This window comes from Bufo gargarizans, chromosome 10, assembly GCF_014858855.1.
Source record: "Bufo gargarizans isolate SCDJY-AF-19 chromosome 10, ASM1485885v1, whole genome shotgun sequence".
NCBI lineage: Eukaryota > Metazoa > Chordata > Amphibia > Anura > Bufonidae > Bufo > Bufo gargarizans.
The window spans coordinates 16,249,838-16,321,926 of NC_058089.1; the positions used below are offsets into that span (position 1 = coordinate 16,249,838).

At 44.9% G+C, this 72,089-nt stretch overlaps 1 protein-coding gene across 1 annotated transcript; it reads right to left on the reverse strand.

Annotated features, from left to right (window-relative positions):
- Window positions 1-11,457: 11,457 nt before the first annotated feature.
- LOC122920457 (ETS homologous factor-like) lies at window positions 11,458-60,614 on the reverse strand. The gene is made up of 9 exons (XM_044269971.1): window positions 60,383-60,614; window positions 26,460-26,565; window positions 23,378-23,614; window positions 20,121-20,180; window positions 19,539-19,598; window positions 17,685-17,750; window positions 16,862-16,927; window positions 15,104-15,299; window positions 11,458-12,845 (listed from the first exon to the last, which is right to left on the reverse strand). The coding sequence occupies exons 2-9, from the start codon at window positions 26,560-26,562 to the stop codon at window positions 12,746-12,748; spliced, it is 888 nt and encodes a 295-aa protein (XP_044125906.1). The 5' UTR covers window positions 26,563-26,565; window positions 60,383-60,614; the 3' UTR covers window positions 11,458-12,745.
- Window positions 60,615-72,089: the final 11,475 nt, after the last annotated feature.

Below are 72,089 nucleotides of genomic sequence, written 5' to 3' on the forward strand. Positions count from 1 at the left end.
ATACTGCGGCTGATTGCCTGATGAACGAGCAAACACTCAATCATTGGGCAATCCAAATATTTTGACTTGTTAAAAAATTATCATTTGCAGGCGGCAGATCATGGTGTCTAATAACGACCTGCCGCCGGCAAACCACTATACAGCATGGTGACGAGCGATGGCATAGCGATCGCTCCTCTCTATGCTGCGGAGGAGATCGCTTCATGTAATAGCAGCAGTCTCCTCCGGTAGAGAGCAGGCAATTGCCGAGAAGGAACGCTTCCCTCCAGACAATCGTCTGCCACATTGGACTGTGTAATACAGCCTTTAGCCAAGAATACATGTTTATATCAAAGGAGAGAAAACAATATGTTCCCTGAAGGAGATTGAGCTGTTGAAATTCAACATGTCCGATCCTTTGTTATCCGCAGTGATGGTTGGCAGGCTGCCAAATACATTAAAGCATTCACTGGTCGGCAAATCCAGCTGACTTTTATCTAATGTGGCCAGCTTTTATCATATACTATCATGCAACTTTGTTCTCAAGAGGTCTCTGGTTATGATGACTGTGTTGACATCTTCACCTTCAGAGAACTCTCTTTGGTAGCCCATTTTGGCCAACCAACAGTAACAAGGAACGTTCAAACTAAACAAAATCACGGAAAAAGATAAAAAAAAATCATCGTGCACAATGTGATCAATAAATATGCAGATGTACATGGCTACATTAATAAAAGAAAAATCACTGAAAATGATGCATTAACACAGTAGATGCAAATATTATACAGTTGTGTTCAGTCAGACATCACTAACCTGATCAATCACTGTTTTTAGTAGAAATGATATTTCTACATGAAAAATAATTTACTAGCAGGTGTAGTAGAGTAACAGAAATCCAACAGTCATGACATGCATGCTGCTGACTCTCTGTAATTCAATCACTAATTGAAAGGGGCATGTTCAAAATAATAGCAGTGTAAAGTTCAATGAGTGAGGTCATTCAATCTTTGAAAAACAGGTGGCAATTATTGCCCTCATTTAAGGAAGGAAGGCAGCAAATGTTGTACATGCTGGTTACAGTGCATTTCTCTCTGAAATTCTGAGGATAATGGGTCGTTCCAGACATTGTTCAGAAGAACAGCGTACTTTGATTAAAAAGTTGATTGGAGAGGGGAAAACATATAAAGAAGTGCAGAAAATGATAGGCTGCTCAGCTAAAATGATCGCAAATGCTTTAAAATGGCAACCAAAACCTGAAAGACGTGGAAGAACGCAAAAAACTACCATTCGAATGGATAGAAGAAAAGCCAAAATGGCAAGGACTCAGCCAACAATCAGCTCCAGGAAGATCAAAGAAGGTGTAAAGTTACCTGTGAGTCCTGTTACAATTAGAAGACGCCTCTGTGAAGCCGAGCTATCTGCAAGAAGCCCCCGCAAAGTCCCACTGTGGAAAATAAGACCTGTGCTGAAGAGGTGACAGTTTGCCAAACAGCACATTGACGGCCTAAAGAGACATTCTGTGGACTGATGAAAGTAAGATTGTTCTTTTTGGGTCTAGTGGCCGGAGACAGTTTGTCAGACGACCCCCAAACACTGAATTCAGCCCCAGTGCACTGTGAAGACAGGGAAGCATGGTGGACAAGCATCATGATATGGGGAGGTCTCTCATACTACGGTGTTGGGCCTATTCATCACATACCAGGGATCATGGATCGGTTTGAATACATCAGAATACTGGAAGAGGTAATGCTGCCTTATGCGGAAGAGGAAATGCCCTTGAAATGGGTGTTCTGACAAGACAACGACCCCAAACACACCAGTAAATGGGTAACATCTTGGCTCCAGACCAACAAGATTGACGTTCTGGAGCAGCCAGCCCAATCCCCGGATCTTAATCCAATAGAAAACTTGTGGGGTGACATCAAAAATGCAGTTTCTGAGGCAAAACCAAGAAATAGAGAAGAACTGTGGAATGTGGTCCAATCATCCTGGGCTGGAATACCTGTTCACAGGGGCAGAAGTCGGTGACTCCGAGCAACACAGATGTCCAGCAGTTCTCAGAAACAGCGGTTATACAACTGAAGATTAGTGAAGTGATTCAAAGGAAAGCAAAATCTTCAAACATTTTTCAGTTTATATAGTGAATGTTTGAGTTTGTAAAGAAGAAGACAAACACTGCTATTTTTTTAACAGTCTAATATTCACTTGTCTTAAAAATTTTTTAGAGGAACAACACAAATTTGATATATTTTTCTTCATGTTTTGATTTGGAATAGAATGTGTAATGTTCCCAATGCATCTGTGTGTATGGAAATAAAAGCTATTAGAAGGATTTTGAGCTTTATTCACTCTGATATGATAAAATCTGAGACTCTCAGACAATATATGTTTGTCAAAACACATCTGTGTCCACCTACCCGCGACAAGGTGGTCTCAGTCAGTCAGGTCCTACTTTAAACCTACCTATGCGTTGGGCATCTATATTCAGGAGAGCAGACCCTGCACATATAATCTGCTGCTACTTGTTAGGGCTGTTTAACACGAATGAGTCCATTGCAGGAATTACGCTCCGTGTGTGAGAGCGTGATCCACCGTTCTGGACTTGCAGGAGCGCAGGGCATTATCATGATTTATAATGCTGTGTGCCTCTGCTTGACCTTACTGCTACAGAATCATAGTGACATAAAGCTGTAAGGTCAAAGAGAGCCACTCAGCATTCTAACTTATGATAATGCCTTGCTCTCAGGGCCGGGACAAGGTATTTTGGTACCCTAGTCAAAGCAGGCAAAATTCCCTTTGACCCTACTTTTCTTATAAGAAGCAGTCACAGTTATACCAAAAGTAATTCCAGTGACCCACAGGTGACGTTTCCATGGATTATAGTTTGTTCACTTTCCTTTTCATCTCCATTCTCCATTATGCACAGACGTATTTGGCCAGGGGTGTGCAGCCCCATTTGTTATATCAGAAGACACCATGATTAAGAAATGGCACCTGATAGATGGGGGGCTGTTACAGATTTTACATTATGGCCCAGGAGATTAGGTTACCCGTCTGACTTTACTCATTGCAGTTCATCCCTACCCTCTATAGCGAAGAACCCCCCATCCAGCTGCCCCTTTAACATGCCCATCTTGTAGATTCCACTAATGCAATGCCCACTGCTGCCCTGTGTGCCCACATTAATGTACCGACAGTGCTGCCTTATGCCCCAAATTATTGCACTGCCAAAATGAAAGGACATGTCGACTCTACAGTACTAGAAAATGATGGGATCCAAAGCAAACTTTAGGCATCAAACCCCAGACCACTTCCCAAAATTAATACAGACCTGACAGACCCTAAAATGAATACAGATCCCAGATTATCTCCAAATTCATACAAACCCCAGATAAGACTACAAATGTATGCAGACCACAAATTAATGTGGCTCCCTATAACTCTCACCCCACCGTCCCATGTGTCCCTATCCCTCGCTCAGATCTCTTCAGATCTCTACAGACCTCAGATCAGACCCCAGATTTCAGATCACACCTCAATATTCATGTGTCCCTATCCCTCCCTCAGATCTCTACAGACCTCAGATCAGACCCCAATATTCATGTGCCCCCCTCACTCCCTCAGATGCCTGAAGACCTCAGATCAGACCCCAATATTCATGTGCCCCCCTCCTTCCCTCATATCTCTACAGAACTCAGATCAGACCCTAATATTCATGTGCCCCCGCTCTCCCTTAGATCTCTACAGACCTCAGATCAGACCCCAATATTCATGTGCCCCCTCTCTCCCTTAGATCTCTACAGACCTCAGATCAGACCCCAATATTCATGTGCCCCCCTCCCTCCATTGCTTGCAGACCTCCCAATATTCATGTGCCCCCCTCCCTTCCTCCCTCCCTCAGATGCTTGCAGACCTCAGATTTGACCCCAATATTTATATGCCCCCTCCTTTTCTCAGATGCTTGCAAGCCTCAGATAAGACCCCAATGTTCATGTGCACCCCTCCCTCCCTCAGATCTCTACAGACCATAGATCAGACCCTAATATTGATGTGCCCCCCTCCCTCTCTGCAGACCTCAGATCAGACCTCTCTAGCGCCTCTCTTCTTGCCGCTCTGCACTTTGACCTGACGTCTGCACAGCATCTGGTCAGAAGGCCCTGAAACAGTTGTCTTCAGATGAGGTGCTGGCTTATTTAATATCCAAATCATGTCTCAAGGCCTGTTTAAAGAGCTGAACATTGACTTATAGGATAGTCACCTTACATCTGGTAACATCAGAGGCAGAGCTTGTTAAGAGCTCATTTGCATCCATTTGTTCTCAGAATTCCAGAGGAGCATGTATGGCCTATAAGTTTCCTCACGCCAATGAAGGCGCTTTCTCCCCAAGGATAGATAGTACCCCCCAAATCCTAACAGGCCTCTCACCCAGTTAAGCCATTACTCTCTGATCTGCACTGATGAGGGGCAATCACCCCAAAACAGCTGTCTGCAGATGAGATGCTGGCTTATTTATTATCCAAATCATGTCTCAAGGCCTATTTAAAGAGCTGAACAATGACTTATAGGATAGCTGCCTTACATCTAGTGGCATTAGAGGCAGAGCTTGTTAAGAGCTCATTTGCATGTCTTTCTGGTCAGAAGGCACATTTATGTATGATCTAACTCTTTAGGAAGTCAGGACACAGCTCAGCTGCTGGAAGAAGAGCAGGGAGAGGTGAGTGATAACAGATACACTCACAGCTCTCTGGCTCGCAGATGCAGTGTACTAATGAGCACTTCCACAATGGAAGCTCTTATTAGTAACAATCAGAAAGGTTTTTTTTTCAGTGGCCAAAATGCAACCCACCCCTTCAAGGTGGCGCCCTAGGCAGGCGCCTACCCATCGCCCCAGCCTGGCATGTGCTCCTGCAAGTCCAGAACAGAGGATCACACTCAAACAAGGAGCGTTATTCCCACAATGGACTCGCTCATGTGCAACAGCCCTTACCTCTGTGTGCAGTCAAGCATCCAATGAGAGGAAGAGCATGCACAGCTATCAAAGTCGACTGAGACCACCTTGGCGCTGGTAGGCGGGCACAGATGCGTTTTGATCAAAATATATCGGCTAAAAATCTCAGATCTTATCATATCAGAGTGAGGGCTTAGTCTATATATAATATTTGCATCTATTGTATTAGTGCATTATTTTCAGTGATTTTTCTTTTAACAAGGAAAGTTGTTGGATTCTAATGGACCCTGTAAGGACAGTTTCCTTCTTTTTTTTTTATAATATGGAAGGAATGTCTAGCCACCAACGAGCTTCTGATGTTCTCTTCGTAGACCTTCAATGGGAGGAACGTTACAAGTTTTGGAAGAAGTTTTCCTTCAAAGATCAACTCCCGCCACAATTGACAACAGTGGAAGAGAAGTAGAAGGTTCCAATTAAGTACATTATTTACATTCGACCTTCTTCTCTAGATCCTGACTTTATCATCTGAACTTATGATCCGAAGATGATTAGCAAAGTAAACACAGTTTGGCATGCATGAGTAATATATTCCAGACGTGTGTTGTGTTACTACATTTCACGTGTCCTTGCTGATTTTTCTAGTGCTCACGTGTTTCACAATACTTGTCTAGTGACTGATTTGCAGTTCTACCCATATGATGCAATATAGAAACTACTTCCTTATGACGTGGCTGACGCTTATTTTTTATTTCAAAAATACACCCCATTGAGTTGCCCAGTAAACTTGACACCAAAGGATGTGTCGCCACAAGTGTCGGGGCCAGTGTTCTAATCCTAATATGTCTACTGCATAATAATAGTCAGTGGTTATCTAACATCTTTCCTCCTTATAGAAACAGATCATTAGGATGGCTAATGGGGATTGTTTTTTGTTTTAAAATTGTTTTTATTGGTTTTACAACAGTAAGGACGTACAATCTTTACTTGCCCTACAAGGGCGCCAATATAAGAATGCATCTGATATAGTACAATCGAATGAGAAAAATCAGATCACATAATAACAAACAAAAAGAGGAAGGAACGTAGGAAGGTCCGAGGGAAGGAAAGGGATGGGGGTGGGGGGGAAGCATCCCTTATGTTGCCAAATGGTAGGACTTGTTCCAAAGAATTAATGCAATGATACCTTTGATGTTCACGAGAACCATAATGCAATTCAGTTCGAAAAACCTCTATAATTCTTCCAAGGTTTCCAAATCGCCTCAAATCTGTGTGGTGTTCGGGCTTCCCAGTGAGCTATCTGCTCAAGGCGGTACAATTGATCGCATCTATTGATCCACTGTTTGGCTAATGGGGATTGAAAGGTGACAACCCCTTAGGGAACTGGGAATGTATTCAAAGCAGTTGTCACTTATCTTCCTCCAATCCTCTTCATTGGTCATACAAAGCCTGTAACTGACCAGTTCCTTACCTAATGAAGAGGCCATGATGCCTGTGTGTGCTCCTTGGGCATTAAGTGTCTCAGGTTGCACACATAGAATGCAGGTTGTCATGTGGGCATTCCTAATTAGTTGCCTTCCACTTTTGTTTGAAATCAGGAATTCTATAGAGAAATAAATATAGGAGTAAACAGGGGTGGACGAACTCTCTAGGTGCTCAAGAAATAGGCTTCATGGGCACCTCCACCCGTGGTCCCTGAACCTCAAAACAATATGTGTTAGGCCACTTTCACACCAGTATTAGCAGACATCTGATAGGTTGTTCCAATAGAAAACAGCTATCCGGAATTCTCCAGATCCAGCAAAGCCGGATAGTGCCACCTGCCCTCCGGACCCCATTGACTAAAATGGGAACTGGTGGAGATCCGGATGATCCCCGGGATTCGCCTAGGCAAAAACCATGGTGTTCAGCAACTTTTGTCTGGCAGAATCTCGGCATATACGACGAGGATCTCAACCGGTTCCAATTGTAGTCAAGGGGTCTAGTGGGCAGGCGTCAATTTCCAGTCAATATCAGATCCTGCTGGATGTCTCTAACTCTGATGTAAAACTAGCCTAAGGCATTCTCTCACCAATAGGCACTTCATGAGTTCAAGGGACTCTATGGACTTAGGAGACACTATCTGATGTCCTCTTGTTCATGCAAAGATATTAAGTAATGCTTTTATTTTAAGGTGCTAAATTGAGATGCTCCTGCTCAATGGTTCCCTGGGTGCTTGCCTATTCCACCTATTCCTTGTACCAACCCTGAAAGTAACATACATGTGACTTACCAACATGGCGAATGAAGGAAAGGAGGGAGTACTTGAATATAATTATATAAGGAGGAGTGACTGGATGAAAAAAAGACTCTAAATCCAGAATGGCTGGCTACAATTTCAACTTTCTGGTCCTAGTTTTAACAGAAAGAAGTACGGGAGAACAAACTGCTGGTCTATTAAGTGAAATACTGTGCAAACTAAAAGATGAGGAATAATCATGACTAATGACAGGTTTGTTGGGAGAACTTATGTCTTGCATCAGTTACAAAGTTTGATGGCACAATGGAAACTACCCCAGAGCTTTTGTTAATTGGAGTTGGAGATCAGAATACTTAATTGATCAGAATACCACATTAAAGAAAATGGTCACTGTAGTTTCACGCAACTTTGCATAAATCAATAGTACAGGTGAAAATAAGAAACTTTGTAATATATCTCATCAGATAAAAATTCCTTCTTCTCCATTGATGGCCCCCTTTTCTAAACGAACTTTCTCTCTGAAATCAGTGAGAGGTCTGTCTTTTGAGACCAAGGCTGCCTATTCACTGAAGATTCACATCATCCCATAAAAGTCTATGGAGGAGAGAGAAAGTGCAGAGAGAAACAAGCAGACAGAGAGAGAGACAGACATGATTTAGCAGCTAATATTAAGTGTTATATCTCACCTTAAGTGCTTTATTTACATCTATACTGCTCAGTACTTCTCTATAATATCCTATGTGGTGCTTCTAAACCTAGGGAGCAGAATCTGCTGTCTCCATGTGTACTCTATGGGGAGACATGATGAGCAGCTAGTCTTCATCCACCAGTTCAAAGACAATTGAGAATTAGAGATGCAACATTCAAAACTGCTTAAAATGGCAGATACAAGTCATATAATGGACAGGTGTAATGCTTTCGCTCATGTATTTACATATGGCAGCTAACGGACATTGAGGTGGTGGACTCTTATAAGTACCTGGGTGTTCACCTGAACAACAAACTGGACTGGAGCCATAACACTGATGCTCTTTTCAAAAAGGGTCAGAGCAGACTCTATCTGTTGAGGAGACTGAGGTCCTTTGGAGTGCAGGGGACGCTCCTAAAGACCTTCTTTGACTCAGTGGTGGCATCAGCCATATTCTATGGTGTGGGTTGTTGAGGGAGCAGCTTATCTGTGGCTGAGAGACAGAGATTGGATAAGTTCATTAAGAAGGCCAGCTCTGTCCTAGGTTGTCCCCTTGATCAAATGCAGGAGGTGGGTGACAGAAGAACTCTAGCAAAATGAACATCACTGTTAGACAATGTCTCCCACCCCATGCATGAAGCTGTTGTGGAGCTGGAGAGCTCCTTCAGTGACAGACTGCTGCATCCTAGGTGCACGAAGGAACGTTATCGGAGGTCCTTCCTCCCAGCAGCGGTTAGGATTTTTAACCACCACTGTTCCCAGAAATCCAGTAGTGAATTTTTAAAAAGTAAATTCTGTGTTACGTTTTTCTTGTATTTTACTCTTTAATTTCTAATTACTCTTATTTTTGCTCCTGTTGTGAATGTGATTGCTGCTGTTATGCCAAGATTTCCCCACTGAGGGACAGTAAAGGGATTTTCCTCTTCTTCTTCTTCTTCATCTTATAATTCTGAAAAATTGTAGTTACACTTTGAAGGGTTTTTAGGGGATTTTCATATTGATGGCTTATCCTGAGGATAGATCATCAATGTGAGATCAGTGGAGATCCGGCTCCTGGCACCCCTGTCGCTCAGCTGTTTGGGGAACCGCAGACCTCCAGTAAGCGCTGTGGCCTCACAAGCTTACCAAGCACAGCGCGATCCACTTGATAGTATTGCACTCAGCCTCATTCACTTGAATAGGACTGGGCTGTGCCTAGGCCATGTGACCAATGAATGTGACATCACTGGCCAAGGAAGAGACCTATCCTGAAGATAGGCCATCAATATGAAAATCTAGGAAAACCCCTTTAAGGATATTATGTCCTAAACCCAGGCCTCTGTCGAACCACTCATCATGGAGATTCAGACTAGATACAGTACATATAGCTGCCAAATAGAGAGACCTAAGTGTTGTGCACCTGCCCCAAGCTTGTATGTAAAAAGTGACTTGTAAAACTTTACATAGATAATTAATACAGGGAGTAATCTGAAAGTTCATTTTATTAATAAACAATACGGTACAAATTAGACATTTATCTACAATCACATCAAAAGACAAAATGTGAAATTTAACTACTTCTAATGCTAAAAAAAAACTGCTGAGAGAGTCCGCATGGTGCCCACACACTCTCTTAGAATGATTCCTGATTCAGCATCATCATGACCCATCTCCACTCCCAGGAACGCCCCTAAACATGATTGAAACACCTCGTTTATGGAAATATGGATAACAGGGCCTCTGGGCAGTGTATCCTTAGCAAGCAGTCTGTCTCCTGTATGCTGACCTTCATCAGACCCTTTGACTGCCATGAGTTGTAAGACTTATAGTAGGAGCTCGAGGTAATCAGCAGGGACAACATAATCACCCAAATGTCCATGCAACTATATCTCCACCGGCCATTACCAATAGCTCCTGCTATGACAATGCTGGCAAATTCAGCTTGTCCTGAACCAAAAAATGAGTAGGTCTTATGTAAACCCAGTCAAGCAGTGAACATTATAGGGGCTGTGCCCAGGGTCGGGGCTTGAATGCCCCAAATTTTAGATTTTTAGGAAGGTTTGGACCTATTCTCATGAATCCTCATTATACAATTGTGAGTCCCATCCCCAAAGTATGCTCAAAAGAATGGGGCTCAGCCATCTGTGATTTGTTTAGATCATGCTATTGAAAATCACCCATGTAGCTCAGTGTGCGCCATAGTAGCCCCCAGGGCCCCAGCCTTAGCCAATATAGGAGGGATACCACACCTGTATGCAGGAGACGATGTATGATCCCATGATTTCTAGCATTTAGTCTCACAGTATTTGGCTCGCTGATCGCCCCTAATGGAAAAAAAAATGTTTTTCTAAAAATCTACCCAAAAATTCACCAGTGACATTAGACATAAAACTTGAAATGCCCAAAAATAGCAGCCAGCACCTCTTCCCGGTAACAGGTAAAGTAATCAGATTCACAGTAAATAAAAAGACATATATACATAAAAAAATATAAAGACATATTTTTGTCCATGTGATTCCTATATTTTTTTTGGCAAAAATGAGAACGGTAAAATGGCCATGTTGCCCAAAGAAGCCAATAAGAGTACAGGTTTAAAGCGGTTGGTATACATGCCTTACTAGAGTATATCTCCTACTTACGACTCTTCTCTGTGGGCCACAGTAAAGAACAGATTTGGTGAACTCGTGAGGATCGTGTATGTATTTTTTATCTATTCTTGGCAAAAAAATAATTGAGGCAAAGAGGCCATATTGCCCAAAGAAGCCAATAGGAATACAGTGACAAGGGTTGTCCGATCTGGAGTGTATGGATGTCAAAGGGGGGACTCTCCTGCTTAGGACCTCTCTCTACGGGACACAGCAGAGAACCGCCTTGGCGGACTCGGCAAGATCATGTATTTTTATTTATTTTTGGCAAAAATGTGAGCGGTAAAGAGGCCATGTTGCTCAAAGCAGCCAATCAGAATATAACTGTAAAGGGGTTGTCCCATCTGCAGTATATGGATGTCAAGAGGGGACTTCTGCTTGGGACCTCTCTCTACGGGATACAGCAGAGATCCGTCTTGGCGGACTCGGCAGGACCATGCATGTATTTTGTTTAACAGACGCCATGTCATAATACGACATCTCAAGTCTGAGTAGCCTTTTAGTGAACGGGTACACTTAGCTTCCACTGGTGATTACAGCTGACGACCTGGAAGGCGGACCTGTAGCGATCAGTTGATCACTAGTAGGTTTTCATTCTAAGATGGGGGTTGTTCAGATTGGAGAACCCTTTTGAATCTCTGAACATGAAATCCAAGCTGATCTCTGATTCGTTGCTGTCAGCATCACGCCATTGCTTTCTCTAAAAGAGCGCCCCCTATATCTACAACATGTAACAATCCGTGTAACGTGACTGCTATCATCACCGTTGCCTACATAACAAAGTGCGTGTTTTTTATAAATCACTGTATATTCAGTATCAAAGGTGACCATGGCTCTGGCGCTAGAACTGTCGAACAATGTCACATGACACGTGACATCAGCAGGTACGACATGTCGCACAGTTTTGGGATAATTGGGCGCCTTTGATACATGATTGAAGTAAATTTAGAAATAAAATAAAAAAAAATATTAATCCCAGAAGCCCTTTTAAACTTGATATTTTATGGTTTCAGTAGATTTATTTTTTTACTGTTACAGTTAATATCATTTGTGTATCAATTCCTACTGGTTTTCAGTGAATGGAAACCTTTTGTTGTTGATTTCCAGAGGATGGACGTCTGTCCTGATCACGTAATGATCGCCCATTCAAAAACGCAACTGTGCTCTCACTGGAACAAGCCCTGCACTAGTGTGATCATCACGTCAACAGGACAGATTTCCATCTGCTAAATTGCAAAGGTTCTCATTCTCTGACAGCAAGCAGAGATCTTGAAAACCATCAATCAATAAGCTTTATTTGCTGTGACCAAAATATCCCTTTAAAGGGATATTCTGGTACCCAGAGGGCCCCGCCTCAATCACACATATTATGCTTGTAGGAGAAAGTTTGTAATATACTTACCGTAGGACTGGTCACATGGGAACACAGTCTCAGGACATTCCTCTTCTGAAAATCCTGCTTCTGCCTACGTCACGTCCTTTACCAGGTTTTCTGCTTGGGCTGGGACATCACGTCTGCTGTAGATGGGGTCAGAACTATTCCTCTCCCTGGTGCATGTGCAGATGAGGTGTGTTCAGGAGTATTCAGGAATAGTTGTGGCCCCGTCAGGGGTGCGCCTAGCCTTTCTGCTGCCTGAGGTGAAAACCGAAATGACGCCCCAACCCCCGATGCCAATTTTTTAACCTAACCCCTTCCATTTTGCCTATGGCCCTTTGGCTGCCCCTCTCTTGCCCCTACCTGGTGCTGCCTGAGGCGATCGCCTCACCTGGCCTCATTGGTGGTGCGCCCCTGGGCCCCGTCCACAGAAGAAGTGACCGTCCATAGCTGAGGCCGGAAACCTGGTAAAGGACGTGACGTCGGGAGAGGATCGTTGTGTGACCACGCAACCTCGATACAGTAAGTATATTACAGACTTTCTCCTACAAAGTTAGGTGGGTTTGTGGGGACCACAGGGTCCCGGGAAACCCCTTTTATGATGCAGCTGCCTTCAATGATATTGCAAAATCTGTAAAGAAATTTTTTACATAGCGTACTGTACATACAAAGCGGAACCAAGACAATTATAAGAGAATAATCCAGCGTTATTACATCCAAGAGCTACCCATGCAATGCAGCAAAATCCTATAAAATATTGCAAGTCACAGAAAACTGTGTACATAATCATTCTCCTGAGTGTAGAGAAGTGGCGCCAAGTCTTTAATCCCCGCGTCTTCTTGTGCCCCCCATATAAATAAATTAGTCAGTGTCTGCAGTGTTCCATTAGTGGGCTTCAGCTGTTGTTCTCCTTCCATCCTTGCGCGTTCTTCCCGAACTTGTAGACCAGACGCCTCCCATCGACATGCTCCAAGATCTCTCTCTTGTAGTAGTATCTGATAAGAAAACGGCAAAGGCTATTAGTTCATCATCAAATGTTGGCGTTGCGGTGTCTTAAAGGGGTAATGCCATGATTGATGTAAAAAATCTAAATCACACATCATATAATACATGACTATCTCCTGTATGGCACATGGAACCAGAGATCTTCCCATTCATTGCTCCAATTGTTCTGCTAGATTCATTGCAGACTGGCTGCTCAGTTGGCGTGTCCTTTCTGTGGGTGTGCGTCAGCTCTCTCGCTGTATGTCACGGTGCGGTTCATGCCTTTTGCGTACTGGCTGCGGGTGATTCCGTGTAGGCTCGTTGCTTTTGGCTGCGGCACTGTTTGACATTGCACCATGAAATGCACTGAGGATGCAAACATCAAAGGTACGGCCAGGTGGAGTCCTGCACAACGGGAGGCGGGGGGGGGCAAGTACAGCTGGGCCCTTCTCTCTCCAAGGGCCCCATGGCAGCTACGTTGTCTCTTTATGATGATGTGGCCCTTGATTGGAGATTTAGGGCTCATGCACACAAACGTATTTTCTTTCCGTGTCCATTCAATTTTTTTTTGCGGACCGTATGCGAAACCATTCATTTCAATGGGTCCTCCAAAAAAACTGAAGTTACTCCGCGTGCATTCCGTTACGTATGTCCTTATGTCCGTTCTGCCAAAAATAGAACATGTCCTATTATTGTCCACATTACTGACAAGGAGAGGACTGTTCTATTAGGGGCCGGAATGCACACGGACGTCATCCGTATTTTTTGCGGATCCGTTTTTTGTGCATGAGCCCTTACTCAGAATTGAGGACACAAGTCTTATTTGAAATTTGAGAACATTTTCCCCTCTATTCCCATCTTTATGGGCATTTTACAGGTGGAGTTGACCTAGTTGCTTCATTACTTCTCATGGCGCTTGAAGGACACGTCCTGGAGTTTCCAAGCTAATTGGCCTTGACATAATGGAAAGACTATGTAAATAACCTAGATTATAGATGCTGCAGGAGGAACTGGATGAAATTAGGGTTGCAAAAGAGTCTATTGCACCTGCACATGTCATCAGACCAGCGCCGTGTTGATAATTAGAAGGATCACCCATTCTGTAATATTTCTTCATGACTCAAAAAAGGAAATTTAAAATAGACAGAACAGAAGCTTTATAGAAAAATCCCCAAAGGCTGCACCTGGTTCTCATGACTACCTGTCAGTGCTCCAAATCACCGTCTACATCAACTTCTACACGTATGCAAACGTATAGTCCACTAATCAGACCATCAAGGCCATTTCCCTGCATGGTCTGATTGGATAGCATCAGACTGTGCAGGGACACCCCCCCCCCCAACTGGTAACACCCAGCTGGATCTTAATTTCAAAACCGCTAGCAATTCATTCATAACTTCTAGAAGGAATAATAAAGGAATGGCACAACATGCAGTCATAGGAGTAGAAGCTCCAGAACTGTTATTACATGGGGAATGCAAGAAGTTAATAAAACAGACATGTCAGGAGAGGTGACGGGTCCTCTTTAAAGGGGTTGTGCACCTTTGGGATGGTTTTGGCATACCGCTCCTCTTGGGCAGACCTGGAAAGGGAAGCAAACTTACCTGCTTCCCGGCGCAGGCTCCTGGCTCCTTCTCTCCCCGGCCTCGGCTGCTCCGCTGCGCTTTCAGGATGTAAACTTCACTTTTGACGCTGCTGCAGCCAATTGCTGGCCACGGAGGTGACCTCCTCCCATTGCGTGACCATTTGACATGACGCAAGTGCGCTAGCGAATGTCTGCAGCGGCTTCAAAATGGAAGTTTACATCCTGGGAGCGCTGCGGAGCAGCCGAGGAGAGAAGATGTGGAGAACCAATACCACCGGGAAGCAGGTAAGTATGCCTCCCTTTGCAAGTCTGCCAAAGAGGGGATTGACCAAACACCCCCCTCTTCGTCCCAATATTTATCTCCTAAATCATCAGTTGCTGGCCCTTTAATTCAACTGCCTAGCTCCTTTTTGCCCTTGGATGCTGGAGTTGATGAAGTAGTCGGTGCCTTAAAGCAACACGAGCAATAATGACCACCATGCCCTTGGTCACATGTAAGTGGGGTGTAACTTGTGGTGGACCTCCACTTGAAGCTGTAGGTCTGTTGGCCGAGGATCTCCCAATCAGTGGGACACAGCAGGTTGCACTGGAGCTTCCTCTTGTTTTTCTTTTTCATAAAGGGGCCACCAACAAAAAAAGTACAACCCTGAGCACCAACCAACCTAAGCTCATTTTGGATGTTACCTCATGGCGCGGCTCAGCTTCTCGTAGGTCATGCTGCTGTTGTTCTTCTTCTTTCCCCATAGTTGTGCCACTGCCTCGGACTTGAGGAATCGGAACACCCCCTCGGAGCGGTCTTCCCACCTTATCAAGCCAGGGTTCTTTTCAGGTGTAAGCAGGATATCTCGAATAAACTCCCACAGATGTGTCCCACGGGGGTCTGCACAGAGATGCTCATGGTCAATTAAGTGGAATTGAACACATAAGGCATATTACACTCCTGCTGCTCTCTCTGGTAGATGCTAGTCCTGGAGCCGTTCTACTATATGTTGTATTCTAGGTGATAACGTATATATAATTACTTTATCCAAGTCCTGGAAGGCCTGTATTATTGCCTAATGCCGCATTTACAACTATGAAGACTCCAGAGCTGAAATCTCCAAGTATCCTTTTGAGTTACATCCTGTATTATACTCCAGAGCTGCACTCACTGTTCTGCTGGTGCAGTCACTATGTACATACATTACTTATCCTGTACTGATCCTGAGTTACATCCTGTATTATACTCCAGAGCTGCACTCACTATTCTGCTGGTGCAGTCACTGTGCACATACATTACATTACTTATCCTGTACTGATCCTCAGTTACATCCTGTTTTATACTCCAGAGCAGCACTCACTATTCTGCTGGTGGAGTCACTCTGCATATACACTACATTAATTATCCTGGACTGATTCTCAGTTACATTCTGTATTATACTCCAGAGCTGTACTCACTATTCTGCTGGTGGAGTCACTGTGTAAATACATTACTTATCCTGTACTGACCCTGAGTTACATCCTGTATTATACTCCAGAGCTGCACTCACTATTCTGCTGGTGGAGTCACTGTGTACATACATTACATTACTTATCCTGTACTGATCCTGTGTTACATCCTGTATTATACTCCAGAGCTGCACTCACTATTCTGCTGGTGCAATCACTGTGTACATACATTACATTACTTATCCTGTACTGACCCTCAGTTACATCCTGTATTATACTCCAGAGCTGCACTCACTATTCTGCTAGTGCAGTCACTGTGTACATACATTACATTACTTATCCTGTACTGATCCTGAGTTACATCCTGTATTATACTCCAGAGCTGCACTCACTATTCTGCTGGTGGAGTCACTGTTAGGGGTCCTGTACAGATCTTAACTATATGTTAGGAATTTGCCCTTGTGCAGTCCCATAATACTTAAAATTCCGTTTCAGTTATTTAAAAAAGCATTGAAAAGCAGAGTAGCCATTTCCAACACAAGGGTGTGTTGCTTTTTGCAGCGAAGCCTTCATTCAAGTGAGCTGCAATACCGAACATGAACAGAAGTGGCGCTATTCTGTTTTCTCTACTCTCCCACACTTCCTATCACTATGTGGCTCACACAAGGACCATTTAAAGGACAAAAAAACAAGCGTCAAATACTCAAAAATTCTTTGGCTTCCTATTTGTTTTACTTCCTTACATGAGTCACTCCATTATACAACGTATGGTATGTGACGGCTTATGTGGTCCAATCTGTTAAAATTTATCAGAATTCGCTGTTTACAGTAAATTCTATGTTATCTGCCTAGATTACTGCCTTGGGATAGGAAATATCTAGAAGAATGACCAAAGAATCGTGATCTATAGAGCATGGTGCAAGGTTCACTCCAGCTGGAGGTGGTTTTCCCGCTCCTGTGCTGATTCCTGATAACTTACCCCATATAAATGATTGGCAGGTGAACAATACTTACTGTGTTTCTTTGTGCTGGTTCTCTGGGGATGGTCTTGAGATTTCTTAACGTCAGGTTCTGCATAGGCTACGCAAACAAAAAACAGCATTGTTGTCCTATGGTTTGGTCGTTGCCAGCAATGGTGATGAAATTTTTATATAGAAGACAAAGGGTCATTTGACTTGTGTGGCAATACAGTGCACTACACCCGCACTATTCTCACACATCATAGGGGCAAAAACAACATTATTGTTTCAGGTGTCAACTATTTCTATAAAACAGTAGGTCTACAATGGGAACATTTTGATTGCTCATTTTCTGGACAGTAATGAAGTACACTGAGGCAGAGCCCAACTGGGGACCCAATGGTCAAGGGGGCAAACAGCTCCTGGATCAATTTGCCCAGAGAAAAATTGCCCACTTTGCCAATGGAGCCTTGAAAAAGTGCCCTAATGTACTTCATTGCTGCCAAGATTTTATATCCATTGAAAATTTCCAGTTCAGGACCTTCTATGGTTGGCCAGGGGCCCATGAACATCAATGCCAAGAGACCCTAAACAAAGTCCATTGGTATTCCTCCTCTAGGAAGACTATATGGCATAATAAGGAAAATGGACAGGGGCTTAAGAATCAGACAGAAAAGTTAGACTTATCATAAGAAGCCCTCAACCCATGGGAGAAGACCACTCGGCTTCAAAAAGTTGAACAAGATGTACAGCAACAAGATGGATGGATATACATCCAACCTGAAGACTTCATCAGGATTCAGGACATTGTGGAGAAACTACTTGCTGGCATAACATAATTATTTAATTATAATACCTACATACAAAAACAATTTTACCTGTATTGTAGTGATTAGCTGTAGCCGCCGAGAGCTGATTACGGCAGAATGTTTTACCATCGTAGTCTAGGACATAAAACAGAGGCAGATTTATCCTGTGCACTGCTAAAGTTGGTCAAAGATAAGTAAGATTGTTATTAACAATTGAAACTATGATAAAAAAAAAAATTAAGCAATTGTAATTAGTGTTAAATAAATAATCTCCTAACAGATTGTGTATGCAACTTCTACAGAGACCTAGTTATTGCCATGGTAACAGACTACAAACAAACCCTGTGTAGTCTCATTGTGCAGTCACATCGTCGGCCAACTCTCCTCTTCTTCTTGTAATCCCACCAAATGTGTCTCAGTAATGGACAGATCAAAGACAGTATGATTTCAAAATCCGACTACATGGGGTTTGTTTGTAGTCTGTAACCATGGAAACATCTAGGTCTCCATAAGACCTGTAGACTGAAAAGACTAGGAGATTTAGTATTTAAGTTTTTAGGCTACTTTCACACTTGTGTTGTTGTTCTCCGGTATGGAGATCCGGCAGAGGATCTCAATACCGGAAAAACGTTTCATGCCTTCTGAATGGAAAGAGATCTGTTCAGGATGCATCAGGATGTCTTCCGTTCCGGCCGCATTCCGTTTTGTGACCGGACACAAAACTGCTGTAAGCTGCGGTTTTGTGTCCGGTTCTATATATGGGAAAAAAATGGATCCAACACTGAAAACAAAGTAAGTCAATGGTGACGGATCCGTTTTTTTTTTTTGGGGGGGGGGGGGGGTAACCTAAAAAAACGGATCCTTTACCCATTGACTTTCAATGTCTTTAGTGACGGATTTTTTTTTTTTTTTCGTTTTGATTTCACACAACCGCATCCTAACGGAACAGATGCATTCTGATGTGCAAAATCAAAACGGATCCGGTATTGAGACACTCTGTCTTATCTCAAAGCCGGAATTAACAATGCCAGTGTGAAGGTAGCCAAGACGCATTGAAACAACAAGAATAATCCTTATGGTTACGCTACTAAAAACAATAGGTTTTTTTTTACCATGGGAAATTTGTCCCATTTTTTCGCAATCAAACCAAGTACAATGGGGCAATGAAAATTTGGATTGGTAATTGGCCTGGGAGGGAATTTTTTTTATATATCTGACAACTATTATATAGGAATGCATCAGTCCTTGGTGATGTCACTGGTAGTAGCACAAAATGACCTACATATAAAAAAAAAAAGTTTTTGTAGACTTTGATATTGGTGGCCTACAGTATGCAACTCCCTGCAACCCAGTGTCACACAGGGGTACCTAGGGCTCACCAGTAAAATTTATTTAGGGGACACACCATACGGATACATTCAAGTATAATAAATAATCTAAAGTTTTTTACATGAACACAGGCTGGTTGAGCTGCTGTACATTGAATATATGTATGTAGCGAAGTTCAGCTTGGGCCCCCTTTCCTCAGTACTTTGTGAATGGGGCAGGGAGGCACATAGCCTTCATGCTGCCTGAGGCAAAAATTGAGACGCCCCCCTAGCCAAATTGTTGACCTAACCCCTTCCCTCCAGGCAGTGGTGTAACTTGACCAGCATGCACTTTCTATAATACTGGTGCCTTCTTATGCGGCACAAGGGTCTTTGGTCCCCCTCAGGTTCCTGGGCCCGGTAGCGACTGCTACCTCTGCACCCCCTATAGCTACGCCCCTGGCGGTGCTACGTTCCTTGGAACACTATGGTCCCTTTGTTAAATTTTAACCAATGTAATACTGTTGGCCTGTCCAAAGAATTGGCCATCAATTTCGAATTCCTAGAGTACCCCTTTAAGGCCGCCTGGGCTAAAAATGCAGAAAAACTCACTTACCGTCATAGCTGTTTTCATATAAAAATGGGTCTTCTTTCCAGGGAGCAATCGGTCCAGGATCTAAGATAGACACCAGTCAATCAGTAATTATCACCATTTTTATTCTATGGGGTAAATCAGTTTTTGTACCCAGAGCAAAAAATAATAATCAATACCCCGAATTAGCAACCCAGACGATTAAAAGATAACTCTATCCATTGCCCAGGATGAAGCAGACATAAAATACAAAAGGGACACTATTTCTGTTACTATGTATAATAATAAGTCATAGGGATGTCTAAGAATGGGGTTCCCTGCTTGAGAAACCCCTCTATATTATCCACAGCTCATTTATAGGGGGCCTGTAATACTACATTCCTCCTGTAGGGGCCACTGCAGGCAAAACGTCTGGCAAGCCGCAGCCCAGTGATTGCTGCTGATCACAGGGGGTTTCAGAAACCCAGGAGACTGTGTGATCGATTGGTGTGAAGAGACAACCCATTAGTGATCTTTTTTTGGGCACATTACTGACAATTACTGGAATGGCCACCGCTTTCTCATTAGAATATGCAAATTAATGCAACAAAACAGTATTAACGTTACCTGTTTGCTCTGTCTTAATAACGACATTGAGGGACTGAAGAACTTGATTCCCATATTGGCCTGTGAGATGAGAGAGAGAGAGAGAGGTCTGAGTCACATTTTACTTTAAAGTGGTTGTGCCACAAAAAATATTGTACATTTTTATTTTTTTTACATCTGAATACTTTTGTAATTGCATGAAATTAAAAATGTAATACAGCCCCTGAGCTATTCAATAAAATCTATTTGTATAGCGCCACCTGCTGTTTGTCCTTTTCCTTATCTCTTGTCCTTCTCACTGAGGTGGTCACACGTGCTCAGTTTAAATTTTCAACTGCCACCAGCCATATCGTCTGTTAGGAGCTGTGACAGTTACAGGGAAAGAGCTACAGCAGAAGAGACATGCCCCTGAGAAAAGGACACGCCCCCGAGATGCCAGCCTGAAATACATCTAGCAGAACAATTGGAGCAATGGACGGGGAGATCTTTGGATCCATGTGAGGTGCAGGTTCTAGCTTTGTTTAGTACTGTATGATATGTATCTAATTTAATCTTTTACATCAATCATGGGATAACCTCTTTAAGGACAGATTTGATGCAGATTGTGATATGTGATGATTAAAACAACACTTAAGGGGTCCCCCATTTCGATGGGCAGCATGGTGGCTCAGTGGTTAGCACTGGTGCCTCAAATCTGACCAAGGACAACATCTGCATGGAGTCTGTATGTTCTCCCTGTGTTTGTCTGGGTTTCCTCCAGGTTCTTCAGTTTCCTCCCACACTCCAAAGACAGACTGATAGGGACCTTAGATTGTGAGCCCCATTGGGGACAGTTGGATACTAATGTCTGTAAAGTGCAGCACAATATAGCAGTCCTATATAAGTGCGTAAAAAAAAACAAAAAAACGTAAGGCTACATTCACATTGGCGTTATTGCTTTACGGTTTTGAGATCTGGCAGGAGATCTCAAAAGCCACAGAGAAACGCTTCTGTCCTGATAATGCAACCGGCTGCATCCGTTCAGAAATTGATCCGGTTTTATTATATTGAAAATGAAGAAACCCGATCTGGCACTAAAACCATTGTAAGTCAATGGGTGACTGATCCGTTTTTTAATGTTTTTTAATCACTGCCTAATGAAAAAAAGATTAAGATTAGATTATGTGATCGGAGGGTATCCCAATACTGGACCCTCCAGTGATCAGCTTTAATCTGTGGGAGAACCTTCAACAAGTGCTCAATATTCTTGCAGTGCCCCCACAGGAGAAATTAAGTATTACACAATCCTCATTGAAATCAATAGGCTGCCCCTGTAACGCGCTGATGGGTTGGGTCCTCCAGGGCTTAGAGGAACCTGATTTACAAATGGGGTATTTGGGAGTGGGTTTACCAAACCAGACATCTTCTTTAAGAGTTACTTATAGAAGACTAGCCCTCCCCCTTATCAATAACCCCGATGTTTCATGGCAGCCATATATCAGGTCACCACATACGCCATACCCTGAGATAAATCTCTTGCCAGGGGGAGCTTTCAGGCTTGTGCTGCTTGGTCTGACACCTTGCACGTGTGTATTTGTCATGTTACATGCTGCCGAGGGGAAAGTTTTACAAAACAGGGCAGGAGTAATGCCAAGATATAAAACCGAGCTCCAGGAAATAGGGAAATGAAGAATTTTGAGGTGTCAATAGGAGTCATTGGTTCTTGGTTTGTTTCCTTTTACGCTCTAAAAGTGATTCCAAATTTAAAGGTAGAAGACCAAGCAATTTCTGGTAGTTGTTTTGTGTCCATCCCTATAAAAAATATTGACTATTGCTCCAATGCCTCTAAAATGAAAGAAAGTATCAACTTTTTAAATAGTCTTAAGTAGAAAAAAAAGTAATCGTTATGTGTATACAGTTCCTGTGCAGACCTTTGTGTCTCCATTCTATCTGTCCTTAAAGGGGTTGTCCAAGTTATTTTTGTTGATGAACTATCCTCATGATAGGTCATAAATATCAGATCAGCGGGGGTCCAACACCCTTGAAGAGAAGGCGCACGCCGTGCCAGAGAAGCCTTCCCTTCATTATTTCCCCGCAACCGCATCGATGAGCAGTGTAACTACGAGAAGCCGTCCCATTCACTTATATGGGACGACTCTTTCCTATTCAAGTGTATACTAGAGAGCCACCCCATGGAAGTGAATGGGACGCCTTCTTGTAGTTACACCTGCTCATAGATGCGGTTGCGACGGCGAGCAGGTAAATAATGAAGGGAGGGCTGCGCTGGCACGAGCGGCCTTCTCTTCAACCTGCTGCTTGGCGGTGGTGCCGAGTGTCGGATCCCCACCAATCTGATTCTGAAGACCTATCCTGAGGATATACTGTATCATCAATAAAAATGTCTTGGACATGCCCTTTAAAGAAGTTTTCTGAGATTTTAATAGTGTTTGATTGGTGGGGTCCGACACCCGAAACCCGCCGATCAGCTGTTTGAGAAGGCACCGGCAGTAGCGCCGCAGCCTTCTATCAGTTTTTCCTAGGCCGGTGACGTCACGTTCATCGGTCACTTGGCCTAGGAGCAGCTCAGCCTCATATAAGTGAATGCGACTGAGCTGTGTTACCAAGCACAACCACTATACAATGTACAGCGCTGTGCTTGGTGGGCAGAGGGAAGGCTGCAGTGCTCACAGGAGCGCCAGTGTCTTCTCAGACAGCTGATCGGCGGGGTCCCAGATGTGGGGCCCCCACCGATCAGATACTGATGACCTGTCCAGAGGGTTACAGAAGGGAGGGAGGATCAGACTACACAGGGTTTGTTTGTAGTCTGTTACCACGGAAACCCACAGGAGTGTACAGAAGTTGGATAAAAAAAATGGTTGAAGACTTTTTTTTTGTTTAAATTAATTAATTCTTACCCTATAATGGCACTTACAAACTTTTATAAAAGAATTTAAAAAAAATGCATAAATAAAATAAAAAATAAAAAAGGAAACATCAGAGTACTAGGGGATGGAGTACTATACTGTTGTACCCCAAGGGCGGCCTGATACGCTAAATTGTAGAGGACCATACAATGGGTAATGGCTGTGTTACTGGGCCAAATATTAGCTTGTTCCACTTGGGAGCTAAAACTTCTGGGTGTTCGGGCTTTAAATCATTAGGGACTGAAAAAATAACCAGGAACTGGGCACCGAGCATCGGAACGGCCACTGAACCTGCAAGACATATGTGAAGGGGGGGGGGGGGGCTGATTTTGAGTTGATGGGAGATGTGGCCCCCAACATTTACATGCATCTTACCGTGCCACTTGAGACTTTGCACATGGCTGTACAAGATGTGCCCGGCGGCGCCCGCGGCCTGCGTGAAGTCCTGCAGGGTCATGCTGCACAGGCGTTCCCCGGTGATGTCAAACTCCTGGAAAGGGATGCAAGTGGCGTCCAACTGATTGGTGTCCACGAACTGCTGCAGCCACTCCCAGACCTGATACTTAGTCCAGTACTGAGGATGGATGTCATGCCACTGACCCGTGAAGAATCCTGCAGACAGCCAAGACACAGAAGAACAGGTCATGCACTTATACACAGGCTCTTGGCAAAGACTGGAGATTTTATGTGAGCACCTGGCACCGTTAAAATGGGAAACATATAACTTTGTTTGTGAAGGGAGTTAAACCCAGACAATTAATCGCTTCCTGCTGGATAGACACTCGGCAGTTTTGCTCATCCCATGCGCAAGTTTTTTGAAAAAAAATTCTAATTAGAATACAATTGCCAGGTGATAGATATACAGTACATTGTTGACACTTTAAAGGATTGTTCCTATTAGTGGTCCCCCACTCAGGTCCCTCCCTATCACCAAGAGTTGATTTAGTAGCTCTTCATCTGGAGGACTCGGTGTGACCATGCATTTGAATTGATCCCGTGTAATACCACATCTCGCCTACAGTGGCTGCTGCAGGAAAAGTGTGCAGCCACCCTCAGCAGTGACGGCTGATTGCCCAGAGTTTCCACCACCCATTACAATCAGCCGATCGCCAGCAGGGATTCTTTTATGGAATGCATGGTCAAGATGGGACGACCTATGTAAACGTACAGTGCTGCCCATAATTATTCATACCCCTGGCAAATTTTGACTTAAAGTTACTTTTATTCAACCAGCAAGTAATTTTTTAACGGGAAATGGCATAGGTGTCTCCCAAAAGATAGTAAGACGATGTACATTTCTCAGCTTTTATTTACATTTGAGCAAAAAATACAAGATGTTCCGCACTTTGGAAAATCTCAGAGGACGTGGTCGGAAGCCAAAAGTGACACCTGTGCTGACGGGAAGGATAGTTAGAGAGGTGAAAAAGAATCCAAGGATCACCACCAAGGCCATCCTGGTGAATCTGGGCTCTGCTGGTGGCAATGTCTCAAGGCAGACAATCCAACGGACACTGCACACTGCAGACCAAGGAGGACGCCACTTCTCCAGATAAGGCACAAAAAAGCTTGTTTGGCCTTTCGCAAAAGCTCATCTGGACAGAGAAGAAGACTTCTGGTCTTCTGTGTTATGGTCAGATGAAACAAAAATGGAATTGTTTGGTCACAATGATGTTTCCTTCATTTGGCGTAAAAAAGGAGAAGCCTTCAACCCAAAGAACACCATCCCCACTGTCAAACATGGTGGTGGGAACCTAATGCTTTGGGGGTGTTTTTCAGCCAATGGACCAGGGAACCTAACCTAGTAAACGGCACCATGAAAAAAGAGCAATACATGAGGATTATCAACGACAACATCAGGCAGTCTGCAGAGAAACTTGGCCTTGGGCACCAGTGGACATTTCAGCATGACAATGACCCAAAAGACACAGCAAAAGCGGTGAAGAAATGGTTAGCGGACAACAACATTAACGTTTTGAAGTGGCCCAGCCAGAGTCCAGACTTGAATCCAACTGAGAATCTGTGGAGGGAGCTAAAGATCAGGGTGACGGCAAGAAGACCCTCCAATCTGAAAGATTTGGAGCTCATTGCTAAAGATGAATGGGCAAAAATACCTGTGGAGACCTGCAAAAAGCTGGTCTGCAATTATAGGAAGCGTCTGATTGCTGTAACAGCCAATAAAGGCTTTTCTATTGATTATTGAGAAGGGTATGAATAATTGTGGACTGGACACTTTTTGCTTAAATGTAAATAAAAGCTGAGAAATGTTTTTTCCCCCACAATAATGCCTCTTGTACATCGTCTTATTATCTTTTGGGAGACACCTATGTCATTTCCCGTCAAAAAATTACTTTCTGGTTGAATAAAAGTAACTTTAAGTCAAAATTTGCCTGGGGTATGAATAATTATGGGCAGCACTGTAAATCCTCCATCCTCTCTGCACCAAAATGTTCTAACTTCAAGTAAATTGATGCTCAAAATATAAAATGTCTAATAGTAAAATTTTTAAAAATGTCTAATAATAACATTTTATTTATTCACAGAGATATCGCCATTTTTTTATTCAGTTGTAGCGTCCATTTTTGCAAAAATGACAACAGAAAGTGCAGCCATACTGCATGTCACTTTTGCATTGTCACCTACCGAGGAGCTAATATGGCCATAGAGTCATAACGGGTCAAATATGGCATCCTTGTAATATATCTGCGGGCATTTTCTGTTGTACTCGCTTGTTTTTCAGTTGGTTTTTATTTAGCGAAAAGAAGAAATCTGTTGCTGCTTGGAAACTGTCAGTAAGCAGGCTAGCTGCTGCTGATAGATGATCTTACTCTGAGTTTAAGTTATTCTAGTTATTGCATTGGCGAGTACCCAGTACTCAGGTCTACATTGATTCATAGACTCAGCATAGGCCCACACCCTGTATTCAGCATACTACCCCCAATGGCTGTGAATCAGTCCAGTGCCAGGTTTGGACAGGTCCACGTCTGTGTTGGAGGCTTCATTAGGAAGCCCCATCATAGTCATCACAAGACAGATCTGTCTTTGGCTTCTATTCTTATGGCTCAATGCTGTGCCATTCCCTTATTATTCCTGCTAGAAGTTATGAATACCTTCTTGACTTCTAGAAGGAATAATAGAGGAACAGCACATCATAGCATAAAATTGCAAGTTGTTGCTAAAATAGATGTGACAGCTCCTCTGTAATCTGTCAGATTGACAGCTCCTGCTCACAGCGGAACACCATACTGCCGATCCAGTAACAGCAGCTTGATAATATGACATATGACCATAACCATATGTCTACCATTACAGTGTACTTTTCTCTGGGCCCTAGGGCACCCCAGTTTTTGCAAAACTAGAATTCTCAGCATGCCTTGACTGCTGCAGGCTGGGAGTAGTAGTTCTGAAACAGCTATAGGTGAGAAATCACTACTCAAGGCTTAAAAAAATATATTTTTACCATCACATGTAGGGTAGGGAGCAGTCCAGGTAGGTTGATGATGATGGGAGTGGGAGTTGGCACTTGGATTAATATTCATAATGTTGCTTCCTTGTAAAATCATGATCTGTAGAAGAAGGATAATCAGTATTAGACAGTTAATGAAATATCTTGCTCACTATTTTGCAGTGTAAATCACCTGTCTGCACAACCTAGAATATCGTGAATGTGGCTAGTAATGGAAATTCTGTCTGCCTGCAGTCACCACTAGAGGGAGCTTACTGAATACTGTGTTATTATTGAGTTCTATGTGTAAACAGTATGCAGTGAGCTTCCAGGAGCCCTCTAGTGGTGGTGAAAGGCATCCACAATTTATTTTTTTTACTTTAAAATGCCATCAATATCTGATCAATGGGTGTCTGACACCCCGCACCCCCGCTGATCAGCTGCTTTAGGGTAGCTGGTGCCGAAACCACCCGGATCTATCCATAGTGTAGTGGACGTTGCTGGCTACTGCAGCGCTGCTCTGGAGCTCTGTATCGGAAAAATGAGGTTCTGTCCACTATAATGATATATTATGACTATTAAAGCTCAGCTACATTCACTTGAAAGGGGCTGAGACCCAATACCCAAGAAATTCTATTTACAAGAGGGGCACTGTTTCTGATAAAAATAAAATAAAGCTGTTTTTTTTTTTCTTATCTCATATAGAAACTCATAAATGTATACAATCCTTTCACTTTCTATAGAAAAGAGGTCGTGGTTCAGCACACACGTGAAGCTCGTGTTTAGGAGCATCAGTCACCGGGGAATAGTTTACAGCTTGACATAAGCAGCTATTCTGACTTGCGGTATAGAAAATCTAATATATAAAGCAGAGTGTATGTGTGTGTGTGTGTGTATGTTCGCTAAAGGAATCCGCACCGTTGCATTTACAATTACGAAATTTGGCACACAGGTACATCAGGTGTCCGGGAAGGTTTTAGACCAGGTCTCAGCTCTCTAGGATGTACCGTTCCTGAGATATTACAAAAAAAATGCATTAGCCAATAGAAGCTTGGTCACATGACCCTTATCGGCCAATAGAAGCTTGGTCACATGACCCTTATCGGCCAATAGAAGCTCGCAGGCCGTTAACCTCCACATACAGTTTTACTCCAGGTTTCCATAACAACCCAGCCATTTTTCTTCGCTGCTGTAGGTGAGCTTTAAAGGAAATCTGTCACCCGTATAATCGCTATTGAAGTAAAGCCATAGCCTAATAGCACTTAGTACCTTATTTCCAGATGTACCTTTGTTCCAGCAATAGATGTTTTTATCCTCTGAAAATCTAGTTTATTTCGTATGCAAATGAGCCAGTAAGGTGCCCAGAGGGGCGTCACTCTTGCAGGAAGGCGCCCAGACACGTCCCCTGCCACAATGTTCCCACCCTCAAAAAATGAACTTAAAACCCCGCCCCCATGTCCCGCTAAGCTACACGCCTGATCTGGTTAGGCCACGCCCCTTACCACTCCTCAGCCGACCGGGGATTGAAAAAATAAAGGTAAAAATCAACTACTGTCAGCTGCAGGGGTGGGAGGAAGGGTGACTTTCTCTCTGCAGCTCACACTCAGACAGCACAGTGCTGCTGTCTTAGAGTGAGATGTTCAAAAGGACATGCCCCTGATCCAATTAGGCCACGCCCCTCCCACTCCTCAGCCAGCAGGGATTGAAAAAATTAAGTTAAAAATCAACTTCTAGGTCCCGCTAAGACACAGTCCTAATTCGGTTAGGGGGGCAGGCCCCTGTGGAGGTCACTGTCAAGGGGGTGGTGTGCTGTGAAACTCACTGTTAAAGGGGAAGGCTGATGTAAAGGTCAAAGTTAAGGGGGTGGGCTGCTGTGGAGGTCCAATTTTAAGGGACGGGGCACTGTGGGGGGGTCATTATTAAGGGGTGGGGGGCTGTGGAGGTCACTGTTAAGGGGGCGGGGTGCTATAGATGTCACTCTTATAGTGGATAGTGTTGATATCTTTTAACGACACACACAAACATTAATTGAAATAGATTAAATATACCCGAGCGAAGCCGCGTCCTTAAGCTAGTAAGTTATAAAATTCTGGTAAAACTCTGAAAAAGTGAGACAATGGGCCTCATATATCAATGCAGTCATTGTTGTCCATAGCAACCAATCACAGAGAAGCTTTTACTATATCAGAGCACATTAAGAAATAAATAATTTAAATGAATCAATAAATAAATTCAATAAATTACAATGAATACAGTAAATGAAATAAATAAATACAATAAATAAAATAAGCAGGAGAAAGCAGCCATGACATCACAGTGATCATGTGATTGTGTAATGTGATTGTGTAATGGCAGTTAACCCTTAGATTGCTCTTCACTGCTTGTTACACGCATGGGAAGCTGAGATCTAGTGAACTGTTTGATACAGTATGCATCTGCATAAGGCTTTATGCACACGACCATACTTTCGGTCTGATTTGCAAAATAAGGGGATCGGATGTGGACCAACACATTTTTCGTGTGCTGTCCCCATCCGTATGCCCGTTCCGCGGCTCCGCAAAAAAGATTTGCGTTTTGTGGACAAGAATAAGCATTTGAAACTTGCCCTAAAAGGGAAAATGCAGGCTGCACACGGCCGGTATCCGTGTTTTGCAGATCTGCGATTTTTGGACCCCAAAAATTGATCCGATCATGTGTGTGAGGCCTAAGGCAAACTACTGGACTTCCGGGGGCACGTGGTGATTTGGGCAGACCTGATTTACCCTTCATGAGATAAGGGAGGCGGATATAATTAACCCCTGTGGGTCTGTATACTCCTGTAGCTAAGGTTAATTCATGTTGACTAAACATCTCAGGTTGTAAATTGAACCCGTAAAAATTCATACCAATCCTATAAGTGAAGAGTCACATCTGACTCCAAGCAACGCGTTTCAGGAGCTTTATACAATAGCTGCCGGCCCTGCCCCCAGTCTATATAAGTCACACAGTGTTTGCCATGGGACATGGTAATGACCCCATAACACAACATGCTGCAGTCAGTCCTATCAATGAGCCTCTTGTTCCCCTGTTGACAACCAACCCAGGACAATAAGAACGATCGTTTACGCTGCGTAATATCCAGCCGAACCCAAACAATGGCGTGTTTGTTGTTATAGGGAGTCCGTGTGTGACTGTAATGACAGGTAATGAATACCCGCAGCTTACGAGCTTTATGGGGAGGAATGAAATACACAAAAGACGCAATCATAACAAGCTGCAAATAATAAGGCTACATTCACACTCGTGTTTTGTGCGAATCCGTCATGGATCTGCACAGACGGATCCGTTCAGATAATACAACCGCCTGCGTCCGTTCAGAACGGATACGTTTGTATTATCTGTAATCTAGCCAAAACTGATCCGTCTTGAACACCATTGAAAGTCAATGGAGGACGGATCCGTTTTCTATTGTGCCAGATTGTGTCAGAGAAAACGGATCCGTCTCCATCGAATTACAATGGCTCAGTTTCGTCAGACGGATCGGAGGCAAACTGATGCATTCTGAGCGGATCCTTTTCCATTCAGAATGCATTAGGGCAAAACTAATCCGTTTTGGAACCACTTGTGAGAGCCCTGAACGGATCTCAGATCACAAAGGGAAAGCCAAAACGCCAGTGTGAAAGTAGCCTAATATGAAAAGCACAAATGCAGAAGTATGGATCCTGGGCCTCAGCGCAGAGGGCCCCCCACCGACCATGAGCCATTTATAATTATTGTGGGGTACTTTGAGGGGATCTCCAAGGATGGCAACTCATGGTCAGGGTCCAAAAAAATAAACCTTACGGTACCTGCTTCAGGTTCAGTGCTGAGCACCGGATTTAAGCCTGAAACGGTCCCCAGTGGGCAGGAGGTTTGACGGTCTGCATGCACATCACCGCTGCAGGCCAATCAGTGGCTTTAGTGGTGACCTTGGCCCTGTGCCATTCCTGCACAGGTCATCGGTGAGGCCATTGATTGCTTGCAGATGACATGTCAAACTTCTGGTCCTGCGGGGACCGGAATCAGCAGAGAAGGGAATCGACACTGTTCCTAGAGTGCTCTTTTTGTTTTAACTTTTACACCATGACCCCACCCCCCCACCCCCGACCATGGGTTTTAGCCTTTAGGTCTTGAAGAACCATTTAAAGTCAATTGGGAGACAGACAAAGACACAAAAGTCTTGAAGGAGTTTTCCCTCAAACATTACTTATTCGGTTATCCTCAGCGTAAAGGGATAAGTGTCTGATTGGTGGAGGTCTGACCGTCGGGACCTGCACCGATGACGAGAATGGTCCCGTGTTCCCCCGTTTGAATGGAGCAGCGATCGCATGTGTCTGCTGCCTCTCCACTCAATTCTGTGGGACTACTGGAGATAGGACATGTATGACTGGGGAGCACAAGAACCCCATTCTTGTGATCTGTGGGGTCCCAACAGTCGGACCCTCATTGATCAAGCACTTACACACTTAAAGGGGTTACCCCATGATTAATGTAAAAAATGAAAATCATCAAAGACATTATATAGTACATGGCAAGCCCTTTGTAACAAAGCTAAAACCAGCCCTGTACCTCACATGGGTCCAGAGATCTCCCCATTCATTGCTCTGCTAGATTTATATCAGGCTGGCAGCTCAGGGGGCGTGTCTCAGCTCTCCCTATCACAGCTCAGGAGGCGTGTCTCAGCTCTCCCTATCACAGCTCAGGAGGCGTGTCTCAGCTCTCCCTATCACAGCTCAGGAGGCGTGTCTCAGCCCTCCCTATCACAGCTCAGGAGGCGTGTCTCAGCTCTCCCTATCACAGCTCAGGAGGCGTGTCTCAGCTCTCCCTATCACAGCTCAGGAGGCAGTTAAAGGATGGAACTGAGCATGTGCGGCCGTCTCATTGAGCAGGACATAGAAATAAGAAAAAGAACAAAGAGCAGGTGGCGCTACTGATACATTTTATTGAATACATGTAATTACAAAAGTATTTATATCCAAAACTGTAGAATATTTTTTGTGGGACAACCCCTTTAAGTATTGCAAATGGGGAAAACCCCTTTAAAGGATTATTCCCATTTTACAATGGCTAGGATATACTATCACTTTATGATTGGTGGGGGCACGACGTAATCCTGAAGAACAAGCAATGCATCCCCTTCTAGGTTTTCCCTATACTCCGACGCTCCTGATCACCTGGCTCTGCAGGGAACCGGAGCAGACTCCACTCCCATAAATGGGGCTGACTGCAGTTCCCTGCGGTGCGGGAGCGCCATTGTGAAGGTAAAAACTTAGCAAATGTCCTTTTTAGCTGGATGCCAGGCACAGTATAAATCCCTATAAACAAATGGACGATTTTAATGGGAATATCTTTGGAGCTTTTAGGAACTGCAGCACTGTGGACGCTATGCCGATACTGTATGTATTAAATGGGCTCTGTGATCCGTTATATATGGCATCATTTTACATCATTGTATGGACAGGCTCTGGGCAGGGTTTGGCTCTCTGTTAGCAAATCATGTCTTTGCGTTGGCAAATGATGGCACTGTGGGAGGTCTCTTTGGCGCTATTTGCTGGTACTGGCACCCTGATCTACTGACGTCATGCCTACTATTGTCTTCAAGGTGCTCCTAAGATATAACATAGAGGAACTCCCCAAGAGGGTTACCCTTCTTCTAGGATGCCCCAGAGTCCTAATAGCGCTCATTAGGCCACACGGACAACCCCTTTAACTCACAGGCGCATCACGATGACATAATGCAATAATAATGTCATATTCAGCTCTGCTACATCTGCCTGTTCGGTGGGAACTGAGCGTTTTGCTGGTTGAGAGGTTATCAGCTGTCCAGACGGATCCGTTATGCTTCCCATAGACGTCTTCCAGACTCTTAAAGGCTTCCGTTTTGCCTTCCGTCAAAGAATTCCATTATATTCCGTGATAACCGAATCCAAAACGGAATTCATCGACCGCCCAAACGCTGAACCCGAAAACGTAATGGTGAAGCAATGCAGGATATTGGAGACCTGCTGCAGGGGTATCCAGGTATTTCTATAGCACGCAGTTATTGTGAAGTGTGTCAGCAGGGGGGCCGGGCGCTGACAAGAAGAACCCCGCCCGTGAGGCAGACGTTAATTCTTTGTTGGCGGGGTGACTGTTATCTCGTGAATGGCTCTCAAGCAACATTATCCAGCCGCGCAGTTTGTGTTGGCAGCCTGCGCTGGCCCCTGCACCTGTTCTGCAGCTCTGATACTATCTCATAGGCGCTTTGATTTACAACAGAATAAACACAGTACAAAGAATGGCATCTGCCTAAACAGCCCCGCTCACTTCAGATTATTTCCCAGTAACGACTACCATTAACCCCTTCAAGGTCTCCAAAACTTTTAACGCCCTGCATGAAATCTTTGCAGGGGAGCTTCACTGTGAAGTGCTTTCTGCATTGAGCTGCTTCCCAGCCCCTCCCCTCTGCTCTGAGTGACAGCTGCAGCATCCAACCAGGAGACTGCTACGGCTGTCATGGAAAGCAGAGGGGAGGGGCTCTCAAGCAACTCAATGCAGACTGAAGATCCGCCTCCAGAACACTTGCAGGAGCAGAATCTGGCAGAAAAAACTTCATATTCGCATTACTCCTGATAATAATAAAAGGTTTGTAACCATACGCTATCTAGTGACATCTGTCAATAGTTTTGACCATGCTAAGCTGCTAACAGATCCCTTTCACATGTCATTCTTTTGACCTCATCAATACCTTGGCTTTAATAAATCTCTTGTATTGCTACAGAAAGAAAGCATCTGACTAGTTCCTAATGGTACATTAGATCCCCATCAGGGTTGACAACCATCCATAAACTCCTAGACAGTCTATAAAAAAATGTGAAGTTCTGATGTCGACCCATACATTGAAGGATGATTCTAGAATTGTGTTATTGTTGGCCTATCCTGAAGAGAGGCCACCAATATCTGACCGGCAGGGTCCGACGCACCAACAACCCTGCCAGTCAAGCTGTTTCACTGTTATTTCAGGGCTGGAAGTTGGGGCTGGAAATATACAGCTCCATCCATTGTGTAATGGATGGAGCTGGTTACTGCAGCATTGTTCCCACTGAAATGAATGGGAGCAGTGCTGCAGTAACCAACTCCAGCCACCAATGTCGTTCAGGCACAGAAGCTATGCTGAAACATCTGATCGACAGGGGAGTTGGGGTATTGCCCCCCCCCCCCCCCCACACAGATCAGATATTGATGAGGCTAGGCCATCAATGAAAAATCCTGGAATACCCCTTTATATTCAATTGTTCTGTCACAGATGTAGTAGGGGAGAACACCAAAAGACAACAAGAAGGAAGAGGAAAGACACTAGGCCTCACTGCTAGGGAAGGAAAAGGGTCACCACATATAAAACCCTGCTCCTGGCCCTAACTCCTATCCGTATGGGCACCTCTCGATGGTAGAGATGCCCATACACAGGAACCTGGAAAATCCTGGTAACCCTCGGATGCCCTAAAGGTAATGACAGGGTAGAGACAACTCATTCCTTCCCTGGTGAAGGAACCAGCATCTCGCTGAGGCCTAGTAAACAACCAAGGGGGGGGGGTACAAAACACCACAAGTGGAACACTTAACTTCTGAAAATTATGGATGAACAGGACTTCAACAAGAACCACACTCCAGCTCTTCCAAAACCAAATGAAGCTATCCAGAGCAAGGAGTGATGGGTAAAGTCAGACTAAATAGGGATGGGTAAAGGTCACCTGAACAGGAGGTGTGGACATACCAGCAACACACAGACAAAGTGAAACCAAAAGAGGCCGTCAGATCACTCATGTGCAGTCAGACCTTCTAACGCCTGTAACAGGTGTGACAGGTTCTTGCAAAAAGGTGGCTGTTTATGACTGTCTATCGGAGCAGGGGCGGACTGGGAACTTGAAGTGGCCCTGGAAAAAAACTAAAAGAGGCCCCATGTTGTAGGTGGATCCAAATTGACAGGAGGAGGGACAACAGAAGTAGGCAGGACCAGGAATACTGTTGTGCCACACAAAATACCGCCCCAGCAGAACCAGATAACACAGTGCAGCACAAAATACTGCCACAATTAAAGGGTCACACATGCACGCAGCTGCTCCATTCATGTCTATGGGAGTTCCGGAGAGTACAACGCTCAGCTATCTCCGGAACTCCCATTGAAATGAATAGAGCATGTGCGACCGGCCATTCGGGTCATTTTAGTGGAGGAGAGGTACATGAGGAGAGGTAAGTGAAGGGAGAGGCAGAGCAATGCTGGGAGTTGTGGTTATTTCACTGGGACTGTATGTTAGGGCTGAAGGGAGGGATGTTCTGATGGGACTAAATGTTCAGGAGTGATGTTATTTATATGGGGCTGTATACTGATGGTGGCTGGGGGAGGGAGTGATTTACATGGGACTGTATGTTGGATAAGGCTGGTGAGGGGGTGATGTTATTCACATGGGACTGTATATGAGGAACACATAACTATGTGGGGGGCTTATCTGTACAGCACTCATTATTCTTCAGGATAGTATTTGGGAGTATTGGGCGGCACAGCGAGCAGCAGGAGAACACAGTGGGGGCTCCAGGTTGGGGGATGATGATAGAAATGCGAGGAAGCTAAGAAGTCTGTGTGTCACACTCTGCAGAGACGAGGTGCAGCTGAAAGAAATTGTCTGGACCGAGTGGAGAAGATGATGACAGAGAAGATCTACATCAGAGGAGACATCACCTGGAGGCGCCGAATGTGACAGGTATGTGCTGCTGTATAGCGAGTACAGCAAAATGCAGCGTGCACGGGGAGGGTAGACTGAGGCTACTTTCACACTAGAGATAGCCTTCTCCGGCAGGCTGTTTTATTCCAGCTGCCTCTCTCTCGGCATGCTTGCCGTACTGCGGCCGGACCTTCGGCACGCCCCATTATAGTGAATGGGGCTGGAGCGAACATCCGGCGACACGGTGCACTAGCGGTAGCACCGATCCGGCAGGCTGTTCCCCCCCCACCAGAACAGTGTGAAAGTAGCCTTAGCGAACTGAGCCATATTTATTGGGGCTTGTGCCCCGGATCCTTTGAGACCCTAGCAACGCCCCTGCCTACCGGTATACCCCTTTAATTCATTCAGATCTTTATGGACCTGGCTGGCAGTCAAGAGGAGGGCTTAGGTTGCACTCAAGGCATCAGCCCACGGGGAAATTTCCGTGTAGGGTCTATGGCCAGTCCACCCATGTATCGGAGATACTAAAGCAACCCATTGAGCATCTTTACTTGCAAAAGGGGCAATAGACCCCAATCTCTCCATGATATAGAGCAACATATATATATAAAGCGTAAGCAAAACTGTACAGAGAGGGAAGCAAAGGGCAACAGATTGAGGCCTCCCAATGGCCTTCTGTACCCACCAATTGCCCACCACTGCCTTAGACGGATCACTTTATGAGGCCGACTGTTGATAATTCTGTCTGCTGTGACCTCCATTTCCTGCTTTCCCTTCTCACTGTGTCTTCCAGCTGCTTGGCACCCTGCAATAACCTTTCTACCGAGAGCAGAAGACTTGTGGTCATTGACTGTAAGCCAATACTAAACAGTCAAAAGATATTCCTGGAAATATTAATGACAATGTGGGTAACGCAAAAGTACTTTACTTGCATAGTAAACTAATCATGAGGGCATGCCACCCATTATAGCAGATGTAATCCGATGCACTTATTATTCTCTCCATCTTTGCTTCCCACTAAGAGTATTCATTAAACGCTTGTCCAGTTTAGAGAAGCATCTCTCGATCCAGAATCTGTGCATTATATGGAGAGCCCAGTGATTTTAATGGGAGTTGTGTAATACTTCATTTCTCCTGTAGGGGCACTGCAGGGGAATTGAACACTTGTATGTGGTTCCTTCATACATTACAGTTGATCCTTCAGGGTTCCTTCTAATATAGTATTCATATTATCATATTCCTCTGTATTATTTGCTTGAAAAAATCCATTTTCATACCCCCGTTTAGAGACCCCTGGGTTCAAGATCCTCATATCTTGTCCAGGGATGAAAGCAGTTACAAAGCACGTCTCTAGCTCTGGAGGACCTTCCTGCCTTGCATCACACAGACAATCTATTCACTTGAACGAAAATTGTGTAATACTTCATTTTACCTGTAGAGGCGCTGCAGGGAGATTAAACACTTACTGCCAGGTTTTCCCACAGATTATAGATGATCGCTCGAGTCCAAGCACGGAAATACTTTGGGCTCAGCTTATTTATCGATTTGCATAAAACTTTGTTCTGATACTGTACAGAGCAGGAGCGCCGTACAGTATTAGAATGTATTGGCTCCGATGAGCCGAAGTTATTGCTTCGTGAAGTCTCTTGAGACTTCGCGCAGTAACTTGATAAATTAATTTCTGCTGTAAAAAAACATTTCCCGAACTTGGGTTTGGTTCCAAGGTACCAAGCAATAACTTCGGCTCCTGCTCCGTACAGTATTAGAACAAAGTTTTATGCAAATCGACTTTGGATGTTTCATCCGAAGTCGATTCGCTCATCCCTACCTACCATCATTTTTGTTGGTAAATTAGGGGGATTGAAGCCCCGCCTTGGTCGTGGGCCAAACCCACAGGGGCCACCCACTTATGGGGTTTACAGAAGCACCACCCATTTGAGGAGCAGGACAGGCTAAATTTGCTAGTATTTTCTCTGAAAATGAAGGACAACCCTAGCAAAATTGGGACTTTAGGCAACTGGGTTGGTGGTGTGTACTGACGGTTGAGTTTTTGAGCATTTTTTTTTTTTTTGACACTTGGCCAAAATACCTGCAGTACTTCTATACAATGTAAATTACGGCATAAGCTCACAATAGTCATGTGGAAGCTGGTTTTACTTCATCACAACTGAGCCGACCATACAAAACATCAAGAAAGTTTAGTTGATACTTGGCCCAACTCCAAGGTCATAGAATACATCTAAGCCATTGTAAGGCCTCGTATCCTGATATGACCCCTGAGACACAGCTATCCACCCGGGATTTACTTATTCTTTATGAGCTTGTGTCTATAGCTCTGTGTTTCCAAAACAATGAGTACAATGTACATTTGTGAGAGAAGTGTCAATCTAGGACACACAGATCTCATTTTATCTTCAATATATACAGACGTTTATCTGAGGACAGAGTCCTTACTAGATTCTCCAAGGGGGGTTGGCTCAAAAACTGAGTTCCTCGCCGATCATACGAACAGGAGTCATGAAGTCCACTGTGGGAATGGAGCAGTAGTACGTATAACCACAGCTCCATTCACTGTCTATACGGCGTACGATGATCTCCGCCGGTGCCACAGAGGTGAATAAAGTGATGGTCACACACACGGACTACCATTCCATTCACACAGAGAACTCAGGTCTCCCATTCTGCTAATCGATGGGCATCCCAGAGGTTTGGCCTACTGTAGGTCGGTGATAGTTGTTGTTTGTGGGTTATCAATAGTTTAAATTTACCTATGCCTCAATACTTGGTGGGAAGGGGGAGCCAAAGTGGCAACTAGTCTTCCTTCAGTTTGCTACCTTAATCCTGTACCTCAATAACGCATCAAACACAAGTGACTTGTCAGTCTTCCCCCAACCTCCATCTGGGGTAGTGGCCCCACAAGCATTGCCAGCTGGGCCAGTAGGTACGACTCCACCATAAAGCACTGCTGCCTGCATCTTGCCCCTTCTGGAATTGGGCCACTAGTGATTATAAAAGACCAGAATTGCTTCCTTTCCCATATGAGATGTAGTACCTGAGTTATGGGGTGTACTGGGGTTATAGTCACTCCAGAGCCCTAGTGCCCTGCACATCCTAAGAGGGGTACCATCTTTGGTAGAAGCCATTACGTCCCTGAGTGTTCCAAGCTATGTTTCTCGCCTTAGGAGAAGACCTTCAACCAAACTATGTATCTCAAGCCTGTTCCAAGATTGATAACGGGGCCAAAAAGATTCACACTTTTAGTAACGTCCTCGTTTGTCTGTTTGGCAGGTCCACCAACCATGCTATATAGTATACATGTACAGTAGAAGTTCTTCAAGCTCCACCTAGGCTACAATTAGAGATTGGAGAAGCGCCATCCCTGAGCCAAAAGGATCAGAAAAAAACGTTGTGTACAATGGGAGGACACCCCACTAAAGCACAATGTAAATAGCTAAACCCATGGCAAACAGACAGCTCAACACCAGCAATGGCATGTAAATTGCTGCATCAAGTGCATATCGTTTTCTCAGGTGACATTTCTGAGGAAGATAAGATCTTTTTGCAGAAGAAGGTCAGTCGGGCTAAATTAACATTAAACAGATTAGCATAGTTCCTTGGAAATACCTTCAGCAAAATACTTTACATGAAATCTGTTCTGAAGAAATTCAACATTAAGTTTTCTCACAGTCTAAGGGTTTGGTGGTGGACTATGCGGAAAGTCTGCATTCAGTTCACAGTAGGGACTGGCTCTTATTTTTCTTCTTTATTTTCTAGGAATGGGAGGAAGAGAATCATTGCTCAAAATATGGAAGTGGCACAGTCTGCTGTGGTCAAGTGTGGAATGGCCCACCAACGAAGGAGAAGGTTTTTTGCGAGAGTCCCTGGAGCTAGGTGGAAAAAAACCTTTTAAGATACACAATGAGCCAGACCAAAACCAGGGGCATCAGGGGTGATAATTATGGGTATAAAACTTAAGAAAGCAGCTTCTCAAACCTTCAGCGAGCCATACTGATTGACACCCAACTTAAAAAAAAAAAAACATGTGAAACATAGAAATGATTGACTACAACTTTGATAGAAATGATTGACTACAACTTTGATGAAAACAGAAGACAAAGAGGAAACTCCAGCAGATGAATTTTTTTCCAAAAATCCCCTGACCAAGCTTACATTCTAACAGTGTTTACAGTACACTATTATAACTGCCGTCTGGATCATAAAAACACCTGTCTGCTGGCAGTAGCATTGGATATTACAGTCTCATGATGCTTGCCCGATCATCAGATAGGAAGAAGAAGCAGAAGAAGAAGAAGAAAATCCCTTTATTGTCCCTCAGTGGGGAGATTTTGGCATAACAGTAGCAATCACATTCACAACAGGAGCAAAAATAAGAGTAATTAGAAATTAAAGAGTAAAATACAAGAAAAACATTCACTACTGGGTTTCTGGGAACAGTGGTGGTTATAAATCCTAACCGCTGCTGGGAGGAAGGACCTCCGATAACGTTCCTTCGCGCACCTTCGTGCATGGGGTGGGAGACATTCTCTAACAGCGATGTTCATTTTGCTAGAGTTCTTCTGTCACCCACCTCCTGCCCTGGATCAAGGGGACAACCTAGGACAGAGCTGGCCTTCTTAATGAGCTTATCTAATTCTCTGTCTCTCAGCCACAGATAAGCTTCTCCCCCAACAAACCACACCATAGAATACGGCTGGAAGCGATACCCAGATAACTTCTATCAGAAGTGATACTTACAATATATATGGATTAGTAGATACAAGTCTAAGAAATAGGAAAAGGCACAGGAGAGGCTACAAACTGCGCTTAGCGCAGCAGCATGCTTGTCACAGGCAGTACTCAAGTGTCAGCTCCTTTGCAAGGAAGGGCAAAAGGCCACTTGGTTGGCAATAGGGAACACCGGAAGCAGCCTGGAGGAGATCTTACACAGCAGCGGAATGCACTGCGGGTCTAAGAACATTTGGAGTTGCCACTCAGCGCAGTCCTTGACTGCTGCCATGCAATAGTCCGCATACAGTCTACACAATATTTTAATTATCAGAAACCTAAAAGTGAACTACAGGTGAGAATTGAGAAGGGAAATTATCACTTTCACAGAAAATTCCCTTTAATTCAGAGAAATTAGAAAAATAAATTACTTTTAGTCAACAGCGGGAAAAACCAATATCATTAACTTCGCCATAAAAAACACCAAAGAATTCAAACAAAACCCCCAAAGCATGTTAACAATGCTAATAATAGAAAGTTTGGAACCGCGCTGCTCTAGACTAGATTCCCCGGTCACTGATGGATGGCATCGGGCTTCACAAGCCTTTTCTTTATCACCCCAGCAGGGTCCGATCTTCCAAACACAATAGCCTCTATGAGGTTCAAAAGGATAGGCAAAATAGTGAAATACCCTTTATCAGATGGTTTAAAAAGGTTTTAATCTACTCACAAGAGTCGTTCAACAAAAGGCATATAGTAATTTCACTTTAAAACGTCTCGTTCCTGCCCGACCCGGGTTTCGCTGCCTCGCTTCTTCAGGGGCGAACTGCGCATATGCGCAATCGGGCTCCTTAAATAGCCCAGCTGTCTCGTTACATTCAATGTTTAACCGGATCGTATCCGGGAATTATACAGCAAACTTATGCATTATATACTTTTAAAGCAACATTATTTTCATCGTAGTTGTTATCATCAACTTAATCATAAATCATGACCACTCTTCTCTTATATCACAATGTCATTATAGTCAGCCCAATCATAATCCATGACCACACTTATCTAATACAGTTGTTAACAATGCTGATATACAGTAACAAGGAACAGACTTCACTGTACTTTACCTCCTTTTATGATTCCCCATGCTATGAAACACAATTGCATGCTATATTTGTCCGTTTATAGTTTTTTAACTTTATGGTTTTCCCAGGACCAGGATAAGACTTTTTCGGGTCTGGTTGGTAGAAGCTTGTTTGCCAATACATATTTAAAATAATCTCTTCCGATATACGTTTTGGTAAACACTTGTGACATTCCTCTGCTTTTCCTCCTGGGAACTAGATGTCACCATTCCTCTTCTCGGTAGTGCGTTGTCAGTACCATCAATCAGTGTTGATGGTATCAGATAATGGGGCAGATTTACTAAAGCTGACCATATGCATAACTGCCCTACGGAGATAACTGCCAGCCAAACGCCTGTTCATCTGGCAGTTAAAGGGGTTGTGCAGTGGGTAGATACTGATGACCTGTCCTCAGGATAGGTCCTCAACATCAGATTGGCGGGGATACAACTCCCAGTACCTCCACCGATCAGCTGTTTGATGAGGTAGCGTTGCTCGTGCAAGCGCTGCTTCCTCTTCAGAATTACCTGCGCATCGTCTTGCTTGTAGAGGCGGCGTGATTTAATTACTACTGCTGGTTCCATTCAAGAGATAAGCAGATAAGCAATTTTGTAGCGGAGGCAGCAATTGCACGAGAGCCGCTACCTCTTCAAACAGCTAATCAGTGGGGGTACCGGGCGTCGGACCTCTGCCGATCTGATATTGATAACCTATTGTAAGGGATCGTCTCTTTTCAGAGGGTTACACTCACAGATATCTCGCCAGACAACGGATTTTCATGTCCAAACTGTGCATTTATTTTGGCACTCTTCTCATACAGGATAGTCCAGTTATACCTCACTGGGTGGGGTGAGGTTCCCGCACTGCCAACATTAAAAAACACAAATAAACTCCTGCCCTTCTAGGCACTAACTAAACAAAATATGTCCCTACCTCACTCGTAGAGCACGGTTCACACATGGACATCATATGCATTTTCCACATTGTCACACATTTCCGTAACAGTTTCTCGCCTCGGTGACGTATACCCCACCAGCCCAGCAGATAGCAACTGCCGCCGGCTCAATGTCACTGGGTCTGCTACACAAGGGATAATCGGAATTATCTTACCGATTGTCATCACGGATTCGGCACTCACGGGAGATGAGGGTAGTCCAGGAATATCTCCAGCACGTCATCACCCTCCTCCTCAATGCAGTAGTTGCCAGGGGAAATGCCTTGGCCTTAACTCCAGTCTTTTTCTGGATGGTAACTCCATCCGCACTCTTTAAGACTTTGTGCACACGTGCAGGAAACATAGGATCTCCTGAGAGCAGCACTGCTCTCCACCTCCTTTTCTTCCCGACGGTTGCCCTTGGCAACGGCACATATCTGCTGTTCCTCCGGAACTCCGGCAGCACCACTTAACTTGCTTTTTCCGCTCCACAGCTGCCCAAATAATGGAAAGTCCATGCCCAGCACACACTCCACTCTCAGGTTCTCACACTTCAAGAGCTCCCATCGCAGAGAGCCATAGACCGTTGCAAAGGTCAGAGTAACGGTGGAATCTGTCTCTGACTCCCCCTTTATAAACTCCAGGACCTCTGGCATGATCCGAGACACTTGTTTGCGGGAATATAAAGTGACCCACAGCGAGATTCCCCCAATTACCAACTCGCGGGATCTTTCATATCTTTTGTCAGACCTCCATATCCACGAACCATCCATTGCGCAGTCCTGCTGTAGGTGGGTCTGCACAGACCTCATAGTGACCACACCCGAAAAAAAATATTTCAACAGGACAGTCTCATTCACCGGGTGTCTGGCCCTTTAAGCTCCACACACTTTTACTTGCAGAACAGCAGAAAGTGTCCGGAATAGCACCAGCAGCACCTGCTCTTTCTTGCCCCTAGCAGCCAGTCTTGTTAGCAACCTGCTGTTGTTGTTGCTGCCCGCATCCTCCACCAAATTGTAAGGGATTGTCTCTTTTCAGAGGGTTACACTCACAGATATCTCGCCAGACAACGGATTTTTATGTCCAAACTGTGCATTTCAGTTATACATCACTGGGTGGAGTGAGGTTCCCACACTGCCAACACTTAAAACACAAATAAACTCCTGCCCGTGTAGGCACTACCTAAACAAAATACGTCTCTACCTCACTCGTAGAGCACAGTTCACACATGGACATCATATGCGTCTTTCCTCAGCCACCATCAATCCAGCAGCCTCCAGGCTGTGGCAATTCCAGTACCTTTTGGGGGACTGTGGTTCAGTAGTCCTCCCGACTCTGACCTAGTGACCCTCTTTCCGCAGGCGTCACTGCATCCCCTCAACTTTAGGCTATACCCTAGCCTTGTGGCTCCTCAGCCTTGCTAGCTGAAACCACACACCCAGAGTTTTAGCAGGACTCTGCTTCACAAACACTCTTTCTCTCCCTCCTCAGACTGACACACTGGGAGGTGCTTTATGTCGGCCTGATTACAGTAGACCTCACCTGCGATCACCTTAGGTGAAAGGAAAACATTCCATGGAATGAGGGGGTGGATTGGAAGGTCCCACTGCCAAACCTACCATCCCAATCCAATAAAATCCAGCCCTGAATAAATAAATAAAAATAGCTTCAGCAACTAGATTTGCTGAAGCCAGCGGCATCTTGCGGGACTTTACTTATCTCACCTAGGTGAGATATACACCCCTTCCAGGGCTTCACCGTACACATCACTATTCACATTGCCACACTATCCTGAAGATAGTTTAGTGCCCTGGAGAACAGGGACTTTGGACTATTTGTGGACATTTGCCCCTATTGCTACTACGCAAAGTAGTACCCTGAGGGTAGATCATGATTATAAAAATCTTGAAAAACCCCCTTAATGTATAGCCAGTTCATTCTAAGAGACTTTGGGGATTTCCAGCTTGTGTACTGAAAGGTTAGTCATTTCCACAGTTATCATAAGGGACTACAAAGAACTAAGTTTTGGAGGGAAAAAACATTTGATAGTCTGGTTTAGCTCTGTCATCTGGAAACTGCCTAGTCATTCCCATTGACTTGTTTTGAGGCACAATACAAGTCTATGGCAGTCATAAACTGCAGCATTGTTTCTGTTAGGCTGTGAATCTCCAGCTTAAACCCTCCCACTAGAAGATTCTGGATCAGATAGAAATTGTATAAAAGTAGCACAGTCAGAGCCCATAGTCGTCTGCAGATAGGAACCAGTGTTTAGTACTCTTCCAGACTGCATTAGTGACCAGAAGATGATGCTGAGATGGGGATACTCTGCCACAGACCTTGGGTCACCAGCCCTTTGACCAGAGAGCCAGCCAGACGACTGTCGCAGACCCTGGTCCACCAGCCCTTTGGGACAGCTAGCTCAGACCTTTCCTCAGCACAGAACCTTCTTCTCCTAGGGAGGAGACAAAAAGGCAGCTCAGTGTACTGCCTGGATTGTTTTGTACTTGAGTTCCTCCAGTAAAGAAGCACCCTGGTTTACTGCAAGCCCTGACTCTTTGGACTTCTTTTCAATTGGGTTGCAACATGCCTTACCATTTCCTCCAGAGAGCAGAAACACGTGGTGACACCTCGACGGTGTTCCGGGGGGATCCAGCTTAGCATTGGGACCACCCCAAACCTGATCACTCCAATTGGTCATCAATATCAACAGCCCCTTTAACTCTCCAGATCCTCCCATAAATATGCATGTTTGGCTGCATGATTTATCTCACCAAGAACAAAAGAATTAGGCAGCTGAAATCCAACATGTCCAATCCTTATTTCCCCCCACATCTGCTGTTGGAAGAGAGTTAGGAGGCCCCATACCCATTAGACGGTCAACCAAACCTACTGAAATTAGTGGGCTTGGCCAATATCTAATGTGTTTAGCCAGTTTGAGCCTGTCTGATATTTATGTATCAGCACACCCTATTGACAAAGGGAATGATAATGTCCAGCTGTCCATTTCTTTAAACAGTACCAAAAGGAATAACAGAGTAATGGCACAATGCAGAGTTCTAAGGAAAGAAGCTCCATTATTGGTATTACATGATTATAGTTAACACCACAGCACATAGCGAGGGTGTTTTTGACTGCAGATACTGTTGGCAGCTAATGTGTTAAATCATTCATGTCTATTGTGGTTTCTCCTGAAAAGGGGGGGGGGGGGTTATTCCTTTAGCACTGGGCCTGCCTATTTGAGTATTTGTTTTTCTCCCCCCCCCCCTTCTCCTGGTGCAGATTAGATGGTCTCTCCTGTCCCTCCCCCTAGAGTTAATAAATAGGAGGGCTTATCACATCTCAGTCTCTTTTCACCGGCACCTTCAACAGGAATTTTACCCCCCTCGCTCCCTTTGATTGTTTTTCTCTATGATGTTTTGTCTTACATATCTTTCTGTTACAGTTGCCATGGTTTAAGTCACAGCTGGAGGTCGGTGGAAATAAATTACTAAGACCAGAGGAGATGGCGGACTTGCCCACTGTGGTTTCCGTGGGGCATATCGCTTCTCATAAGTGGAAGTCGTTTCTGGTGAGAAGAGTTTGGTGGTTTGGTGAAAAAGCAATGAGAAAATATAAATAAAGCTGCGACCGATCCTCACGCCACAAAACATGTGCCTCTGTCATTATTTGGTTTAGGCGGGGAAGACATGTGTTAAGCGGTTGGGTTTTTAGTTATTTGCATACAAGTATTTACCAAAACAAACATGTCAGGTTGTTTTGGCCAGGGACGCTACATTTCCCTGACGGCACACTGGGTGAATGTTGTGGAGGCCGGGAGCCAGTCGTACCTTGGGATGGCACAGGTGCTACCGACGCAAAGGATTGCGGGCCCTACTTCCATCAGGATTTCCGCCACCACCTACATTAGTAGCTGCAACCACCTCTTCTCCTCCACCTCCTCCTCCACTTCCACCTCTGAATTCTCATCTTGCAGCATCAGTCAGTAGATGGAAGCAGTGTAGCACAGCAGTGGGGAAGCGGCAACAGGCCGTGCTTAAACTGATTTGCTTAGGTGACAAACAGCACACCGCCACAGAGCTGTGGCAGGAGATAAGGGACCAGACTGAGCTGTGGATCTTGCCACTCAACCTACAACCAGGCATCGTTGTGTCTGATAATGGCCTTGGAGCTCAGCAAACTCACACACATACCATGCCTAGCCCACGTGTTCAATCTAGTATTTCAGCAGTTTCCCAAAACCTACCCCAATTTGCCTGAGCTACTGGTGAAGGTGCGCCGCGTGTGTACCCATTTCCGAAAGTCCTCTACAGCTGCCGCCGGTCTGGCAATGCTGCAGCAGCGCTTGCAACTGCCAGCTCACCAACTGTTGTACGACGTGAGCACGCGCTGGAACTCCACGTTCCACATGTTGGCCAGGCTTTGTGAGCAGCAGAGGGCAACATGGTCGTTGCCTTTCCAGTCAGCTTCCGCTCTTCACAAGCGACGAGTGGGCATGGATGTCTGACCTCTGTGAGGTTTTACGCAACTTTGAGGAATCAACAAAGATGGTGAGAGGCGATGCCGCTATTATCAGCGTAACCATCCTACTTCTGTGTCTACTGAAACGCTCAATGCTCACAATGAAGGTGTTGCATGTGGAAGACGTGGAAATGAGGTGATAGCCAGACTACCCTCAGTTTGTCTTTGGATGATGATGATGAAGAGGAGGAGCAGGAGACGGTTGCCTCCGCTACAGAGGGTAGAACCAATAGCAGATTTATTCCATCTGTTCAGCGTGGATGGGCCAAAGAGGACGAAGAGGATCAGGAGATTGAGAGTCATCCTCCTGACGAGGACAGCAAAGTCTTGTCTGTTGGGCTGACATGGCTGGCTTTATGTTATGCTGCCTGTCCCGTGACCCTCGCGTTATACGTATTTTGGCCAACACTGATTACTCGTTGTTCACCCTTCTCTACCCCCGCTACAAAGAGAACTTCTCATCTCTCATTCCTGTGGTGGACAGGACTAGCAAAATGGTGCAATACCAGAAGGTCCTTGTGGAAAAATTGCTCCAGAAATTTCCATCTGACAACGCTAGCAGCAGAGTATGTAGTTCCTTGGGCAACTGAGGAGGGGAGATGGGGGGAACACACAGCAGTTCCAACAGAGTCAAGGCAAGAGTCTTCAAGGCCTGGGACAGTTTTATGACACCCCGCCAGCACCCTCACCCTGATGCGTGGCCTAGTGTCACAAGGAGGGAAAAGTTTTGGAAGATGGTGAAGGAGTATGTAGCAGACCGTGTCAGCGTCCTCAATGATCCCCCTGTGCCTTACAACTATTGGTTGTCCACGCTGGACACGTGGCACAAACTGGCGCTCTACGCCTTGGAGGTGCTGGCCTGCCCGGCCGCCAGTGTTTTGTCAGAGCGGATATTTATTGCTGCTGGGGGCATAATAACTGATAAGCGCATCCGCCTGTCAACTGAAAATGCTGACCGGTTGACTCTTATCAAAATTAACAAGCCCTGGATTGCCCCTGACTTCTCTTCTCCACCAGAGGAAAGCGGCTGAACATAAAGGCACTCTAAATGTGGCTTTTATGGTGTATTGAATACACTGTATTCCCATGTACCCCTTCCACCACAAAAAAGGGTATATGGTTCAATCTTCCTTTTCTCGTCCTCCTCCTCCATCATATCAACATGCTTATTAGGCTGCCCTTGCTACTAATGTTTTAGAGGGTCAGCTCAGCAGCAGACCCTCACCCCTAATGTTTTAGAGGGTCACCAGCAGGCCCTCGCCCATAATGTTTTAGATGGTCAGATCAGCAGCAGGCCCTCACCCTAAATGTTTTAGAGGGTCAGCTCAGCAGCAGACTCTCACCCCTAAATGTTTTAGAGGGTCAGCTCAGCAGCAGACCCTCACCCCTAATGTTTTAGATTGTCAGATCAGCAGCAGACCTCGCCCTTATGGCTTTAGCTGGTCAGCTCAGCAGCAGACCCTCATCCCTAATTTATTAGATGGTCAGATCAGCAGCAGACCCTCGCCCCTAATGTTAAAAAAAGGTGCTATGGGCAACCAAGTCTATCTTACAGCTGGACAGTTGAGGCCTACTCTGTAAGCGAGTGCTTCCCAGGCCTGGTTCTGAGGGCCCCTGAGAATTTGGTCAGGGGTTCCTCAAAAAACAGCAAGAGCTGTTACCAATGTGGTTGCGGTAGTTGTAGGTCTCCTCCTTTTGTCAGGAGTTACTCTATTGTAAAAGATTGGAAAATGCTGTTATATGAAAACGGTCATTCAATACATTTATACGCAGTTTCACCACATATCATGGTCGCCGTGAAGCCATAGCTGCTATTTACGGTCAAAATGGCTATCGCTTGAAAGATTCACACAGTCATCCATAATGGCAGACAGCAGACCTTTATCTGCCAAAAATGTGATATTCCAGGTTTATCACGCTCAAGGACCAGGGAATCATTTTTCTGCTGATGGGATGGCACAAACCATACGAATGATCCCACAGATGAGTGATCAGCCAGTCATTGCCTCATGTGTATGGCCATCTTTAGCCTTAAAGGGGTACTCCAGTTACAATAAGTTATCCTCTATCCACAAGATAGGGGATAACTATTAGATTGATGGGGGTCCTACCACTGGGGCCTCCACCAATCATGAGAATGGGGTCCCTATACCCCATGCAGCCCCTCTGAAATTATTGGAGTGGCTAGTCCCTCCATTTCTATGGGAGCTCTAGAGGTAGCCGAGCGCTGTACTCGGCTATCTCCGGAAATCCCATAGAAATGAATGGAGCTGCCACCCACATGCATGTGCGACCAGCTGCACCGCTCATTTCAGGAGGCCTACAGGGGGTATAGGGACCTCATTCTCATGATTGCTGGAGGTACCAGCAGTAGGACTCCCGCCGATATAATAGTTATCGCCGATGTAATACTTACCCCCTATCCTGTGGAATTTTTGAAGGCTATCTCAGGTTCCCAGAGTACTAGAAAGTGTTATGTCCACAACACGACTTCCTGTCTGGCTGCAGCTGAAATAAGAGTGTTTCGTCACTCTTCGTCTGTTCTTAGGTTCTTCATTCAGTAGGCTCAAATTCTGTCCCTTGTGTCCTGGTAGTAATTTCCACATTGCACACATCATTGCTTCCTCTAGGAATCCCCCTCTGCATGTGCTTGACGAGACATCGCCGGCTCTTCAGAAATCACCTACCTTTCATACATCATATTGGCCAATGCACTCTCTTATCTTTTTGGAGATAGCCTGAAGGGTCTCCATGTATAGAACGTGCCAGTCACTTGATGAGTGGGGGTTAGGAACTTTTGTTTCAGATAAAAGAATAGCACCAAATCAAGACCCAACGGACACCATCATAAGTCACTTGGTTCCTCAGGTCGCCACCAGTGTCCATCATGCAATGGATCCAGCAGTGCATTGTGCGTTTCTTTTTCTTTCTTTTTTTTTCATTTATCCATTTAATCTCTATTTAGATGTGAACAGAGCCTGACAGCTTTTGAGAAGGAACAACAGAGAGATTGTGAAAAGTGACGTATGAAGCAGTACACATAATTTTTATGTTATGCCCCACACATTCACATAGGGCATACCCATAATTTGCACATTTGAATCATACATAGTGCATATGTCCCCCTCCATCACATCCCAAAATGAATACAGACCCAGACCAGCCACCTAAATACAGATCCCAAACCACATGAAGTAATTCAGACTTTAGACTCCTTAATATAACACAGACCCCAGACCACAACCCTAACACGAGTACAGACAACAGTCAGGAGCCTCAAAATAATGTACACCCCAGACCAGACTCTCCCAAACTAATACAGACCCCAGACCAGAGGCACCTCCCCTCATTAATACTGACATATGAAGCGGTACGCACAGTGTGTTGCACACAGTTTTTATCTTATGCCCCTCCTATTTACATAGAGCATACCCATAAATACATAGAGTGTACCCATACCCCAAAATAGCACAAATGATCCCCTTCATCCCATCCCGAAATTAATACAGACCCCAGACTAGATCACCTAAATATAGAACCCAAACCCCATAAAATAGTACAGACCCCAGACCAGATCCCTAAAACTAATACAGACCACAGCCAAGAGCCTCAAACTAATGTATACCCCAGACCAGACTCTCCCAAACTAATACAGACCCCAGACCAGAGGCACCTCTTCTCATTATTACTGACATATGAAGCGGTACGCACAGTAATACCCATAAATACATAGAGCATACCCATAATTTATACATTTGGATCAAAAATAGCACAAATGACCCCATTTATCACATCCCAAAATTAATACAGACCCTAGACTAGATCACCTAAATAGAGAACCCAAACCCCATAAAATAGTACAGACCCCAGACCAGATCCCTAAAACTAATACAGACCACAGCCAAGAGCCTCAAACTAATGTATACCCCAGACCAGACTCTCCCAAACTAATACAGACCCCAGACCAGAGGCACCTCTTCTCATTATTACTGACATATGAAGCGGTACGCACAGTAATACCCATAAATACATAGAGCATACCCATAATTTATACATTTGGATCAAAAATAGCACAAATGACCCCATTTATCACATCCCAAAATTAATACAGACCCTAGACTAGATCACCTAAATAGAGAACCCAAACCCCATAAAATAGTACAGACCCCAGACCAGATCCCTAAAACTAATACAGACCACAGCCAAGAGCCTCAAACTAATGTATACCCCAGACCAGACTCTCCCAAACTAATACAGACCCCAGACCAGAGGCACTTCTTCTCATTAATACTGACAAATGAAGCCATTTTTATCTTATGCCCCCCCCCCCCTCCATTTATATAGGACATACCCATAATTTACACAATGGGTAACAAATAGTTCATGTGACCCCTTATTACATCCTGAAATTAATACAACCCCAGACTAGATCACCTAAATATAGACCCCAAACCCCATAAAATAATGCAGACCCCAGACCAGAGGCTCAAACTCATGTACACAACCCAGACCAGACCCCCCCCCCAAACTAATACAGACCCCAGACCAGACTCACCTCTCATCATTAACACTGACGTATAAAGCAGTACGCAGTTTGTTGTGCAAAATTGTATCCTATGCCCCACCTATTTATATAGGGCATACCTATAATTTACACATTTGAATCACACATAGTGCATATGACCCCCTTCATCACATCCCAAAATGAACGCAGACCCCATACCAGACCACCTAAATACAGAACCCAAACCACGTCAAATAATACAGAGCTTAGACTCCTTAGAATAATACTTGCCCCAGACCAGACCCCTAAAACTAACACAGACCCTACTAGAGGCTCAAACTAATGTACACAGACCAGACCCCCCCCTCCCCTCCCCTCCAAAATTAATATAGACCCCAGACCAGACTCATCTCTCTTATTAATACTGAGGTATGAAGTGGTACACAGTGTCTTATACAACATTTTTATCTTATGCTCCTATCATTTTGTAGGGCATACCCATAATTTAGGCATTTGAATCACACGTAGTGCATATCTCTCCCTTTATCACATCCCAAAATGAATACAGACCCCAGACCGGACCACCAAAATACAGAACTAATACAGACCTTAGGCTCCCTAAAATATTACAGACACCAGACAATATGTCTAAAAGTAATACAGACCCCGGCCTGGAGACCTGAGACTATAATACACCCCAGACCCTCAAACTAATATAGCCCCCAGACCAGACTCCCCTCTCCTCTATATTACTGCTTGCAATGTTCCTCATTTCACAACCGTGAAGAAGACTGCAGGAGTGAAGAGAGGTGAGCATTTATACAGGATGCTTCGAGGGTTTGTACAAAACTTGGTTTGCACACTTTCTTCCACGGGTTGTGCCACTATAGTCAACAGGTCATGCCAGGTATTGCAGCTTATATTAGCATTTATCTTGCCATAGGTGATATTTTGGATTACATTGTGTCTGTGACAAAGCAGTCTGGGTAGAGAGGTTCGGTGGCACCTGTACAGCCAGCGTTTATCGGGCATTGTTATCGGGCTCACTCAACAGGTCTCCTCCTACCTTAATCCAAATATCATGATTCTACTTAATGGTGAATTTCAAAACCTGAGGATTAATCAGTAACGCCAAGCAAACACTCAACTCTTTAAAAAGAACATTCACACCTAAAGATGAGGTCATAGACTTACAAATAGTCTGCTTGTCCTGCTACTGTAAACAATGGCGCCGAAACTCTATAAACTCTAATAACCTATAAAACATAAAATGACCCCCACATAAAGCCTACTCCACGGCTGCTGCTTGAGTAATCCCATAATGAACACAGAAGTGATTAGTCTGAGGATCCGAATATGCAGGTTTTTACAGAGTAAATACAGGATTATATAGGGTGAATAGAGGGTTAAATAGGGTGGGTATAGGGTTACATACGGTGAGCATGGGGTTCTATAGGGTGAGTATAGGGTTATATAGGGTAATTGTGGCCATAAGGTCAGGCCAGTACATTCTACAAAGCCATAGTAAAGATTACAACGTATTGACACAAAAACGTTATCAAAGTGTAAGATAACTTTGCTATCTATTTGCTATCTCTATCTATTACTTTTCCTGTACTGGACCTGAGGTACATTCTGTATTATACTCCAGAGCTGCACTCACTATTCTGCTGGTGCAGTCACTGTGTACATACATTACTTATTCTGTACTGATCCTGAGTTACATCCTGTATTATACTCCAGAGCTGCACTCACTATTCTGCTGGTGGAGTCACTGTGCACATACATTACTTATCCTGTACTGATCCTGAGTTACATCCTGTATTATACTCCAGAGCTGCACTCTATATTCTGCTGGTGCAGTCATTGTGTACATACATTACTTATCCTGTACTGATCCTGAGTTACATCCTGTATTATACTCCAGAGCTGCACTCACTATTCTGCTGGTGCAGTCACTGTGTACATACATTACTTATCCTGTACTGATCCTGAGTTACATCCTGTATTATACTCCAGAGCTGCACTCACTATTCTGCTGGTGCAGTCACTGTGCACATACATTACTTATCCTGTACTGATCCTGAGTTACATCCTGTATTATACTCCAGAGCTGCACTCACTATTCTGCTGGTGCAGTCACTGTGTACATACATTACATTACTTATCCTGTACTGATCCTGAGTTACATCCTGCATTATACTCCAGAGCTGCAGTCACTATTCTGCTGGTGGAGTCACTGTGTACATACATTACTTATCCTGTACTGATCCTGAGTTACATCCTGTATTATACTCCAGAGCTGCACTCACTATTCTGCTGGTGCAGTCACTGTGTACATACATTACTTATCCTGTACTGATCCTGAGTTACATCCTGTATTATACTCCAGAGCTGCACTCACTATTCTACTGGTGCAGTCACTGTGTACATACATTACATTACTTATCCTATACTGATCCTGAGTTTTCTCCTGTATTATACTCCAGAGCTGCACTCACTATTCTACTGGTGCAGTCACTGTGTACATACATTACATTACTTATCCTATACTGATCCTGAGTTTTCTCCTGTATTATACTCCAGAGCTGCACTCACTATTCTGCTGGTGGAGTCACTGTGTACATACATTACTTATCCTGTACTGATTCTGAGTTACATCCTGTGTTATACTCCAGAGCTGCACTCACTATTCTGCTGGTGCAGTCACTGTGTACATACATTACATTACTTATCCTGTACTGATCCTGAGTTACATCCTGTATTATACTCCAGAGCTGCACTCACTATTCTGCTGGTGCAGTCACTGTGTACATACATTACATTACTTATCCTGTACTGATCCTGAGTTACATCCTGTATTATACTACAGAGCTGCACTCACTATTCTGCTGGTGCAGTCACTGTGTACATACATTACTTATCCTGTACTGATCCTGAGTTACATCCTGTATTATACTACAGAGCTGCACTCACTATTCTGCTGTCAGTAGGCATCTGGACAGAAACATCACTAACAGCTTAGCTGAGTTCCTGTCATGCAGGGGGCAGTTAAGGCACATGGCCCGACCGGGCAGGCAATTATAGGGGAAGGATCCGTTCCTTCCTGATAACTTCATGCTCGTCAGTGGAGGTGAAGAGCTGCATTTACCCACAGCGATCACTTCCACTGTAGGGTTACTACCATCGTTCATCCTCATACAGATTCATTGTTTCTGGGCAGCAGATACCTTTTCACACAGCATGATCTGCTGCCCAGGAATGATGATTGATTGCTCGATTAGCTTCTCCATCAGATTAGGCTATGTTCACACCTGCATTTCTCCTTCCATCAGGGTTTTTTTTCCTGGGGTTTCTGTAATTTTTGACAGCAAGAAGAGTGCAGCAGAAACTCAACAGACCTCTCTGAAAGTCAATGGTTCCTCAGTGTCGACATTTGGATCCTTCATGTGTTAAAAACAGAAGCCAAGAGGCAAATGTGACCAGAACCAATAACTGTGTTATTGAGGCCTTCTGAAAGCTTCTCAAACCTGATGGGGAAAAATTAACTCGAGTGTGAACAGAGCCTAGAGATGGCATTGCCCAGAATTTTCAGTCCAAGTTCTGTCCAGACATGGCTCATTCACCCCATCAAGTGGCTGCTGCCCAGGGTAGGAGCTACTGTATATGGTTGACTCCTCAATTAGGGGTGAATTGATTTCATAGAACCTGTTCTCTGTTGCCTTGTACATAGTGGACATTACACTACTTCCTTTGCGTTGTAGTCAAAACTTTGCCTTCTAGTAAAAGCCCCACCAGAAGCTGAACCTGAGAAGGTAACTCTATTGGAAAGGTCTTTCTCTCACTGCCCTGAGAGCTTGGCTCCAGCCGTGATCATTCTTGTGCAAGGCCCACTGGTGTCCCAGGAATCTTCCAACAAGCATAGCTGAAAAACTAGATTAATAAATCATCCATATCGTGCCACTGAGAAACTGAAGACCCAACAGAGAAGACAATCAGATGGTGGTCTCCTAGCTGAAGTTCTCCAGCTCTTCCAAAACCACCCCTCTCAACCTTTTGGGGCTTTCTAATTTCACAAGAGCTAGAAAACCACTGACACCGCAGCCAAAGGGCAGTAGACTATAGTCTAGGTTCAATGAGACACTTACTGTTGACTTTTTTTGGTATCTGGGGCGTAAATGTAACCTGAGCCTAAAACAGTCAAACCAAAGAGTACCTGATCTTATGTTTCATAAGTACTGTATATAATAGCCTCCTATTCCCTAGAAATGTATTAGCGATATGTGGTCCAAGTGTATGAGGTTTGAGGTCTGGGGAACCTGCCAAAGGATAAGGTCTAGGTTAAAAATGAGGAATAGAGAACCAGGACTCTTGCCAGTACAAACAAAGTCCAGTAGGAGGAGCAACTTTTCTTTGTGCTCCTACTAAACTCGAGGACTTGTGGGATTCTAAACACTCATCTGAGATGGAACAAATATCTATAAGGGAAGTTGCTGGCAAAATCTTGGCGTGGAACACCGGGGAAAGATTCCACCAGTGGCCACGTGGTGTCTGCCTCTCATTGTTTTCAATGGAAGGCAGCACTTCTGTTCACGGGCTGGCGATTTAAAGCTGCAACCATGCCACATTGGTGTGGCGTGAAGACAGCTGCTGCTTGAAGCCATGGCAGGTGTCCACTGAATGGAGCTACTGTAAGCCAGTGAGTGGATCTGAGGGATTCAAGCTGAACAACCGCGGTGGAATACATGGCGGATTTTGAAAGAGTCAAAACAGGCCCTTTTAAGGGATTCCCATAGACCAATGTTCACCAACCTGTGGCTTTCCAGCACTTGCAATACTACATCTCACATCATGCCTGACAGCCTGCAGCTATTAGGGCATGATAGGTGGTGTAGTTTTGCAACCACTGGAGAGCCACAGGTTGGAGATCACTGCCTTAGGGCTCATGCGTGCAGCCCTTGCCTATACAGGCTTCCATGGGGTTTCTGTCCGTGCCTCGGCACCGCAAAAAAACATAGAACTTGCTCTATTTTTTTGCGGTGCGGACGGATTCAAGTTGAATGGGTCTGGATCAGTCGTGGCAGCCGCACATATGGTGCCCGTGCATCGGGGACCGCAAATTGTGGTCCCCAATGCACAGAACGGCCGAACAACAGCCGTGTGCAAGAGGCCTTAGACCAGGGATGTCAAACTCGTGGCCCTCCAGCTGTTGCAAAACTACAACTCCCATCATGCCTGGGCATACTACAGCTATCAGGGAATGATGGGAGTTGTAGTTTTGCAACATCTGGAGGGCCATGAGTTTGACATCCATGCCTTAGACAGAAGATCCTTTGTATTCGTCCACTCTACAATCCTCCGTGGTATCTTCAATCAAAATATTGAAGACACGGCAGAAACATTTTTCTAACTACGAGTGACCAGATCAGATCGTTTTGACATCAGAAATGTAGGGATTCTGGTTCTTGGTCTTAGGATGCTAAATATTTACATTCTGATCATTTAGAGGGATTGTTCAGGATTCCAAAAACAGGAACAGCGCCACACCAGTCCGCAGGTTGTGTGCGGTACTGTAGCTGAGCGCCATTCAACTCAACGGATCTGAGCTGCAATAGCACACAACCCATGGACGGGTAAAGTGTTTTTCTAATCCTGTAATAACCCCTCCACCCCATTACTTTACTGGTGGGCAGGGTGGGCTTCCAGTGTCACTCCATCACATACGCCCGCCAGGTCGGAGTACACCTTTAAGTCTGAGCGTTGCTTTATTTAATCACCTATCATTGTTTATATAGGTGTTATACTCGGCGACTAATCTCAACATATTTGCTTTGTGTTGTCCGAGTCCAAGTTACCTACCTACCAGTCGTCGGTTTCTATGTCAAAGGGTAATTCCCATCTGGACATTTATGGCGTATCCTGTGCACCCCTGCTCAGCACTACATATGACGATGTAGCAGAGCTGAGTCTGACATTTGGATCCCCGTGACATGTAATTGTTGCATCGTGATTCAACTCGTTCCAATATCACATCGTGCGACCTGCGGCTTTTACTGCTGCTGTGTTATCTTAAAGGGGAATCCCCTTAAAATATTCCTACCACCTCCCCCAACCTAGACGATGCCAGGGATTTCACGTCCTAGATCCACGATGATCAAATATAATTGCAGGGGGAGACCTCTAGTTTCTATAGCTTGATGTAGCTTCGACTGACTCATAATACAGGGAGTTCTGTGCAAGGTACTTCAGAAGGGGTTGTCTAAAAGAGTCCTAAAAAGCTTAAAGGGGCAGTTCAGGATGGCTGCTTTCTTCCGCGAATTGTGTCTGGTATTGCAGCTCAATGCAACTGAGGTGAATGGAGCTGAGCTGTAATACCACACATGACCTGTGGACAGGTGCGGCGCTCTTTCTGGAAGAAGGCACAAATGTTTTTCTAATCCTGGACAACCTCTTTAAATTTACGGATACATGAAGCAAGGGATAACCCCTAGACTCCAGTAATTTGACCCCAAAACGTGGCAGCATCCCGTCAGTGTAATGGCCCTAAGCAACTATGGTATCACAAGTTAGGGGAGCTCTATTAACCCTTCAGTGAGATCGCTGGGGATGGTGATTTTAAGGGAACATCCTTGGTTCTCCAAAGGCGCCCCCAAGCGCTGTCCTGTGAGCATCCCAGTTCAAGCATGCCGGAAGTATGCCCACAGCAGACAATACAGCTATTCTAATACATCATAATAATACAAAGGAAAGTTAAAGAATATGAAATCAATTAAAAACCACACAAAATATACATATCTGATATTGCCTTAAAGGGAACCTGTCACTGGGACTTTGTGTATAGAGCTGAGGACATGGGCTGCTAGATGGCCACTAGCACATCCGCAATACCCAGTCCCCATAGCTCTGTGTGCTTTTATTGTGTATAAAAACTGATTTGATACATATGCAAATTAACCTGAGATGAATCCTGTCCCTGACTCATCTCAGGTTAATTTGCATATGTATCAAATCAGTATTTTTACACACTAAAAGCACACAGAGCTATGGGGACTGAGTTTTGCGAAAGTGCTAGCGGCTATCTAGCAACCCATGTCCTCAGCTCTATACACAAAATCCCGGCGACAGGTTCCCTTTAACCATGGGAGTCTAGAAAATAACATTACAGAAGTTGAGATTTTTTTTATGTGGATTCCTATTAAAAAAATCAACACCAATTTCTCTGTATCAAAAAATGACACCAAAAAGGTAAAAAAAAAATACTTTTTTGTTTATTTTTTTAATTTTTATGGAAATAATAAAATATGGAGCCAGACTTATACTATATGTTTGCCTACGGCCTCTTGCGGTCCGCAAAAAATGGATCAGCAAAAAATAGGGATGACGTCCGTGTGCATTCCGTATTTTGTGGAACGGAACAGCTGGCCCCTGATAGAACAGTATTACTCTTCTCCGTAATGTGGACAATAATAGGACATGTATTTTTTTGTGGAACAGTAATACGGACATACGGAAACGGAATTCACACGGAGTACCTTCAGTTTTTTGGGGGGCGTACCCATTGAAATGAATGGTTCCGTATACGGTCCGCAAAAAAAAGAACGGAGCGGAAACGGAAAGAAAATACGTTCATGTGCAAGAGGCCTACATCTGCACAGTATAGGTCTGGACATGTTTGAAAGACGCAACAAAAAAATTAATAAATCTTCACTTCCCTTAAAAAAAAAACTAAAAAAACATGTCAAATGGATGTCAGCTATACTCATGGATCTGTCTCAGAAATATATACAGATGCTTCCTAATTTTTGCACTTAAAAATAAGGTAAAAAGTCTGGTAAACCCTTTATATGATTTCCTATCTACAATTTACAAACAACTTATTTTAAAAACTAAAATTGAGCTAAATAATAAAGTAGAAATAATAATAACTAATAATGATAAATAATAATCTAATAAAAAATACAAAATAATCTAATAAATTATAATAATAATAATAATCTAATAATAATAAAAAGTAATAATCTAATAAATAATAATTTAACAACAATAATAAAAATTAATCAAATGAATAATAATCTAATACATAATCAATAATATAATTTAATAATAAAAATTATAATCTAGTAATAGGATACAGAATAAGGGCTCATGCACACAAAGGTTGTTTTTGTCTGCATCCAATTCTCATATTTTGCAGGTTGTATGTGAACCTGGAATTTTTTTATTTTATTCTTTGGATGTTGGATCGCTTCCGCAGCCACAGGCACCGAGTCACATTTACTCTGCGGTGCTGCTCACAACACTTGGACTTTATTCGATAGATAGATAGATAGATATGAGATAGATAGATAGGAGATAGATAGATAGATAGATAGATAGATAGATAGATAGGAGATAGATAGATAGATAGATACAGAATATAGATAGATAGATAGATAGATAGATAGATAGATAGATAGATAGATAGATAGATAGATAGATACAGAATATAGATAGATAGATAGATAGATATGAGATAGATAGATAGATAGATAGATAGATAGATAGATATTAGAGATAGATAGATATGAGATAGATAATAGATAGATAGATAGATAGATAGATAGATATGAGATAGATAGATAGATATGAGATAGATAGATAGATAGATAGATATGAGATAGATAGAAAGATAGATATGAGATAGATAGATAGATAGATAGATAGATCTTTTCTGACCCATCGTAATTTGAAACTAGACTCCACATACAATGTCTCAGCCTCAGATCCAACCAATCAAAGCCGTATTAGTTACCAGTTAGCAGCTATTCCTGACTGTTATATGGAAGGACTTGTCTTATCTGTCTTAGTTATCTGCTTATTTTTCTTAAACCTTCATTTTCTCTTATCTTGGATGACATTTTGGAGCTTTGGAACCGATTACTCAATTTACAGTGGTTTCAACATACAGTGGTCGTCCTGGAACTTCAGGGACCATTGTACAAACAGATGTAGCAGTAATGAGTTTGTAATTTGTCAAAACGTATACAATTGTTTCTGGCTTTACATAGGACTGCCAGTAAACCTAATCCATTGTCATTACAAAGAACCTTATTTTTTTACCTAACAATTTCAGAAGCAGCGGTACTGAGTTTGTACTGAGTAAAATCCCGAAGTGTTATCGCCCCCCAATGAATTGAATGACAAACCCAGCTCTGCTGCTTGTATCTGTATACTGTATGTAGTAGTATCGGGTTTGGCAAAGGCGATATCACTCTGTGTTATCTGTGGTTTGCAGGTAAATATACTGCATTCTTCTGAATTATTAATATTGTTACCATTACAGCGCCCTGGAGTAACAGTTTCAGCTCTGCTACATTTCTGTATTTTAGAAGATGCGGTTTCTAGATTATAACATTTGCAGAGTGGCAAAGAGCAGTACTTACCTGCCCGCAGGTGTGTATTGAGTGTCATCCACAGATAGCCCAGGCACTGTCACACCTGCCACAGGCAGACGCGCAGACAGAATAGCACCGCACACACACACACACGCTGACACTACTACCGCACACACGCACGCTGACACTACTACCGCACACACACACTTTGCATTGTTAAATATTTGTGCCAGACGCGCAGCAGCGAGGAGAAATCAGCCAATCAGGGTTTTTCCCGGTGTCACTTCCTTTTATATATCACTTGGTCATAGTAGAATAAAATACACGCACAACCATGTGCATTTGGCACCTGAAAGTGACACAAACAGGTTTGACTGGTGTCTGGGTAAAGTAACTGTAGATGGGAAGAGGAGGGGACGACGTGGGCAGCGAGCGGGAGGGAGGGGGGAGCGCAACTTTCTGGTAAACTTTAGATTTACTCGCCTATGAAAGATCCTTTATCTACAGAGATGCAGCATTCATGAGGACCTCCAGACTCTAATGCCTTTAACCTACAGATATCTCATGTATATGGCCAGCCTAAGGGCTCATGCACACGACCGCAAAACACTGATCCGCAAAAAACACGGATGACGTCCGCGTGCATTCCGTATTTTGCGGAACGGAACAGCTGACTCCTAATAGAGCAGTCCTATCCTTGTCCATAATGCGGACAATATTAAGACATGTTCTATATTTTTGCGAATGCATACGGAATCACTTCCAATTTTTTTTTGCAGACCCATTGAAATGAATGGTTCCGCATACAGTCCGCAAAAAAAAAAAAAAAAATAACAGAATAGACACGGAAAGAAAGTGCATTTGTGTGCATGATCCCTAACCCTGGGTTCACACCTGAGCGTTCTGAAAGGAGCGCTCTGTATGCGCGATTGTACCGGCGTTTACAATCGCGCATACAGAGACAGGCGAACACACATTGTCGCGCATTCCCGAATATCTATGTACGGGAACGCGCGACAAAACGCCCCAAAAAAGCTCAAGAACTTGTTTGAGCGTCGGGCGTTTTACAGCGCGATCGTACGCGCTGTAAAACGCCCAGGTGAGAACCATTCCCATAGGGAAGCATTGGTTTCTCCTTGTTGAGCGTTTTACAGCGCGTAGGAACGCGCTGTAAAACGCTCAGGTGTGAACTTAGGGTAAGACTGATGGTCTACATTATTAGTGATATATACCATATGCTAAGGGACCCTGGTGGGAATATGGTTGGCAATGAACTGCTTGCCATGACACTATGACAGAGGCTACCTCCAGCCACCACTAGATGGGGCTAACTGCATACTAATGTATACAGCTGCCACTGAGTTCAATACTAGTCCAATCAGCTCCCCCTAGTGGTGGCTGCATGCAGTCAGAGTTTTATCATTTATCAAAGTCAGAAGAACATTGCTGCCCATTCATATATACCATGACATGAATTAGAATCCAATATTGGCCCTAAAACCGAATGGCAACCTCCAGCCACCAACGGGGGATCTCACTGCATGGATTTATAGAGCTGCCATTTGGTTCAGCCCCAGATGCATGAACTGATATGCAGTTAGCTCCCCCTAGTGTTTGCCGTCGAAACCCAGAATTTTATCATTTATTAAAGTCAGAAGAACAGAGCTCCCCATAAAGATATACCTTAAAATTAATAAAAATATAATTTTGTACATAAAACTAAAGAGAAACTTCCAGCCACCACTAGGGAGATCTTATAGCATAGATTTATACAGCTTCCATTGAGTTCAATGATTTATACAGCTGCTATTGAGTTCAATTCTAGTTGTTCAAATCCATATACAGTTAGATCCCCCTAGTGGTGTTTGTATGCCTTCAGAATATTATTATTTATCAAGTTGGGGAAAAAACAGATCTCCCTTACAGAAGGGAGTCAATACAACATTTTATAAAATGGAAGACCAATAGGAGGACCCACTATATATTGATATATTCAGCTGCCAGTGAATTCAGTACTACCAGTATAAATCCCTAGCTAGTGGAAGGCACGATTTTATAATTTATCATGTCAGCAAAGCAGAGCTCCTCTGTACAGATAGACTACAAAATCTAAAAACAGATCTGAAACAGAATGGTAACCTTCAGACACCACTAGAGGGAGCTCACGTAATGATGATTTATACAGCTCCTGCCAGCAGTACAATTCCGTGTCGTTATCTCCCCCTAGTGGTGACTGCAGGCACTGAAATCATCATTTACCAAGTCAGAACAGAATTCTCAGGCAGATATATTATGAGATTAGTACAGAACCGTGAATTAATAATGACATTTTAGACTTTAGTTAAAGGGTTAGTACACTCAGTGGCGCTCTCAGTTGGGGGAGCGTCCAGTTCTGGCTTTTGATATAGGGTCCTCTGATTGCTGGACATGAATTTTTGGGTCATTTCGGAACATCCCTCCATAATCTTAATGGTCCCTTGTGGCTTTGGGAAAAACTGGCTCTATAATTATCTGATGTAATACTTTGCATCTCTCTAGTGTGTCTGCATTCCTTTTTTTTTTTTTCATTTATTGTTAATGTTTTTAGTGCTATAAAAAAGAAAAATGCATTGCTGTCTGGAAACCATCAACAAGCTGCAGCTGACGGATCTGCTTTTCTTCATATTCTACGATTGGTATGTATGCATTAATGAGGAGGACAGTCATCATCTCAGTGGGGAGCAGGGCTAGGGTGCAGAGGGGCCCTTACTACATTTTGCTATGGAGCCCGGTGTACTCTCCTGTCTCATGCCAATGAGACAGTATATGGCATCGGTGGAGTTGGTCTGTGATCTGGGACAATAGACATCTACAGGTGTATGTGGGACCTTTAGGACCATGGACTTGCTGTCTCCCCAGCCCTCAGCTTGACAAGTAGATATATCTATATTACTAAGTGCCACTGAAGGTAATGGCTTCTGCCCAAGTTGGCATAGTGTGGGTGTTGCCTCTTGGACTCCAGCACTTTCAAGTCACGCCAGTGGCATTATCACTGAAATCAACGTAACCATCATGTTAGAAATGGGAGAAGGTCCAAGCTTATACGCCTCAATGACATGTCCGAAAGATAGATTAGATAGATAGATCGATAGATTATAAATACTTAGATAATTAGATAGATAGATAATAAATAGATAGATAGATAATAAATAAATAAATAGATAGATAGATAATAAATAAATAGATATATCTATCTATTTATTTATTTATTCATTTATTATCTATTTATTTATTATTTATCTATCTATCATGTACACAGTGCAGAAATTTTCCACATAGAAACCTGCTGTCCTCCTTTGTAAGGCCTCTTTCACACGACATTTTTTTTCCCGTTTACGGGCCGTTTTTTGCATTTCGTATACAGAACCATTCATTTCAATGGTTCGGCCTAAAAAAATGGAATGTACTCCGTATGCATTCCGTTTCCGTATTTCCGTTTTTCCATTCCGTTGAAAGATAGAACATGTCCGATTATTGCCCGCAAATAACGTTCGGTGGCTCTATTCAAGTCAATGGGTCAGCGACAAAAACAGAACACATACGGAAATGTATGTCTTCCGTATCCGTTCCGTTTTTGCAGAACCATCTATTGAAAATGTTATGCCTAGCCCCATTTTTTCTATGTCATTACTGTATACTATATATGCCATGCGGAAAAGCGGAACAGAAACGGAAACAAAAAAACGGAACAACGGATCCGTGAAAAACAGACCACAAAACACTGAATAAAGCCAAACGGTCGCGTGAATGAGGCCTTATGCAAAGGGTGAGATCTGGGGTAAATCCGTGTCAAAATCCACAACAAAGTCTACAAGTAAGGCCTCATGCACACGACCATTCCGGGGTTTTTTTCGGTCCGCAAATTGCGGATCCGCAAAACACGGAAGCTGCCCTTGTGCCTTCCGCAGTTTGCGGAATGGAACAGGCGGCCCATTGATATAACTGCCTATTCTTGTCCGCAAAACGGACAAGAATATGAAATGTTATATTTTTTTTGCGGGGCCACGGAACGGAGCAACGTGTGCCGTCCGCATCTTTTGCAGCCCGATTGAAGTGAATGGGTCCGCACCTGAGCCACAAAAACTGTGGATCGGATGCGGACCAGAACAACGGTCGTGTGCATGAGGCCTAACAAATACTCTTTTTGGAAACACACCAAAAACCGCACACAAATCCACAAGGAAAGTATGCATAAACGACACTGCCGAGTGCCTCTACCCTTATCTTTCTGGCAGCTGACCGTGCTGGTGGCGGGTGTTGGACCCCCCCCCGATCTGATATTGATGACCTGTCCTGAGGATACATCTATAGGCGGACAGCCCCCTTAAATCTTTACCGTGCTGTGTATAAAGTTGACGTCTCACGGAACGATCTTACTGTTTTGTCAGCATTGAACATTTAGGTCATCCCGACAAAGAGGAGCGCTCTGTGAAAACCTGAGACAAATATGTACACAATATCTGGTGTCTGCTGAGACGTGCAGTATCGAAGTGAGATCTAGGATAACAGCTTCACCCCTATATCACCTGCAAGCAATGCTGGCACTGCCAGTCTCCCACGTCACTCCATGTCATAACCTGACACTGCAGATGTATACCTGAGAGCCCTGCCCCTGTGCAAACACTTCATTTACCGGGATAGGACTGAATGAAAAATTTACTGGAAGCAAAAATGAACTAGTATCAACAAAGGCGGCGAGATCTCTGCAAGCAACAATGTGCATGCCAGATACCAATCCAGATGTCTGGAACTAATCTCTTACCAGGCCATCACCTATACTAGGCATCAGAGACTACTACCATGATGGGGCCCCAATGGAACGTCTGTAACAGAACTGGGGTCTCCTTACATGGCAGAGAAGCATTTGGTCCCCTCGGGGGTGTGGCTGATTCTTATGCATCTCTTTTAGCCACACCTCTGCTGAGCATGATACTTAGAGATGAATGGTTCCATAATATATTGACTGGTTTATGCCACCACACTCTACATTCAAGGGCCTTGCTATTCTTTTCCCATAGTCTACCATCATCATGAGGGTCAGTAGGACCCTCAGATAAGTCCTTCTTGACCTTGTTTGGTGCACTGTATCTATAAAGTGCTGTACATGTTCACACCTCCCATGGAGAATGGGGGGTGAGGTCAACCTAAGCAGTTGGGTCCCATTTCATCTGCAAAGGGTCTCCCAATAGTATGTATAATACATCCTTCATATGAGGAATCAGATTTGATAGACTTAAACATTCAAGAATGGCAAATCTATGGCGGGCACCATTACTAGGGCACTACGGTTGACTAGCGTTTGGCAACTTTGGTTAATTTGTCCTGTCAAGGCAAATGTAATGTAACAGAGGGGTGTGCCTCACTTGTATCCTCCATTCATTAGCCAAAGTGGAGAGCGCCTACACGAAGAGTGTCTCTCTCTCTGGAGGACCCAGCCGGTCTATGCATTACATGGACGACCAACTTTCCCTGTGGTGGTGCTGCAAAACTGCAAAAAAAAAATTGGGCACTTATTGTCATACCCCACCCCACAGATTACAACTAATTGCTGGGAGCCCCAACAGTAGGACCCTTGGGATCAACGAACTGTTGGAGCCCCATCTAATTAAACGGATTCGTCCAAAGTGAACACCTCCTTTAAGACTCAGCTAGTGGACTGGAAGACTGAAAATCCCAGAATAGAATATAAATGAATAAAAGCAGCTCGCATCTTCTGATACGGACACTGGACCGTTTGGAATGAATTGGTTAAACAAGAAATTAATGATCAATATCAACTGGATTGATGGTTATGATGTCATTCAATGGGAACGGTGCAGCCTGAGGCCAGATGGACCAATCTAGGTCAGTGAGCCGTGACTTACGCAGATCTCAGAGATCAGGTTTACAGACTGAGCTACTAGAGGAGGGATCTGCTATTCACGATGATGTTTCCCTTTGGAGGTCCTGACAAATGCATTCATTACACAAAAAGCCCATTGATTTCATTGGGCACAGTGTAATACTTCATTTCACCTGCGGGGGAGCTGCAGGGAAATGATATAGTCTCTGACGGTTCCTCCTACAGATCACAACTGATTACTGGAAGTCTCCTCGTAATCAGTTTGACACTGAAGGACTAAAAGTCTTCAAACTAAAATAACTTTTTTCATAGTGAGCAATCCCTGGTCATTGTCGGGGGGTCCTCGAGGGTGTGGTTTCCAAGGAGGCATATTTTCTGTCAAATTTATCAAGAAAGTCTGAAAAAATAATATACATTTTTTTTTAAAGCTAAGCCTGCTCATGGTAGCGCAGAGTGATGAATTAAAGTCTTGTGACAGTTTTCTAAAATTATAAAAGTTGCACTCTGACCTTTGCCTTTAAAGAGATAGTCCCATCTTGACATTGATGGCATATCGTTAGGCTAAGCCACAAATGTCAGATAGGTGCAGGTCCCCCATATGGGCTCCTATCTCCGGAATGGGACCCCCGAAGTGAAGGAACGCAAGCTGCTCTTGCACAGCGTCTTCTCCATCCACAGCTATGGGACTGCCAGAGATAGTTGAGCGCGCGCAGGCGGGGAACGGAGGGTGACCGCTCACGCGCGGCTGCTCTCCCTTCACTTCGATGGGGCCCCACTCTGAAGATACAAAGACGTCCTAGAGGTGGGATCCGCACCTATCTGTCGTTGATTGCATATTCTAGCTATATACCATCAATGTCTGAGACGGGAATACTCCTTTAGGTCTCGAGGTCAGCCGCACTTTTTACAAAAATTCTGAATCGGAACTACACACGATAAGCAATTTGCATGGAATATTATTCATTTCTACAAATCTAAAAATTGCAATGTCTTATTTTTCGGATGTTCAGGAGAAGTTTATGGATCCACTCTGCACCTCCAGTTTGATCTGCGGAAAAAACACTATATTTATTTACGAGCCACCATGCTGGGTTTCATGGTGGCTCAGTGGTTAGCATTGGTGCCTAGCAGTGCTGGGGTCCTAGGTTCAAATCCAACCAAGGGCATGGAGTTTGTATGTTCTCCCTGTGTTTCCTCCCACATTCCAAAGACAGACTGATAGGGACCTTAAATTGTGAGCCCCATTGGGGACTGTGTGATGCTAATGTCTGTATAGCGCTGCGGAATATAGTAGCGCTATATAAGTGCATTAAACAAATAAAGGACAATGTGTCCATAATGCAAACAGGAGGAGAACCAGCAAATGTATAGGACTGATCGCAGGGATTTCAGTACTTTTATGCATTCTCCATTAGACGTATCGTATTCTGTTCCATCCTAAAGACATGGAACTAGGGACTAGGGCACTTGACTAGGGCATCTGAAGAGGTCACTGTCCTTCCTCCCATATGTGCTCTACAGCCCCCCAAGCTATAACTGTACCTCCTCTCTGTTAATGAGCCCACCCTGAAGCTGTTAGTCTCTCCATGACATCTGTACTTTGTATCAGTGTTGATCAAAGAGAAACATCGCCATCTAGTGTGGAACAAGTAAAACTACAACTGAGAATAGATAACCTCCAGAAGGTATGTCTGTGAAGGTTCTCATTTATCCAGGACATGGTATATCTGTAAAGACATCTTTACGCCGCCTGCACACGAGTGCGAGCGAACGCATATAAGATCCGAGCAAATTTCCGTGCGGATTTATGTATTTTTAACAATGCAGCATGCCATGAAAGAAGCTGGCAACAAAACAAAATTAATATTAATGTATCTGATCTCCAGCCGCACCGGGTCCGCCCCGCCATAACGGTGCAAGCCGCACCGGGTCCGCCCCCCCATAACGGTGCAAGCCGCACCGGGTCCGCCCCCCATATCGGTGCAAGCCGCACCGGGTCCGCCCCCATAACGGTGCAAGCCGCACCGGGTCCGCCCCCCCATATCGGTGCAAGCCGCACCGGGTCCGCCCCCCCATAACGGTGCAAGCCGCACCGGGTCCGCCCCCCCATAACGGTGCAAGCCGCACCGGGTCCGCCCCCCATATCGGTGCAAGCCGCACCGGGTCCGCCCCCCCATAACGGTGCAAGCCGCACCGGGTCCGCCCCCCCATATCGGTGCAAGCCGCACCGGGTCCGCCCCCCCATAACGGTGCAAGCCGCACCGGGTCCGCCCCCCCATAACGGTGCAAGCCGCACCGGGTCCGCCCCCCATATCGGTGCAAGCCGCACCGGGTCCGCCCCCCCATAACGGTGCAAGCCGCACCGGGTCCGCCCCCCCATAACGGTGCAAGCCGCACCGGGTCCGCCCCCCATATCGGTGCAAGCCGCACCGGGTCCGCCCCCCATAACGGTGCAAGCCGCACCGGGTCCGCCCCCCCATATCGGTGCAAGCCGCACCGGGTCCGCCCCCCCATATCGGTGCAAGCCACACCGGGTCCGCCCCCCCATAACGGTGCAAGGCGCACCGGGGTCCGCCCCCCCATAACGGTGCAAGCCGCACCGGGTCCGCCCCCCCATATCGGTGCAAGCCACACCGGGGTCCGCCCCCCCCATAACGGTGCAAGCCGCACCGGGTCCGCCCCCCCATATCGGTGCAAGCCGCACCGGGTCCGCCCCCCATATCGGTGCAAGCCACACCGGGTCCGCCCCCCCATAACGGTGCAAGGCGCACCGGGGTCCGCCCCCCCCATAACGGTGCAAGCCGCACCGGGTCCGCCCCCCCATATCGGTGCAAGCCACACCGGGGTCCGCCCCCCCATAACGGTGCAAGCCGCACCGGGTCCGCCCCCCCATATCGGTGCAAGCCGCACCGGGTCCGCCCCCCATATCGGTGCAAGCCGCACCGGGTCCGCCCCCATAACGGTGCAAGCCGAACCGGGTCCGCGCCCCCATAACGGTGCAAGCCGCACCGGGTCCGCCCCCCATTTCGGTGCAAGCCGCACCGGGTCCGCGCCCCCATAACGGTGCAAGCCGCACCGGGTCCGCGCCCCCATAACGGTGCAAGCCGCACCGGGTCCGCCCCCCATTTCGGTGCAAGCCGCACCGGGTCCGCGCCCCCATAACGGTGCAAGCCGCACCGGGTCCGCGCCCCCATAACGGTGCAAGCCGCACCGGGTCCGCCCCCCCATATCGGTGCAAGCCGCACCGGGTCCGCCCCCCATATCGGTGCAAGCCGCACCGGGTCCACGCCCCCATAACGGTGCAAGCCGCACCGGGTCGCCCCCCATATCGGTGCAAGCCGCACCGGGTCCGCCCCCCATATCGGTGCAAGCCGCACCGGGTCCGCCCCCCCATAACGGTGCAAGCCGCACCGGGTCCGCCACCCATAACGGTGCAAGCCGCACCGTGTCCGCCCCCCCATAACGGTGCAAGCCGCACCGGGTCCGCCCCCCATATCGGTGCAAGCCGCACCGGGTCCGCCCCCCATATCGGTGCAAGCCGCACCGGGTCCGCCCCCCCATAACGGTGCAAGCCGCACCTGGTCCGCCCCCCATAACGGTGCAAGCCGCACCGGGTCCGCCCCCCCATATCGGTGCAAGCCGCACCGGGTCCGCCCCCCCATAACGGTGCAAGCCGCACCGGGTCCGCCCCCCCATAACGGTGCAAGCCGCACCGGGTCCGCCCCCCATATCGGTGCAAGCCGCACCGGGTCCGCCCCCCCATAACGGTGCAAGCCGCACCGGGTCCGCCACCCATAACGGTGCAAGCCGCACCGTGTCCGCCCCCCCATAACGGTGCAAGCCGCACCGGGTCCGCCCCCCCATAACGGTGCAAGCCGCACCGGGTCCGCCCCCCCATAACGGTGCAAGCCGCACCGGGTCCGCCCCCCCCATAACGGTGCAAGCCGCACCGGGTCCGCCCCCCATATCGGTGCAAGCCGCACCGGGTCCGCCCCCCCATAACGGTGCAAGCCGCACCGGGTTCGCCCCCCATAACGGTGCAAGCCGCACCGGGTCCGCCCCCCCATAACGGTGCAAGCCGCACCGGGTCCGCCCCACATAACGGTGCAAGCCGCACCGAGTCCGCCCCCCATAACGGTGCAAGCCGGAGTGTGCATAGGGGAAAAAGGTCCATATTACAGAGCAGGTCACCAGCAGAACATAGATGGACTAAGCTCAGGGTCAGTAATCTTCAGGACTCCAGCTGTTGTAAAACTACAACTCCCAAGATGCTCCATTCACTTCAACAGGAGTTCCAAGAACAACCGAGCAAGTGTGCATGCTGAGAGATGTAGTTGCACGATAGTTGGAATGCTGGTGGTTGCTGATCCCTTATCGAAGAAGATAAACACAAAAACCTTCTTAAAAGATCCTAGTCCCAGTTTCTTGTGAAAGATGAAGCTATCCAAGGACACCGGCTTTGAGATTTTGTGTAGAGGGGTGGTTGACTGGACTGCACCTCCTCCAGCAGCTGTTGGCTTAGAGGATGAATCTTGGTTCTCTTGCCTACCTATCTTGATTATTTTATAAGATAGACCAAACCTCTCACCTCTGGAGGCACAATCTTCATGTTGTATCTCCCTTGTCCTGTCTCGTTTCCTCTTGATGTTTTTATTTCCTCATTGGTCTTCCCGGGGTTTCTTTGTGGCCAAGATTTGAGATTTGGCCAAACCCTCTTCTTGTTACACCTCCTCTTTCTACTTGGACTCTCATTTCTTATCTTTGATCCTCTGATCCTCATCATTTCCCTTCCATTTCTGAAGGGATTCGAGGCCACCACATGATGCCTAGCAGATGGTTCATTGGGCTGGTGTCTCTTTCTTTTCAGGTCCTCTCCAATGTTATGAGGGACCATGTCCTCTGATGTTATGAGGGACCATGTCCTCTGATGTTATGAGGGACCATGTCTTCTGATGTTATGAGTTTATCAAACTGGTGTAAAGAAGAACTGGCTTAGTTGCCCATGAAAGGTGGAACCTGATTGGTTGCTATGGGCAAATAAGCCAGATCTACTTTACACCAGTTTTGGTGATGTCATGAGGGACCATGTCCTTTATGTTATGAGGGACCATGTCCTCTCTGATGTCATGAGGGACCATATCGCTTCTGATGTTATGAGAATCCATGTCATCTCTGATGTTATGAGGAAACATGTCCTCTCTCATGTTATAATGGAAACATAGGGGACTTCTGGTCTCCTTAAACATCCTGGTTCAAGTACTCATGCTCAATAGAAAATGCCAGACAAAAATTTGCCAAGCACAAGAGAAAGAAACCGACTACCTTCACACTTTGGTTGGCGTAAACTCACAAGTGTCTAGTGGCTGCTGTCTATACAAAGCAAGACAAGTCCTATTGACATCGTCATCCACCATCATAACGGAGCACAAGGGAGGTTGATTGTTGAACCCTACAACCACCTGACATCATAAAGAAGCCCTGTGACATCATCAACCAACTTCACATTTGGGAAAATAAATCATGAAACAATGGTCCTCAATCTGTGGCTTTCCAGCAGTAGTGAAACTACACCTCCCATCATGCCATGGTAGCCTATGGCTGTCATGGCATCCAGCCTAAGATCTATATTGCTGTAAGTAGTCCATGTAGATACTTGGCAGGATCTCTGCATGCAGGGGTATTATTAAGCTAAATGTATAAACTGTATTCAGTAAGCTCCCCCTAGTGGTAGCTGAAGGTAGACAGCATGTTATATTTAACATGTATATCTATGCAGGTTTGGAGCTCTGTATAAGCACAAAACGAACGTTGACCACTATATTTAAGATATATTTAGAGCACGAAAGTAATAAAATTTAGTTTTATAGGGGGGCT

Coding starts and splice junctions, on each gene's coding strand:
- LOC122920457 (XM_044269971.1), bottom strand. CDS start 26,562: ATGATTTTACAAGGAAGCAACATTATGAATATTAATCCAAGTGCCAAC. Junction 17,751..19,538: donor ATATGAAAACAGCTATGACG/GTAAGTGAGTTT, acceptor TTTATGTCCTAG/ACTACGATGGTAAAACATTC. Junction 15,300..16,861: donor AACCAGCACAAAGAAACACA/GTAAGTATTGTT, acceptor ATCTCTGTGCAG/ACCCCCGTGGGACACATCTG.